The sequence below is a fragment of the Cornus florida genome, unplaced genomic scaffold (assembly GCF_030987335.1).
Source record: "Cornus florida cultivar Cherokee Brave unplaced genomic scaffold, ASM3098733v1 CherokeeBrave_3.0.0_Hap2_Chr11, whole genome shotgun sequence".
NCBI classification, from domain to species: domain Eukaryota; kingdom Viridiplantae; phylum Streptophyta; class Magnoliopsida; order Cornales; family Cornaceae; genus Cornus; species Cornus florida.
The window spans coordinates 19,177,870-19,249,958 of record NW_026775581.1 but is presented as its reverse complement, the minus strand read 5'-3'; the positions used below and the strand labels follow the sequence as shown (position 1 = coordinate 19,249,958).

The window sequence follows — 72,089 nt, the reverse complement described above, 5'->3', positions numbered from 1 at the left end:
TTGATTTAATTTGAATTAATTGCGTTTATTTTTATAAATTTTTAATTGATTTGTTTTATTGAGTGCTTAGATTAATTGTTTTATTTTATTTATATTTCGTGAATTATTGATATGATGATTGTTGTGCGTGTGCTTAATTATTGATTGAAATGTTGGAGTGTTAATTTTATTGGTATGGTGTGACTTGGTTGTCATTTATTGTTTTATTTATCTGTTTAGTGTAATTAGTTTTTAATTTTTTTTATTTAAGTGTTTATTTAATTATTTGGTTTATTTAAATTAATTGGATTTGGGCTTAAGGGAAGTGGGACCAAAAGATGTGGTCTTGAGCTTGTATGAAGCCTTATTGGGTTAATTAATAAAGGCCCATGGTTATTTAATTATTTAAATGATCATTTTTGTATTAATTATAAATATATATATATAATTATAATTAATTAATAATTGTTATGGAAAGATATATATATATATATATATATATATATATATATATATTGATATATATAGGTATATATAATTTAATTAACCAATGGGTTAATTATGGAAGGTATATGTATATATGTAATATAATATATGTTTATAGATATATATTATTTAAGGATTATTATTTTATTTGAGAGTCCTAATTGAAATAGGATTTGAATTTTAATGTGTTTAAATATACACATAAGGCTTTAAGGTTAAAGGTTTTACACGTTTGAAAAATAAGGGAGGCAGAGAGAAAGGAAGAAGAAGGGCTGACAAGGAGGAGACCGGATTTGAGAAGGAGGACGTTTGGATTGGAAGAGACAATCAAAACTTGAAGCGTCGGTTTCGTTTCGAAGCCTTCAGGCGAGTTCTTCTCTATCTTTTCTCTTAGAACCCATAAGGATTTCACCTTGAGTATCAATGTTTAATTAAATTATTAATTTAAATCACAGTTAGAACGGATTATTTAAAAGCATTAAGTTAATTTATTTGATTAAATCATGTTTAGATATGATTATTTAAAAGTATAAATTATTATAAATTTTTAGTTTGAATTATTAGATTTTATTTGTATATATAGGTATTGTATATATATTTTAAAATCAATGTATAAGTGGAATTATGACCAAAGAGGATTAATTAGGGTTTTTATATTTTCTGGAGTTTTTCTGTATTTTTCAGAATATTTTTAGAATTTGTTTTGTAATTTTTTTTATATTCTGGAATGTATTTTATAATTATTTTTATAAATTTTAAATTAATTCTATGCACTACTGTGTAAAGCTAAACTAAGAGATTGATTTAGTGTTTCGAGGTACACAGCACTTCGGTGCGCCTCATATCAGGCCCATAGGATAATCTTGATAACTAGAAAATGATCTAGTGTAGTAGTAAGCATGGTAAGAGGTTACACCACTGATCTGGGCCATTGGAATAGTTTAAATATAAGTGGAATAATTCGGTGCATTACGGTGTACACAAAAGAGTGCGCATGTGAATCTGGACCATGGATTCGGTTTGGTCAACAGAAAATTGATCTGGTGTGGGTGCATACATGTGAGCTCAAGTGAGTTAATCTGGTGTGGGTGCATTTGTGTGAGCTCAAGTGAGCTAATCCAGTGTGGGCGTGCTCACAGTAGTGTTTGAGCTCAGCTAATTATTTTGTCTATTTGTGATATAAAATTAAAACGGTCATAACTTAGTCATCTTAAATCGAAATTGGGTCATTCTTGAGCTCAAATTAAGGATTTTTCGTCCTCTTTCCAATGGTACCAATTTCATTATCAGATTCCCATCCTACTAGGAGATATTTACGTTTTAGTGAGACAGTATCGAAAAATTATTTACCGAGATGGAGTTTTTATAGGAAACTATTTCTTACGATATTTAGTAGCATTTAAATTGCGTAAATATAATTAAATTAATATATTGTTATGGAAGAAAGTGTGTGTGTGTGTGTATATATATATATAATTATTTTATATATGTGTATATATGGTTTAATTGTTTAGGATAAGTATGGAGGAATGTGTATATATATATATTAATATATATGTATATACATGATTTAAATAATCAAAGATTATTGTGGATGGTATTATACATATTTATATATTATATAATATATGTGTATGTATATATATATCAATTAAGATGATTATTATTATTATTCTTATTTGATATATCTGGAAAGGCTGTTTAGCAAATTTGTGATATGCTTATAATCTGCAAGAGATGTTTACGTATGAATTAGCTTACTATTAAGTTTAAAGTTGATACATTGTTAAGTTGTAGGCATGGATGAGTTGTCATAGGCGTAAATATAGTGCCTAAGTATTTGTATGAATAAAATACATACTTAGGAAGCATGGATGAGTTGCTAGTTTAAAAGTATAAGATATATACTTGTGCATGCATAGTTGAATTGCCAATGTATAAATAAATATACTTGTGGAGTCATGGTTGAATTGCCAAAATATAAATATATATACTTAAGGAGGCATGGTTAAGTTGCCAATATATAAATAAATATATTCATAATGGCATAGTTGAATTGCTAAAGCATAATTAAATTGCTATGTGTATTAGATGATTAAAATTCATCAATTGATATAAGTTGGATTACGATTAAATATTCTTAAATTAGAATAATCTAGTAGTGACATGTTAGTGTATTATTTTATATATATTAATAAAATAATATTTGTACAGACATGGATGATTTGTCAAAGCCTAGGTATTGGCTATATGGTTTAAATAATTAAATTCATTATTGGCTTTTGGATTAAATATAATTTTTCTTGAATTATATTTTATTATTTAAATGATTAAATAATTATTTAAAATGGAGTTAAGGTTGAAGGGGTCTCTCTTTAAAAGAGAAGGAGTTTTGAATTGGTTTATGTATGATTATGTTTTAATCATGGTTTAATGGTTTTGAAAATTAATGAAACTATTAAGGGATGTGAAGATTATACTGTATATAACTATTTATACATATGTGTATCATTGTTTATTAAATTTAAAACTTTATTAGGTTTGGTTTTGATCAGAGATAATCTACGTATTGGTTTTCAGAAGTCTGGTAGAGAGAACTTGCTCGTAGGGTTTAACCCACGATTTATTTTTCAGGTTATTAGAGGTTCCAGTCTAGAGGTTGAGGATTCGCAGCTGGGAGACTGTTATTCATCTATTCATCTTGTGTATTTTTAAGTAGTATTAGATTATTGGATAATGTTTTAAGGGATCCTTGAGTTATGGGATTCCCGAGTTGTAATTGTTGGAGAATCATTAATTAATTTTTTATTTATTAGTTTTTCTTCAGCGTATTATTTATTCTTTTATTTCATTTTGTACTCTGTGCTTGTTTGAAATATTTTAATTGTTTTGATATCCCCTAATTTTGTGCAAGGACTTGATCAACCCATGTTCCGAAATTAGGGGGTATCACAATAAGTATACCCATATGAAGAGATAAAGGGTCCCATGAAGTCAAAACCCCAAATATCAAAGATTTCAACCACTAGTATGGATTATTGGGGCCATTCATTCCTTTTGGTAATCTTACCTAAGAGTTGGCATCTAGGACATGCTACACAATAGGTATGGGTGTCCTTAAAAAGGGTGGGTCAATAAAAGCCTGATTGTAAGATTTTTGCGGTGGTCCGTTTAAAGCTAAAATGGCCACCACAAGCCTGATCATAACAGAATGAAATGATGGACTCTTGGTCTACCTCGAGGACACACCTACGGATGATTTGATCTTGACAATACTTAAACAGGTAGGGGTCATGCCAAAAATATTCCTTAACCTTAGCTAGGAATTTATCTCGCTCTTGCTTGGACCAAGTAAAAGGGATTTGACTTGTGACAATGTAATTGACAATATCGGCATACCATGGTGCAGGAGATACCGCAAAAAGTTGCTCATCAAGGAAATAATCAGAGATGGGAAGAGAATTACTAATCGAATCAACAACTACATGAGACAAATGATCAGCGACTACATTCGCAGAGCCTTTCTTATCACGGATTTTAAGGTCAAATTCCTGAAGGAGTAAGATCCATCGTATCAACCTAGGTTTGGCATCTTTCTTGGAGAGAAGATGCCTTAACGCAGCATGAACGGTATAAATGATAACCTTAGATCCTATCAAATAAGAGCGAAATTTGTCAAATGAGAACACTACCGCCAACAATTCCTTTTCAGTGGTGGAGTAGTTGAGTTGGGCATCATTCAGGGTCTTACTAGCATAATAGAGGACATAGGGTGCTTTATCAACTCTTTGCCCTAAAACAACCCCGACTGCATAATTTAACGCATCACACATGATCTCAAAAGGTAGGTTCCAATCAGGTGACCGGATTATGGGTGCAGTAGTGAGTGCGGTTTTTAATTGCTCAAAAGCAGAGTGACAGGCATCGGTAAACTCAAATGGGGCATCCTTAGCTAAAAGATGGGTCAAAGGCCGTGTTATCTTACTAAAGTCTTTGATGAAACGCCTATAGAAACTAGCATGACCTAGGAAAGCTCGAATGTCGTGGATAGTTTTGGGAATGGGTAAATTAGAGATAAGATCAATTTTTGTTTTATCTACCTCGATTCCGGCACTAGAGATGGTATGAACTAGGACAATTCCTTTTTAGACTATGAAATGACTTTTTTCCCAATTAAGAAAGAGGTTAGTATCACGACAACGCTGAAACACGAGAGTAAGATGGTGCAGACATTGTTCAAATGACGAGCCAAAGATAGAGAAGTTATCCATGAAAATTTCTAGAAACTTATCAACCATATCACTAAAGATACTCATCATGCACGGCTGGAATATAGCGGGTGCATTGCATAAGCCAAATGGCATACGATGATAAGCAAATGTACTAAATGGGCAGGTAAAAGTGGTCTTGTGTTGGTCATCAGGGTCGACAGGGATTTGATTATAGCCAAAATAACCATCTAAGAAGCAATAAAATGACTAACCGGCCAATTTCTCTAACATTTGGTCAATAAATGGTAGAGGAAAATGATCCTTCCTAGTTACACTATTGAGCTTTCGATAGTTAATGCAAACTCGCCATCCTGTTTGGACACGGGTATGAACTAACTCATTGCGATCATTGGAAACGACAGTAATGCTGGACTTCTTAGGAACCACTTGGACTGGACTTACCCACTGGCTATCAGAGATTGGATATATGATACCAGCATCAAGGAGTTTGATAACTTTTGTACGGACAACTTCCTTCAAGTTAGGATTTAGTCTCCTCTAGGGTTGCCTACAGGTTTTAGCATCGTTCTCCAAATGAATACGATGTTACACTACTAAAGGACTAATGCCTTTGATATCATCAATAGACCAACATATGGCTTCTTTATTTGCCCTAAGCACCTCAAGAAGATGGGTCTCCTGGTTGTGGGTTAGGTCAGAGGCTATCACCACAGGAAAAGTTTGGGTGGGCTCTCAAAAATTTCAGTTGTGAATTGATCTTCGAATTCTCAATCTTGATATGGCAACAGCACCATTTGACGAGTGTAGACTTATGGATTCTGTCGTTGTTTTTCTACACTTCGTGCAAAAATAAGAAAAATCTGCAAAAACTAAATTAAAGATGGTATAGAATAAGCAGGGTCGAACCATACAAGATTTAAACTCGTTAATCAAAATTAAAACTAAAATTTAAGGAAGAATAACTTTTAAAACAATTTAATGATTTTTTACTAATGAACTAAAAATAAAATAAATAAATAAAATAAAATAAATTCTGATTAAATAATAAGAAAAGTCTCAAGGAAAGAATCCACCACCACAGCTTACTATAAATAAATTTGTTTATTTCTCTGTATGCAAATTTTCCTATTATAAGCAAATCACTCCACCAGTCCAATTACAACTTGGAAAGATGAAGGAAAATAATAGCGTGAAATAATAATTGCTTGAGAACATATTTTACTTAATCTGATATATCTTTGGTAAATAGAAATAGGCATTCTCCGAATTACCATTAATTGGCAAACACGAAGAAACCTCTTTCTAATTTTTTTTATCAAAATAAGAACACAGAATAGAAGAGTAAAATAATGCTCTAAAGAGAAAATTTCATAAAAGAATTAAACTAAATTTACTTATATTTCAGCCATGGTGGCTTCATCACTCCCTTGAGAAGGGATGCTTAAGCTAGCATAATAAGAAAACAAAATAAAGAAATAAAAATAATCTTCACAACAAAAATTATAAGAAATAAATTGAAGACAAAAATTCTCTCTAACTTTTATTATTTTATCTCACTAACAATGTATATAAACCTCCTCTACATATGTCTCTATTTATAGAGTTTAGAATGGAACGATTGGGAGAAGAAAATTATAATTACAGAAGTAAAAATAAAAATAAAATAAAATCTTCCTAAAATCTTGCTGCTTCCTAATTTGGTCTGATCTTTGACTTAACGTGTTTTCCAATCTGTCTTGATACATTTTCCAATTTGGCTTGATCTTTGCTGATTTAATGAAAAAGGCAATTTCTTAAGTTGACTTTAATTGATCATATAATCCCACATTTCTGCTATTTTTGTTTCTTTTCTTCTTATTCTGAAATCAGCCCCTATAAAACATGAAAAGCAGGGATAAGAACATTTATCTAATAAAAATATTAATTAATCATTTATTATAATGTATAAAATAACAAGTTTTGTGCACTTATCAGCCAACCTACAGAAAGCCCTATCCAGAGTTCATTGATGAAGTTGAATTTTCAAGGAATTTTAGAATTCCAGAGTTTGCAACATTCAATGGAGAGGGTGAACAGTCCATATTGGAACATATCAGCCAGTTCACTGTCCAATGTGGAGAAGCAGCAACCAATCCATGGCTAAAGGTACACTTGTTTCCAAATACATTGACTGGATATGCTTTCAGGTGGTATTCTAACTTGCCAGCGAACTCCATCCAAAGTTGGCAGCAATTTAAAGATTCATTCCATACTCAGTTCTATAGAGTTGAGCCTAAAGTGTCTATAGCAGACCTTTCCAGACTTCATCAACTACCTGGAGAATCGGTGATAAGCTTCCTTTTCAGATTCAGGAGGGCCAAGTATAAATGTAATTTGTCTTTGCCGCCAGAAGAATATGTGAAGATGGCTGTAAATGGCCTAAAATTTGAACTTTGTAAGAAGTATGAAGGAGTGCAATTCTATGACTTGTTTGACTTGGCCGGCAGAGTGGCTAAGTATGAAGAGCTCCTTCACGAGGAACAAGACCGGAAGAGCTCCTCCAAGGGCACCTACTATCGTGATCCTAACTATGAGGTGTATACCACGGAAGTTGAAGGAGAATTAGGCAATTCCCATCAGAAAAATTCATAAAACTATTCACTTTTCGATTCTGGTCACTAAGCAGTTCCAATCTCTAATGTCGATGAATCCGTTGCCTTCGCAGCTTTATCGATTGCCTCTCTAATTCATCCATCTGTTTCAAAACCTGTTATTTTACTCTAATTGCTTCATCTAGTTCCACTAAGAACTTCTCATTTAACCTTAAGGCTTCCTCATTGTGCAATGCTTCAGATCTGCCTCGAACTCTCATCGCGCTTCTTGATTGTCTTGTGAGCCAGAACCTTCAACCAATTGAACGTATGTTACAAATCAGTTCAGGTGCCTAGCGCTTGCTTCTTGTGATCGAGCTTTGCGAGAACCTCTAGAAATCTTTCCACAAAAACATCTTTCGGTAACGGACTCTTGATATCCAGCACCAAATCATCGGTTTCTATGTCGCACAAGACAACATCATAGTCTTCGTCACCGATGAGAAAGTTGTGTGTGTTTGGTTAAGTCAATATAGGTGTTTAGCTAAGTTGACAAGTGATGGTTGGTTAAACAAATGCAAGACAATAAAACGGTACCGTTTTAAACATGTCCTATGAGGTAATTTTAACTTTTAGGTATATTATATTATTTTTGTTATGGGAATCATTGAGGGCATTTCAGGCTTTTTGCCTATCACACTTTATTTACCTGAGAGTAAGCCCATTTTTACACATTTTTTATATTATAGGGGAGGAATTTGAACACAAGAGGTGTTACTTGCACACTTTTCAAATTATGGGGGTGTTTTTTGCACATCACCCTTTTTTATTATCAAGATAAATAATGATGAGTCAGAATCTAGGAAGCACAGACACTTATATGAAGGAGTCGTACCGTGTCGTACCATTGTTGGACATTGACACTCCTCGGACACGTGTCCGACATTTCATATACGTGTCCCTAAATAAAAATTAATTTTTTTATTTCAGACACTTCGCCGATACTTCCTGGACATTTCACTGACACTTTCCAGACATTTTGCCGACACTTCTTAGACATTTTTAATGCAAGTCTACTCAGTAATCTTGAAAATAATATAAATACATAAATATATATGATATAAAAATTATTACAATAATGGCATAATTTTATTTTCTATTTTATTTCAAACAACTCTTAATATGGAAATTATAAATGAATTAAAGTTTTATAATACTATTACTGCATAGATGTATACTAATAAAAATTTATATTGTTATGTAATCGTGTCCACGCCGTACCCGTGTCCTATGTATCCATGTCGTATCGTGTCCGTGTTCGTACTACAAAGATCAGAATTCTATATAGTCGGTATTATGGAGTACCTAATATTTTTTTGGGGTAAATTAGCCTGACTTCCTTAAGATTTGGACAAATCTCTTACCATAAAGCATTTGAGATTTATTACAATAACAAATTTAGCTCAACGACCGCTTGGGCAGTAATCCTCTCCATAGCACCTATCACTGGAGGGTGTCCATGGCAGATCCAATGGTTGGGATGAAGCCATGTCAGCTTACTTTGCCATGTCATTGCCTTGTCAGCGATGACGAAGTGCCAAGTCAGCAGTAACTTTTAAACCTTACTGTTTTTTACTATGTACGAATACTATAGACAATATACATACTTACTATATACGAATACAATATACTAAAACCATCCTCACCACCGGTCTTCCTCCACCACCACCGCAATTGCCGGCAACACCACTGCACCACATAAAAATTTTCCAATCCCCAAAATACCCCTCCTCCCAATTCAACATTTCTGCATTTTGTCCCTACAGTTTTGTCCTCTTTCATCTTTTCACACCAAACAAGGTTCCTCTTTTCTTCTCCAGCGAATTAGCTGTCTGAAAACAACGACGTGTGATGAATGGAGGCGAAGATCTTGCCGTGGACGAGGTTGACCCAGCCGGAAATGTACCGATGGGGACGTCGGGCCTCCAAGGGAAGTGGATTGTGATGACCTTGTGGGCGAGTGTGCCATGGGTGGGTGCGAGAGACACTGTCAGGCTACCACACTGGCGAGCTATGGGTACACAGTCCCACATCGCCTAGGTAGAGGAAATATGAAGTTCTTATATGTAAGTGTGTCATCTCTAATTGGTATAAGGTCTTTTGGGGTAAAACCCAAGAGTAAAACCGTACGGGCTTAGGCCCAAAGTGAACAATATCATACCATGTGGTGGAGTGAGTCGTTATAAATGGTATCAGAGCTTGACCCAGCCGGAAAAGTGCCGACAGGGACGTCGGGCATCCAAGTGGGGTGGATTGTGATGACCTTGTGGGCGGGTGTGCCGTGAGCGGGTCAAGCTACTACACTGGCGAGTTACGGGTGCACAAGTCCCACATCGCCTGGGTAGAAGGAAGGTGAAGTGCTTATATATAAGTGTGTCATCTCCAATTGGTATGAGGCCTTTTGGGGTAAAGCCCAAGAACAAAACCATGCGGGTTCAGGCCCAAAGCGGACAATATCATACCATGTGGTGGAGTGGGTCATTTCAGTACTCTTCTGAATCGTCATCCAATTATCGAGCTTATCAGTGTACCTACCTTCCCTCCATTTCTCTACATCGATCACCATCACTCCGGTGTTGAAATAGCACGGATTTCGATCTCTGAAAGCGGTTTTGAACAATGGGTTGGTCCAGAATTTGTGATTGAAGTAATGGGTGAAATTGGCGTGGCAATATTCGTGTGCGCCGAGGACGTGGGAGTTGAGATTGATGCTCCAGAGCTTGGAGACGTCGTTGACGACGATGAGGTTGGAGTCGAAGTAGATGATCCATTTGACGGAAGAGGGGAGGAGCTCGGCGAAGTATATGCGGGCATAGTTGAAGGGTTGGTTGAGCGCGCGACGGATGGAGGTGGAGATCTTGTCATGGACGAGGTTGGTGTTGAAGTGGTAGAGGCAGAAGGTAAGGTAAGGAAAGGTTGTGAGGATGTTGCGGCGGAGGTCGGTTGTTGTTGTTGGTGGTGGTGGTGGTGGTTGTGGTGGTGGAGGGTTGGGAAGGGGACTTATCGTATGTTTGTGCCAAGTACAGATATATAGGTACTGATATATAGGTACAAATTATATACATACATAGAAAGAGTAAATACCATTTTTACCCTTGCCATGTCACCCATTTACTAGCCTCCATGTCAGCAATGGGAAGGGTGTCCGAAGATGATTTTTTCCCCAACCGCTCACATTATCTGTCTGTCCAAACTGTTAACAAAAATTCAAAATAACCTTAGACTTTGGAAAAAAAATCCTCTCCATTCGCTTCTCACTGGAACCGATCCAGTCCTAAGCCCCGCGGCTGATGTGGCAAAGCTGGTAAAATGTGATTTCACTGTAGTTTTGCTTCTGTACGCCCTTTCTGCTTATACCCTTTCTGCTACCTATATTTCATTTTCAAGTTAAAATTCCCCCCAAAACCAAAATTAAGGTTGCCCCAAACTGATACATATATACAGATATATGCCTATAAACCAAAAACTCTCTTCTCAAACTGGTCTACATAATCGCCGCCCGACGCCCGGTGTAAAGAACCCCTCAGCCGCCGCGGCCGCCGCCTCATCATCATTGTCATGGTGGTGGTGCTTAAACCCATTGTCATGGTGGTGGTGATGACGATGCATGCCGCCATGGAACATCATCAAATCAGAGTCACTGTTCTCACCTTCTCTCCTCTCTGTTCTTTCTTCCCCGCCCCAACACCAACAGACACACACACACACACACACATATATATATATATATATACAGATATATATATACACACACATATATATACAGGCGGTGATGGTGATAAATTAGTTGGGAAGTTGAGAGCAACAAATAAAGAAGCCAATCTTCATCATTTTCAATCTCTGATGCATCAACTCAGTTTGATTGGACCAGATTGTTGTTACAATCAGACGAACTGGGTCTGTGAGATTGGAACCACTTCTTGCTGTTGATCTGGGTTTTGGATGGATGTATGATTGATGTGGGTATGGTAGGATTGATAGAGCAGATTAGGATAGTCGTTGATTTGGTGGTGGTTGTTGGCGGCTTGGGGTTGGTATTGGTACTCATTTTGTTATTTTCTATTCTTTTTCTTTGTTTTCCCAACAAACAAACAGAGGTAGAGAAAGAAAAGAACACAAGTAAGAAACTGAAAATTGGCGATCTAAAATTGAACAAGAAATACTCAATCGAACCCTAATTACAGTAGTTCAAATATTGAAATCGATATATATAGATACCTAACTATAATTAATTAAAAATGAGAAATTGAGGACATAATTATGCTTCTCCACTTTTTCGGCCCCTTTTCCCATCTCCGGATCTATCTATGCTGAGACAAATTTTCTGAATTTAATCTCTTAATTTATATAATTGAAGTTAATCAACCGTGGACAACAATTATACAGACCAGAGGCTTAAGGTTTTTCATTTGTAGATTTGGGATAAATCTTCAGCTTCTCTGTTTCATTGTTCAATTGTAACATTATCCAAGTATATAGCAGGTTATCTGAGTTCTATTGAACTATAATTTATATATATATATATAGGATGAACTTATTCATTACGACTCAATTTAGAAACAAGTGATTTCTTATGCCTCTTGAACATTAGAGAAGATAAATAGATGCATACAGGGAGATAAGAGCATAGATGAGAGAGACAATGCAATGTTCTCCCAAATATGGTAACTGACATAAGTTATCAAAAACTAAGATCTGATGGCCCTTTTTTTGGAAGAACTTTTTCCAGTGAAGAAAAGTTCATCTTTTGATCATGAAGAACAATCTCAAAAACCCATAAACAATAGTATCAATCAGGACTCATACACAAAAAAAAAAAAAAAAAAAAAAAAAAAAAAAAAAAAAAAAAAAAGAAGAAGAAGATAAATTGACAACAAAATAGGACTTGCTTAGATTTGGAGCTATATTGGGCGAAATATTGATAGAAACTTATGTCCTTATATGTTGAGTTCGAGCATGAACAAAAAGTTAAACAACCGGGAAATAAGGGAATCGTCGATACATAATTAGATATAGAGAGAGAAACACACACACACACACACATATATATATCTATAAAAATATAGAGAAAGAAAAGAGGAAGATAGAGAGGGGGGGAAGAGAACGCCGCTAGACCGACAGGCTGTTTGTTCTCTCATTCGTCCTCGGCGAGGTGGGATGAGGTGGTGGGTGGGTTGAATATTAGAGGATGTGATTCCTCCGTAGCAATTAAACTATAGGAGTTGGAAGGAAGAAGAACAGTGGAACTTCAGACGATGCGACGAAGATGAAGAGTAGAGGAGAGAAATTAGGGTTTTGTAATTTTGGGTAATTTTTAACCATATATATATATATATATATATTAAATGTAATTGTAAATTATGTATTTTGATTTCGTATAATGTATAAGTATATGATGTATTAGTATAGGTATATGAAATATTCGAACATGTGGTAAATAAAAATAGTACATCAGTAACTTTTTTTATGTAAATGCTTATTGGGTGGTGACTAAGTGCTGACTGGACCGGTGATGTGACAAATGAGCTGAGGTGGGGATCTGCACTGGATCTGCTCCAGTGAGAGGTGCACTGGAGCAAATTCGGATCCTTAGACTTTGACCAAAATAACCAAAAGCAACCATTGATACATTGACCAAAATGCCCTAAAACTCTGTTGTCTATTTCCCTCTCTTAAAAACATTCACCGAAATTCATAACTGGGACTCAAATCAGTGAAACCTGTTTACCGATTATCATATATATTTCATTCAATTGATTTAATTCTGAATCATTCTCTCTCCTAAAAATCATTTACTTAAAGTTGTAATTTGGACTTCAAATAAGTGAATCATGTTTATCAATTTATATATATATATATACACACACATATATGTGTGTGTGATTTTATAAATATAAATATAAATATAAATATTTATATATATATATGTGTGTGTGTGTAAATAAGGAATATTTGAAGAAACTGAATAATTTGGTGCCTTGTTGAGAGAGAGGGGGAAAACGAAGAGTGTGTTGGTGGTAGGGCTGCAACTTGGGCGGGCTCAACCCGAATTTACCCGAGCCCAGCCCGCATTTTTATGGTCTTGGACAATGATTTTTTGTTCTGGGCCTAGGCCTAGGCTGAGTTTATTGAGCCCGAATTCAATTCGGGCCGGGCTCGGGTAGATATGTTATGAAGCCCGAAGCCCAACCCGAACCCGCCTAAAATGCTAATATTGGTTATAAATTTTATATTTTGTTGGAATGTGGCTTGTTATTTTGTTAACTTTGTACTTATTTATTATTAATGTTGGACTTGTATGTTTTGTATTCAAGGCCCTGTACGTCTTGTATGTTTTGAATGTTTTGTTAACTTTGTATGTTTTGTATTTTGTTGGAAGCATCCTCATGAACACACATCACACAGATTCAAGGCCTTGTGGTACTGCAACTTCATCATCATCATCAGCTTTTGGAGTTGTGTCCTCTTGATGTTGTTGGAGATGATGGTGCACTACTTGAACATGATGAGGTTGAAACTTGAAACTCATACAACCACTCCAACTCCAAGCACTAATAAAATTGAAAGAGCCCGATTTAAAAGCCCAAGAAAACCCGAAAATATAACCCGAATAAAGAACCCGAGTTTAGCCCGTGTTTTAAAAATTAAGTATGGGTTGGGCTTGGGCTCACTAGGCGAAATTATACCTGGGCTTGGGCTGAAGATTTGTATGTCGGGCTGAGCCCGAGTTAAACGTCCAACCCGCCCAACCCGCTCGAGTTGCAGCCCTAGTTGGTGGGTCTCTGGACGATAGAGAGAATTACAGCTGGCAGCTGGCACATGAATGAGCAAGGGCATAAATAACATTTCCCGTTCACAGATATTTTGCAACATAAATATATTATTATAACATAAGGGTATAATTGACTTTCACATTAAAACAATATATTGAGATTTATTTGTTAATTATAAAAAAAAATTATTTTTGAAAATATCTATAATTCTTGCCTTGCTTTCTTTCTTCTTATCTTCTTCTGTTCATATTATGTCTTCCATCCTTTCGTCCTACCTACCTGCCAATGTCTCAGCAGTAAATATTTCAGTGACTATTCATCAATTCATGGTAAAAACAAATACGGATTATAAAAAAATTTGTAGACGCCAACACAACTAGTGTAGTGGTGTGGTGGCCAACATTCTTCCGTCTTTGCTCCAAAACTATATATATATATATATATATATATAAGCAATGGACAGTAAAGTGTCGTTATAATTGATTTTAAATATAGACATAATTGTATACAATTTCTTTGTCTCTTCATCATCATTGAACTCGAAAATGATACTGAATCAACAACTGGAAGATGAACCAACACCAATTTCTCCTTTGTTGAAGTGAGTTACCCTGTTTTTCCTTCATCCTTTTTTTTTTTTTTTTTTTTTTTTTTTGAGATTATCATATATTCTTGAGCAAAATTTGGGAAATCAAACGAAATCTGAACTGGGTTTTGCTTATTTGGTGTTAATTTTGTGTTCAAAGTGCTTTGTCCTTGTTAATTTTGGATTCCATTAATATATATATATATATATATATATATATATATATATTAACACTTTTGTTTTGTTCTTCTTTTCTAGGAATCAACTGGAGGTGATTATGAACCAAATGGTCCACGAAATGATAGAGCCAATTATGATCCAAAAGCCCCGAATTACAGAGACAATTCTGATCCAAAAGCTCCACCAAATTATAGATCCTATGATTGGTAGAGTTGTGAGTGAATTTCGTCCCTATCATATATATATAATATTTTTATTCAGTACACGTAGCGTTCATATAATACGTGTATGTTTACATATCTGAATGCTCGAATATATGTTGAAAAAAGTTCTTTTTACACCAATGGGCTGGTAGCCTGGTGCATGTAGAACGGGTCATACAGGTGTGCTTGTCCGTAAGTGTGTATGGTATAATGATTTCAGTATTAACTTAAATGCATACATGTATATACGTGTGTATATGCTTCTATATCGACTCATAAGTTCATAACACGATAGAAGGATAGAAGGATAGATGGATACATTTGTGTGCTTTTTGCAAATATAATGCATTCAATATACCTTTTGTTCATAATAAATGTGATTGTGTGTCAAGGCACAATTATGCTAAGTTTACCGTTCGATGTTATTACACCATTAGTTTGGTGAAGTCCTCATTGTAGGAGATCTGATCAAAAATGTTTTGAGGCTGTGTTTGGCGACAAGGAATTGGAGCCTTGGAATTGGAATTGATGGAATTAGAATTGGAATTGAAATTGATGGAATTGGAAAAAATTTTGATTCAATTTTCTTAGTTGCTTTTCTCCAATTCCAAAGCTCCAATTCCATGCCTGCCAAACATAGCTGACTAAAGTTATCAACTATAGTTCATTAATGTGGGGTGATTCTCTCATCTCTGTAGTGTTTTAAGCCACTTTATGCTACAGTTTGCGACTCCCTAGTGGAGCTTCAGCTATCTATTAGGTGGATCTGGTGGTATTGTTGCGGCCATGTTCCCTGTTCGCTGTTAAAATCCATTCAACATACCTGTGTGCTTGTATCCATTTAATAGTTTGAAGTATTTGATTGAAAATTTAAAAACTTAGCTTATTTCTTTTTCTGGTTCTTCAGCAATTTGTATAGGACAGCCAAACAAATGAAGGTTTTTTGGTCACTAGTGTTCAAGACAATTAAATGAAGGAGCTTGCATAGGTTCATTTGAATGCTAAAAGATGTCAACGAACATTTGGGAGCTACTTTATTTAGCTGGTGAATCACCGCATCTAATTCCCATGCCATCTAATTGGATTTGTAACAGTATGCAGTGGAAAAAATTTACATGAAGAATGCTAACTCTGTATTGCTGAGAATATTTGTATTCTATTTTGAAATTAACGTCTATTGATCCAATCCTAAAGTGGAACTTGAAAATATATTTTTGATGTTTATGCATCCACCCAGGGTGCTTGAATACCTCATGTTCTTGAAATGAATTTATTATGTTATATGTGGTGTTTGACATTAATTTTATAAATCCAGTAAATCCAAAAAATGACAACATTTTCAGCTCATATATGCTTTCCGATGATAGCTCTCTCTGTAACTGATTGCAACTAAAAATGTTAAGAATCACCTTTTAGTCAACTATTTAAGTCTTCAAGAGTGGTAATAAGATTCATGGCGAGGATTAATGATTAAATCATCTAGTATGGACTATGTGGTGGATTGTGATTTGATGTGAAGGAATTAAATTGAATTTCTGAGTTCTTTTTAACAAAGATTTCATGACCTGGTTTGATTTAGAAAACTCTACCTGCGTGAAAAGAGGTAGCAGTCAATGGATGACTATTGTTTAATATTTCTCATGATTTCCCGTCTAACTTCACATTTATCAAATGAAAAATAATGTGCCATACTATTTGTTTCCTTTTTAAGTCTTCTTTCTTTATCCTTTTTTCAACTAAAACGGATCTGGCTTTTGTCTTTGTGTTTATACATCGCATTTGCATAGAAGTCACTCATTTTTCCTTCTTTTATAAAAATAATTTGCTTTTTTAGTAGTGTATGTGTTCTTTGTGTTTATACTAAACTTATATGCTCAAGATTTTTTTGTTTTTATTTATAAAGTGAATTTTTCCACTTCTCATCTCAATTGTCTTTGGCATAGTGAATATATAGAGAGATGCTGCCAAACTGGATTTCTGGTTTTCTTGGTCCTTATAATCGTGTCTAAGACAGGTGACTTGAGGATTCTTGTCTAATGGTATAATTTTGCCTCTGGAATTTGAGGCACTCTGTTTATGAATTGAGGCAATGAGCAATAGTTTATACAATATTGAGAACCCACAATGTGTTACATTTTAGGTTGTGGATTGTATGTCTCAATGGATTGTATAAATAGTAAGCAATATCTCATTGATGCTACGTGTGTTTCCAGGTGAAAGAGCAATTTGAACCAGCACAAGCAACCATTTCATCTATCATGAAGGGGTGAGGATCATATATATGTTGTTTATATATATATATATATATATATATATAAAAAATTTGTTTTTTTTCCCTAGTGAGAAGGTAGCCAAGTTATCCTTCTTTCTTTCTTTTCTTTTTATTTATTTTTTATATTTATATTTTTCTTTTTGGTAATATTTTCTAGGTTAGCCACCCGCTTCCCCAGTAGTTGAGTCAATGAACACCCTTCTTAATGACTCATGCATAACTGACATATCCATGCCTATGACATTCAGGAATGAGATACATCCGTCTGTTGAGTCAATAATCTTACAACTACATTTCTTAATCCAACCCTCTTCTACAGTACATACTGGGAAAAAAATTGAAGGAGAAGGGGATGCGTCCATCGAAGTAGCTTTAATTGATGGTTCTACCAGGGAAACTGTTAAATGTGGTCCTGAATCCTCTGCAAAGGTGGAAATAGTTGTTCTTGAAGGAGATTGTAATGATGTTGAAGGACATGATTGGACAACTGAAGAGTTTAACCAAAAGATTGTTAGAGAAAGAGAAGGAATAAAAGGGAAAATCCCCTGTCTTACTGGAGATGCATATTTGAACTTGAAAGAAGGCGTTGGGACCGTAGACAAGATTAAGTTTACACATAATTCAAAGTGGATGAAGAATGGTGACTTCAGGCTTGGGGCAAGAGTGGTACTGGATAATTTCAGTGGTATTAAAGTAAGAGAAGCAATATCAAAACCGTTCAAACTCAAGGATCGCCGCGGCGCACGTGAGTCTTGAAATCTAATTACTTGCTATTATTTCAGTGGGTTCAGCGGTAGTGCAAAAATTTTTGACACGATCATATTTATATTTAATTGCAAATTTTTAACTGTGGTCTGTTATTAAAACTAGTTACGAGTTCTAGTTATGCGTATCAAGTGTTTGTGATTTTCATGCCTTTTAGTTATGTGCATCACATGATATATTAGAAATGATTTGAGTGGGAATATTAGCCACTTCAATTTACTTATTAATTTTTTATTGCACACTATAAGGTTTTGAAGGCAGTGAATAATTTTCTTCAGTATTAGTTCCTCAGTTTAAGAAAAATGATAATCTTGGAGAAGATTTGGGTGTTAAAGGAACAGATCTACTATGTGTTATTTTTGAATTATAAGAGAAGCTAGGTTTGATTTTCTTTTTGTATAGTGTCCTATTGTGTAAGAATTTTTTGGTTTCTGGACTATATGAGTTGACTGACACATTGTGATAGAGACTGCACTGGATAAGGGTCGGGTTAATTTACATTGGATTGCATCAGACTCGTGTTAAATCTTGAATCGTGATATATGTGGACCTTGTGTAGTAATTGTGTTAGAGAATACGATTTGCAAACTTAGTTTTAAAAAAATGGTGCCCACTCATACTCAATTAGTTGGTCTCCTCATTGAGCATAGAAACATTAAGGCAAAAGAAGAGAGTTTAAGGCCCTGCCATGTAGTCTTGCAGATTATGAAAGATTTCTGATCCACCATTTGATCAGTGGCTATGGAAAAACTCTTTGAACCCGATTGGTGATCCAACATATCATCTAAACAACTACTCAGACACTTATACTAAACAGTTCCAAACATACTCTGTGCATTTGCCTGTCATGGATAAAGCACTACAGAATTTTTTTTTCCTTTTTTTTATTTTCATTTTTTTCTCCCGTGATCATGCAGACAGATAGAGTGCTGAGGAGCTAGGATATGTTTAAGACTTGTTGGTGGCTGTGGAATCCAGTAGAAATTTACATAAAGGTTTAAATGCATAATGTTTCAATTAATAAAAGGAGATTTTGAAACTAATTAGTGTGGTATAAAATGTATATCATATTTATGTATGGATGTATTTGTGTATGATATTTATTTTATTTATTAAATAACCTGTTTGAGGCGAGACGTTTTATGGGGTTAAAAAAGTTGTTCATCTGTTAATAGCGTTATAATAAAGCTCTTGTATTGATTATCAAAATCAAATGCATTTGATCCATCTAAACGATGTTCTTTTGAATGCAATGTAGCACTATACCTGCAGGTTTAAACGATCTTCTTTTTCTTTTCTTTTTTTTTTTTTGAAATTTGGAGAGTACTTTTTCCATATTATGTTGAATGCATAACAATTCATTTCCTATCTAACAGAAAGCTATAGTCTGAATTGCTTGCATAAATGGATTCTCTTGAAACTATAAACGAAGAAATTCAGGCAGAGAAGGAAAATTGTTACACGTTCTAGGGTGGTGGAATAACTTTTGATAGTTAAGATATTTAAACAAGATAACTGTAATTTCAAGTTTTCGTTTGCAGTGTACGGGAAGCACGATACTCCATCCCTTTTTGATGAAGTGTGGAGATTAAAGAATATTGTCAAAAATAGCCCTTTGCATAACTGTTTAAGCAAGGAAAACATTACCACAGTGAAGGATTTTCTGACTTTGTACTTTACAAACCCTCAAAGGCTCCATGAGGTAATTATTGACTTATCTTTCCTCTTATAACCTTTGCAGCATTTGTTAGTGGCATATTTAACTTTTTGCTCTGTTTTCATTGAAGATTGTCCAAGGCACTACTCAATATATTTTAAAATGTTGCTTGATTTAAATGATGAACATTTTTTCTTATTAAGGAAATGATTTATTGATAAACTTGTTTTTGTGCAATTTAAATGGATATTTTCTTAAAACCTTTTTAGACTAAAGAAAAAATCTCAATTTTTTTTACTTGTATTTATTGAAAAAATATCAGTTTTTGTGCAAGTTAAATGGATATTTTCTCTCAACTTGTTTAAACTTGTATTTATTGATAAATTTGTTTTTAGCCTCGGTTAAATCTCAATTTCCAGCTTCCCCATTCTCCCTTGGTAGACAATGACATCCCATCTTCATCCTTAATATATATATATATATATATATATAAGCATTGTACCATGAGTATTTTCTTAATTAAAATTCAGAGTGGCAAATCAGTGGCCAAAAGGAAACCTAAATAATTGTAAAATTCAAGGTGATATTTAGGTAAATTAAGTTATAAGACTCTGAAAGAGTTTTGGTTTACATTCTAAGAATTTCGGCATTTCTTAAACTGAAGGTTTTCACCTGCATTGGTAAATAAATTATTCCAACCTCCTTTGATCTACGAAGTTTATCACTATGAATTTGTTGGATGTTGGCAGATCCTTGGTGCAGGGACTAAGATGGTGGAGATTATGATAAATCATGCTCAAACTTGTATACTTGACAAAACGGTGTACTTGTACCGTCCCAGTTCACAACAGAAAAATGGGGTGGTTTTTAATGTTGTGGGACAACTGATAGGGCTACTCTTGGAAGGCCAGTGTGTTCCTAGTGATAGGCTTTCAAAAACCCAAAAGGCATGCTTCTTATTCTGTACATTTTTTATTTAATTTTTTGGGGTCATTTCTAGCTCAGTAACACTGATTTTGATGTCAGGCTGATGCCCAAAACTTGGTTGATTCTGCATTTGAACACCGGGAGGATTTTTTTATTGAAAAGAAACACCAGGAGGATTTTGTCTCCTACGACGATATAACTTCTCTCATGGATTCTTGTTCTGAAACTTGCCCCACAAACTTACCCAGACTGGAGACTTGTCATTACTCTGGGACTTGTCACATATTCAATGGAAACGACAATACACAACCAAGTACCTCTTCTCCGGTTAACTTGTCACATATTGCCGGCATGGATTCTATAGTTGAGCAGAGTGATCCAGGAGAAGTACCCAACTCTCCAGACTTCGATCCATTATCCATCATTCAAGATTTTGATGAGGGTTTGTTGTTTCTCAATAATGATCATAACCCTCAACCTGAGAACTCACCCAGACTGGAGAATCTTTGTGGCCATAACTCTGGGACTTGTCACATATTCAATGGAAACGACGCTACGCAGCCAAGTACCTCTTCTCCGGTTAACTTTTCAAAATTCCGTTCTATTGGAGAAATGGTTATGGTTGATGGAGGCTTCCTCACTATTGCCGGCATGGATTTTATAGTTGAGCAGAGTGATCCAGGAGAAGTCCCCAACTCTCCAGACTTTGATCCATTATCCATGATTCAAGATTTTGATGAGGGTTCGTTGTTTCTCAACAATGATCATAACCCTCAACCTGAGAACCTGGCTGTGGAATTACCTGCTGCTGAACAAAGTGCTACAGCTGTTGATCTGGTCGAAATAAGATGGGTAAAGCTGTTCAGCGTGCTGCAATGTGTCGTCAAAATCAGAAGCATTGTTAGAAGCAGTCATGTCCGGAAAAAGCAGAGATGCTGTTGAGGGGCTGTGAAGAAACTGATGCCTGCAACTTCAGTTTCATATATAGTACTTGTAGGTGCTGCCCGATGAAGATTGTGCGCAGATGTACAGCAAGACGAGCTGGCTTATCTTTTAGATTCATATACAGCAGGTAGTTTATAAATAGCATACACAGCCTCGCTGGTCATAATAGATCACAAAACACACTTTCTTTTTTAGGAGTAAATTGTATGTTAGTGTTTTTACACAGGGAGTTCCTGATGCAACAGTTAAGTTTAAAATGACACTGTTGCGTCAGGAACTCCAGTGTAAAAAAGATGAAAAAGTGAGGTCATGAAACTGTTAAAAGAGGGCATCCGGAGAACCTACATTTTTCTGAGCATATTCTAATGAAGTATTGTATGATTTTTATTTATATATTCTCGTGGATTATTGTTTTATTATTTTGGGGATGATGATGAAACTTATGGACCAGGCTGGAAGAACTAACAGGCTATGAATGACACTATTTAGTGTCGAAATTGTTGGAGCACGTAACATTGCTGGATGGACTCTTAGATGCAACAAAGAAAGGAAGAAAAAATCTATTGAGTTGCTAGTTCTGCTGGGCACTGTAGGTGCTGACTTACCAAACCATGGTCTGCTGCTTTGAGTAGCAAACGGCGAGAGTTTCACAGAATTTTAGCGATAGATCAGACTACTTAGACTTCATCTGTGTAGAAGATTGGGCTTGAGGAGCTATGTAGGATGACGAAAGAATTATGAGAAGAGAGAGCTTAAATCTGTGTTTGAGGAAATTTATGGAAGAAAGTAACCAAAAAAAAAATGGCTATATTCACTATACGTTTGCAATGGAGCAATGACAAGAACCATGAATTTGCCTGGCATTTTTTGTAGAGTTCGCGAAGAGATTAGAGGGAGTCGATTTGAAATGGTAGTCCATGGATGTTCACATGGTTCTGTGACTTGAAGCAGCTGATGTGAGGTCAAGAAAATTTCGTCATTTCCTTGTGCAGATTTCGCCATGTAATTACTTCACTTACTTGTGCAGTGTTGGGCACAGCGGAAGCTCTTGATACAAATCTGTTGTGCAGAAATAGAAACCCAAACAAATATACACACAATGATGGCAAATCCTATAACAAGAAGATATGAATAAAGATGAAAAGAAATACACCACAAGACAAGACTTATAAGCGGTTCACCCTCACAAATAGGGTTACGCCTCATTGTATAGAAGAATATTTCAATTCAAATTGAAAAACGTTTTGATTCTTCCAGCAAATAATCACTCTTCTCACAATCAAACGTCACCCACCAAACGAAGAATTGCTCATGAACGCTCTTAAGAAAAATCCCCAATAATTATATGGTTTACACAAAGAAGAAAACCCACCCAAAAACAAACTTCAAATATCTCTCTTGAATGTTACACACAAAAGGATTTCTTCACACAAAAAACCAATCTTGAAGGATCACACCACACATCTTTCACCGCATCTCATGCCTAACTTATAGGCCAAAGTTGCCGCCTTTGGATAGTTGACTTATTGCTGGCACAAAGAAATTCATTCCTTATCAATTTTTTCCCTTAAAGTTTGCTTTCCTTAAAGTTTGCTTATTACCTTATCAAACCCTTAATTTGCACATTAAGTCATTCACACGACCAAACAGTTTACTACCATAATTTTATCATTCAATCAATGAAATTCTGCCAAAATTCAACCAATGAAATTCTGCCAAAATCCTAACTATCTCCACCTTGGCAAAATTTCTCCACCTTGACATAAATAATTAGATACCAAGACTTTCTCCACCAGAATGTGAGTAATAAAAAATGCCATCATCATCGCCATCAAAAAACCAAATTAATAAAGAATTTTAGTTAAGTTTGAGTCCTCCTCAAACCTAACCCTCAGGATCTCCTTCTTCAACCCAAACACGTCTTACGCAGCTATAAGTATGCCTCCAGTATTTTTGTCAAACTCTAAATGCTTATCAAAAGCACCCTTGGAAACTCTAAATTTGACATCTCCTCTAGCAACTTTCGCCAACCGCCCACAAATCGTCAATTGGTAATGAAAAGTCATCTTCTTACCCTTATGGAGAATAGGATGTCCCTGACTTTCCTTTGCATCTCTAATGTGATCAACTACTTGTTTCCCATAAATCTTAATGTCACTCAAATGGGCTATGCTACGTCCACCAAGATTGTTACAAATCACCACCACATCTGTCCTAATAGGCCTGCCTTCCTATAAGGACTGCTACAATTTCGGTTGCCATTTAAAAACGGATTTCATTCTCCCATCACCTTGTGTAGTCCCCTCACAACCCTTTTGAGAACTAAGATCGTCACTCTTCTCTGTAACTCTTCATTTTTCCAAGACCCAAATGCATATTTCTACTCAATATAGAATACCCCATAATAGCTCTACATGTTACTGTATTCCCTTGGAGAATATACAAGTTACCCACCTTGATTCCTTGTAATACCACAAAAGAACCCATCACAACCCTCATAACTCCACCCTCTGTTACAACCTTGTAACCTTTGGAGTCTAACACACCTATTGAAATAAGGCTCTTTTTCAGATCTGGTACATGTCGCACACCTGACAATGTTTTTACCAACCCATCATGTGTCTTGATCTTGATTGTTCCAATTCCTAAAATTTTGAGGGCTTTTCCATCCGCCGTCAAAATAGAACCACATTGCACCTCTATATAGGAGGAGAAAAAATCCTTACTGGAACACATATGAACAGAACAACCTGAATCAAGAATCTAACTATCATTAAATGATATATCTAAACATGAAGTTACCATGAGAACATAATCATCATATTTCGAATCACTCGTAGCAGCTACCACAGAATCTGCCTCTTGAACCTTCTCTTTGCCATTCCCATTCTTTGTCTTCAATTTGGGACAATGCATAATGATGTGCCCTAACTTATGACAATAGTAACACTTCTTGTCTTTGTAATTCCTTGATTTTGGACCTAGAGTTTTTTTGAATTTGAGCCTCAATTTTCTATCCTCCCCCTTATAGCTAAGACCGTGGCCTCTCCATCTCTGTCAATCTCCGACACTTTCCTCCTATTCTCATGGGAGAGAAGTGTTGATTTGACCTCATCCAAGACTACAGTCTTCTTCTCATATAACATAGTAGTCACCAAGTGATTATACCTCGTGGGAAGAGAAGCTAAGAGAATTGAGACTTTTGTCTTCATCATCCAATTTTTACCTCCATGTTTAATAGTTCCGATAGAAGCCTATTAAAATTGTTGAGATGGTCTTGCATCGTAGAACCCTCCTTCATGCTGAAATGGTAGAACTCTTTCTTGAGATTGATCCAATTTGTAAGCGACTTTTCTAAATAGAGTTTTTCAAGCTTCTCCCAAATCTTCTTTGCTGATGTCTCTGTCATCACGTTATGCTTGATCTCCTTTGACAAACACAATTGGATCGAATTCCATAGAAAACTTCTCCCATTCCTCTTTCTTCGTTGGATCAATATTATCATCCAAGGTTTTTATCAAACCTTCCTTAACAAGAATGTCCTTCACCTCAACTTGCCACATCCTAAGTTGTTCTTTCCATTAAACTTCTCAACTTCATATCTTATAGATTTGGAAGCCATCCCAAAAGACCCTAGTTTGCAACCTAGGCTCTGATACCACTTGTTGGGCACAACAGAAGCTCTTGATACTAATCTGTTGTACAGAAATAGAAACCCAAACAAATATACACACAATGATGGCAAATCCTATAACAAGAAGATATGAATAAAGATGAAAAGAAACACACCACAAGACAAGATTTATACGTGGTTCACCCTCACAAATAGGATTACGTTCACAGGCGATATGATACATATCACTATATAGAAAAATATTACAAATTGAAGAACGTTTTGGTAATAATCACTCTTCTCACAATCAAACGTCACCCACCAAACAAAGAAAAGCTCACCAAACGCTCTTAAGAAAAATCTCCAATAATTATATGGTTTACACAAAGAAGAAAACCCACCCAAAAACAAACTTCAAATATCTCTCTTGAATATTGCATACAAAAGGATTTCTTCACACAAAAAACCAATCTTGAAGGATCACACGAGGTCACACATCTTTCACTGCGTCTCATGCCTAACTTATAGGGCAAAGTTGCCGCTTTTGGATAGCTGACTTATTGCTAGCATAAAGAAATTCATTCATTATCAATTTCTTCCCTTAAAGTTTGCTTATTACTTTATCAAGCCCTTAACTTGAGCATTAAGTCATCCACACAACCAAACAGTTGACTACCATAATTGTATCATTCAACCAATGAAATTCTACCAAAATTCAACCAATGAAATTCTGCCAAAATCCCAACATGCAGCTACTAGACACCAACCATGTTAAAATAACATAATTGTATCAGCTGTAAACTATTAGAACTACAGGAAAATTGGTTGGATAAAAGAGTGACAACATTTCATTTTTGTTGAAATTTTTTGCAGGTTTTCTTTCACAAAAGAAGAGCCTTTTTCTTTGAGACATGGTTCATATGCCAAAACTAGTTATATGCAATAAGGCAAGTGAGAGCAACAAAGGCACTTGCCCAACACCATGAGCATAATCTATTATTAAGTGGAGTGGAAAAGAAAGATTGGAAGGAAATGAAGATGAGGAGGGTGCAAATGACATTGTTGGAAATTATATCTTTGGGTGATTGTGGCAAATTTATTGAGTTTTTATTTTAGGCGTATATTTAGACTTTTGTTTAGGGATTTATTTTTTTGGTTCTCTTTTCATATTTGTAATTTTTTTCATGTATATAATGATAGTCACGATATCAAACTGAGTAAGTCAAGTTTACCAAATTACTTTTTGGTATCATAGCCTCAAACCTACTCCTCTCCTCTCTCTTTCATCGACTCTTTTCCTCTCTCTATCTCTATCTCATCATAGCCCATTCCCTCTTTCTTTCTTTTCATTACAGACTCTCTCTCTCTCTCTCTCTCTCTTCTTCAGGCCGATGTTGCGACAGTCCTAGGGGGAGCCAATCTCCTCTAGTTTCGACCCTGTAGGGGAATTCTCTTATAGTGTTTTTCATGCATAAGGCTCATAAGATGTTTGCAATTTTTGGGGGCTGCCGGGATATTCAACAGCGTTTTTGGATCGGCTTATCGTGTCTTCGGCTTCTTGGTTTGATCAAAATCAGGTTTATTCCTCTTTTATTTGAGATTATTGGTGATCTGTTGAATTGTTTTACTAGTAATAATAAAGAAACTCTCAATTCGGCGTAATACAAACTCGTTCAATGAGTTATTAGTGTACGGTTGAATGGCGGTAATTTTGTATTCTGGTCTCATTTCCTCGGCCTATATGTTGGTAGAAAAGACAAATCACAATGACTTTTGGGTATTGAAAAGAGGCAAGATTTCCAACATACTTGATTATTTTTAATATTATTATTTTGAAATCTCAGTCTTACTTTGTATCTCCAATAAGCTCATTTTATAATTTGTCCCTCTGGACTTTGTCCTAGGAAGGCAATGATGTTTCACCACCCTAGCGGTCACCATTATACATAATTAAAGAAGAAAAAAAATCCAATTCTAATTTTTTTTTTTTTTAAGAATTTGTTTGCTTGTTTTTTATTTTTTATTTTATTTTATGGAAAAAGATACAAGAATAAATAAACAACTTTAATAAATAAAATCATCAATAGGAAAAAACAAAAGGTCTAATAATAAAAATTCTATTAATGGGTCTTTGGTTTAGCGGTATCAGTCCCTTACTTCTCAAAGGGAGGTTAAGGGTTTAAGCCTCCATGGAAGCATGCGTGTGTGAGTACCAATTAGAATAAAAAAAATAAAAATTTTGTAAATAGTAAAATAAAAAATAAAAAAATTCAATAACATAACAATCATTTACAGCACATGCATCCATAAAATTATCACTGTGTCTTATTATTTTAAATTTCACAAAGATATACTCCATCCATCTGCACAGGAAGAAAATAAAAAAAAAGTTATAAAAAAATAAAATAAAACCACTCACTCTTTGATCGGAGAAAGTAAACTAAAATAGTCTTACAATTCAATGGTAATTTGGGAATAGTAAGAGTGCATGAGTCCGTAGTTATTTATTTATTTATTCTTTAGTAGAAATTTATTTATTGCCTTCACATAAATTGTATGTAAATTCATCAACTTTAATCAGCAATAATAACTTTGGGAAAGGTTTTTATTTATTTTTTTTTTAAGGAGGGAAATGGTGTAACGGTGAGATCCATTAAGCAATAATGGCTTTCAAAAAATTATAAAGTAATAAGACTAATATATGAACAATATCTATAAGACTATATATATCTATCTATCATCATATATTATAAAAGTGTAAGGGTCTTTTCTTATTTTTAAACATTTTTCATATTTTTAAAAATACAAAAAGAGTCATTAAAAAATTGATAAATGAGTTAATAAATATGTTATTATCTATTTGGTGCACTAAAATTTAAAAAGGCACCTCAAGTGAGTGGCCTTTTTAATTAGTTATTTTAATTTTATTTATAATTATTAGTATATTAATGAACTAATATATGAATTTTACCAATTTAGGTTTTCATTTCAATTATTGAATTTGAAAAAACACTCCCGCCTTTTCAATTGATTAATTAATTTTACATGTAATTATTAATACATAAATGAGCTAATAAATACATATTGTTATTAATTTAGTTCACTATCTAAAGTTTTCATCATTTTAGTTATTAAATTTGAAAAAGGGCTCTGGGTGACCTTTTTAATTTATTATTTTAATTTTATTTGTAGTTGTTAATATATAAATGAGTCAATAAATAATTTAATATTAATTTAGTACACTATATAATATTTTAATCTTAGTGAAATTTCATATTAATATAACTGTGATAGTTACTATTTAAAGAGAAAATATTTTGTAATTAAAGTAACTTTAGAAACAGTTTTTACAATGTTTCCAGCTTTGCAATTTTTGGTTAGTAAATGAATAATAGGTGAATAGAAATTCATAGAAAATAAATATCTTTTTTAAAAAACTATTTATAAAAAAATTACTTTAGTAGTATAAAAAATAAAAATTGCGTATCCTTTTAACATCGGTATAAATTTTTGCAATCAAACGGTTCAAACCAGATGAATCCGGAATATTTATTTATTTATTTATAAATAAAATAAAATGTATAAAAAAACGTAAAAGTTGCTTGTACTTATTATTAATTTATTAGTGGCTTGCCCTTCTACTTGAAACTGCAAAAGCATCATTTTACTCTCCCTGAACTCCCAACAATGGCATTCCTGCTGAACAAAACCACCATTCTATCTTACTGTCGGACCCAAACCCAGGTGTCATTCCTCTCTCTCTATATATATCTATATATCTTTACACGCATGGATTGATCCTCTATCTATTTTGGAGTTCTTGTTGTAATATTGTATGGCCATCACTCTCTTATGTCTGCTTTCTCTCTCTAAAAGTATATGCGTATTGAACTGCAGAAAGCAGGGGATTCGCTCTCTTTATCGCGTAGAGGCTTCCATATAGAACCAGGAGCTCGCGAGAAGGCTGTGAGTACTTGCCCTCTTTTATCTCTTTCATTAGGTTTTTTTTTTTTTTTTTTTTTTTTTTTTTTTTTTTTTTTTTTGCTCCTAATTAATTTTTGTGATCTGATTCATTTTGGATCATCAATATTTCTGTAAATTGTGTATGGTAGATTGTGAGATTTGGCTAAAATAGCTGGAGATCCAATGAAGCAAATAGATCAAAATATCTGGGTATAGACTATTAATAATAATGGAATGAATAGTGTCTTCTGAGCTCTTTCGAATGGTTAAACATAATTAATGGCTAGGACTAAGGTTAATATGAATCTTACTTAGTGTTGTTCTCTCTTTCCTCTTTATTATTATTATTATTATTATTGTTATTTATTTTGTTAATTTGCTAATGGTGATTGAATTTCTTTCTTCCCCAAGTTGGGTTTATCCAATTAGCAAATTAAGAAGGCCTTGATTTAAAAGAAAAATATTTATTATTTGGTCCTAATTTCTTCCACCCACCTTTTCTTCTCAAATTTACAGTCAAGCTAATAAAGAGTAAATTAAAAGAAACAGCTGGTTTTTATTAAATTTTTTGATATTTCTGTTATTTAATCAAATTTACAAATTTAAGACTAGCTTTTCATCTGCATAGTATATGGTGGGCTTACTTGATTGGCCTGTTTGTATTTTAACCCAGCTGTTGATTTGCTAAGTTTTCCCCCTTAAACCAAACATGTTGATATTGTTTTCAATTTGTAATCTCCCATGTTTCCTATTGTTGTTTGGGCAAGTCTTGCTACGAGTTCCCCACATATTAGTTAAAATGCAAGATATTTTTTTATTTCAACAGATACCATGTTTCAACTCGAACTTGAATCCTGCGCCTCTTACTTATGGGGGTGCGAGATACCACTCTAGCTAGATAGCTGGTGGTACACAACATGCATCACCTTTTACCATTGGCTGGCACTTGTGAGGAGCTGACTTTTATTCACATGTGAGTTGAAACTTAATAAGATTTTTCTGTCTGAGAGCTCGTAAAGAATTGCTCCTTAGTAGATTTCATTCATCATTCTGTTACTATTATGGAGATCAATTCAACTTTTGATGACAATTTTCTACTATGTATCAACATGTATTGATGAATAGTTCAGATCATTGCATGTTAATGACAGCTCCAACAGCTTAAAACCATGAGCATTGGTGCATTTTATAGTAACTTCTCTATTCTTATATTAAGCTCGTCATTTTCAGCTCTTGGCAGAGGACCCGGCACTAAAGCGGTTCAAATCACATAAAAGGAGTGTATGGCGACTTAAAAGAGTTGGGGATGTTCTAACGATTGTTGTTGTTGCTGGTATACTAATCTCTTCTCCATAAGTTGAATATATAAGAAATTTAAAATACTAACCAAGTGGATCCTAGAAATTGATACTCATAAACTACACTATCAAAACATTATATGCTTTGTTAACCCTAATAAATAACATTTTTTTTTCCTTTGATAGTGGGTAGAAGAAGATCCATTACCATTCTCTCTCCTTTTTTTTTTTTTTGAAACCGCTATTGAGCTTCACTATTTGCGCCTGATAGGTTAAGGATTGAAATCAATCTTACTAAATGTAGGTGGAAACTACTGAAATACCAATGGGCTAGTGGCCTAACGGTACCAGACCCCTACTTTCCAAAGGGAGGTAAGGGGTTCGAACTTCGGTGGAGGCATGTTTGTGTGAGTACCAACTAGGAAAAAAAAAATAACACTCTTCCCAAATGAAAATTGTCATGAAAGGAGAGGGAAAAAAGTATGGACAAAGAAAGATTAAAAGGACCAATTTTAACATCAGAATTTCTGTCCTTTTCCGTTATCTACGATAAGGCATAGAATCCTTAAAGCCTCGGTGGGGGGAAAAATCCTCTCTAGTAAAGTCTTGACATGTAGGCAAAGATGTTCTCCAATCATGAAGTGACATGCGTTTGATTGTGGGCCTGGACCCAAAGAAACAAGCCCAGAGCTGAAGACTGGGCCGAACTCAGCACTCAAGCCCAACCTCGGTTCAGCCGTCCGGCCCCCCCAAGAGAAGCCCAGTTCAATCCAAAGAAAAAGGAAATAGGCCCAAGCTTGTACTCCAAGAAATAGAACTTGATTAGGGATATGTAGGTATAAAAGGAAGGGACCTCTACCATAAAGAGGCATCTGCAACTACAAATTCCCTTTGCAGAATTGTTGAAAAAATAGCAGTAAGCCCAACGTGTTAAAGCCCTTATTTTTTTTTGATAAATAAAGAGTATATTAGAGCGTTCAAAAGGGGAACGCATCCCAAAAGTGCTAGAACTCAGGTTGCTCAAGTTTGGCTTGTTTATGCCGGTAAACAAGTGCAATGCAGCCCAATTCAGAGAATGTATAACATTTAGGCGTCTGAACATTGTCAGTTGTCATGGCTTTAATAAATACATCAATATATCTCTTCTAGATCTCATAAAATGCCGAGCCACTTTTTTGGAGCTTTGACTTTAGACCATGACACGATTCTACTTGAACACTTCTTAGGTTTGCAAGTGAGGGTGGTTCTAAATGAGATTAATTGAGCTTTAACATATTTGTTATTCGAATTTTGTGATTTGCGATATAAACATCTATCTTCGTCAAAAAGGGGTTTTAGCATCGTTCATAATAGATTGGGCAGGCATTCAAAGCGAAACTTGATATCGTAATGATAAAAACTTCCAAAAGCACAACCCATTGTTAATTAGATGAAGAAAATCATGAAAGCCCATCAAATAAGGGGGGTGAGAGAGGGTGGCGGAATGAAAGGGCTTGTAGGAAATGAGAGTGAAAAAGTACCAAGTGATCTACATATATAAAGGGTAAAAGAGTCTTTTAGTGTACGAAATATTTTGTTTTTAATCTTATAATTTGAAGGGCATGAATGACTTTTCACGTGAATTTAACATTCGTGAGCTGTTTAACGTCAATAAGGGGTGTCATTGTAATAAAGGCCTATTTTTGACCACCGTGTGTAATAAACATAAACCTTAGGGGGCGTGAGTGTAATTTACCCTTCAAACTTTCATGCTGTTGCACCAGTGAAGTTCGTTATGAACCTTCCAATTTCTTGACAGAAGTCCTAGTTTACTTTCAAGATTCTGTTTAACCTTTGGTAACCCCTTTTCCCCACCCAAAAAATATAAATAAATAAATTAATAATGATAATAAACATACTCCAAAAGCTTGTTAAGGGCTTTAGCCCAAGTGGTATCCGGTTGATGGTTGAAGTCCCCAGGGTGCCTGTGTTGACTTACCTAGCTGACTTGTTTTTTCCATTTTAGTATTATTATTGTTATTTTTTTGTTGGGGCAGTTGGAGTTTGGCATGCATAGCTAAATAATTATTAGTTACTTTTGTTTGGTGATGTATATGTTGATGCTGAATTAAGGTTGATTGAGACCAACTGTAAGGGTTGGGAGCTTGCCCCTTGACCCAAAAGCTTAAGCTGTTGGGGATCTTTGATTTCCTTTTTAACTTCAGAAATTTCACATTGTAAATCCTGAAGAGTCAGAGGACCAGTTTTGCCTGTTTTATTATCTTGGCGAGATAAAACATGTTGAAACTCATAAGTTTCCTGACTATCAACTCGATTGGTTTTCCTTTAGGAGAAGTATTCCTTATTATTTCTATGTATTGGGGTATAGCCTGTTGCCTTTTGCCAGGATTATCAATTTGATCAAGAATTTCAAGAATTGTATTTTCTTCTTTGGACAGTACATTGATATGTAAACCATTGGTTTCTAAGATTGCCTCGTAATAATCCAATTTGGATTTGTAAGGGGTGCAATCGCTGTCAGATCCCGAGTGAGAGTTGGATGTAGATGAAGATCAAGAATACGAAGAGTTATCAGGTGAATCGTCCTTCTCGGATTTTTCACGAGGAGATTTGTCATCCAAAAGAAGAAAGATTTTTGAAATCTTGTGCTCTAACTCATCACTGACATCAAGTTCATTTATCTTATCCTTGGCTTTACATTTATTCTTGTAAGGACCCACTTTTTCACATTTGAAACGGACGGAGCCTCTCGTTTCTTCTTGGTGGAGGATTTCCACTTTTTGAAGGTAGTAGGTTTATCATTAGAAGGCTTGGGCTTAGATTTGCCGGACTTCTTCTTTCGATGAGAAGTCCTGACTCCTGAATGATTTTCTGGTTTTGTAGGAAAAAGAAATATTAGGAGTAGCAAGGGTATCATAACCAAATTGATAGCAGAATTGTCCAAGTTCGGATTTTCCTGTTTTGCGTTCTTGTTGAGCTGGTGTGCGAGTTTAATATCTGTACATCGGACAAGACCTTCAACACAAACTTCAAAACATAAAGAAAAGACAAAATAAACAAAAAGATAGAATACTAGTACACATAATAACAATACAAAACAGTAGATTACAAATAGTAATAGTAACAATACAAAATGGTAAGTAGTGTTATGGGAGAAAGCTTACTTACAATATTCAGTAGAAAGCAACACTTAAAAACGCTCCATCTTACAAACACTCATACCATGTGAAAATAAAATCTTGATTTATGAAATATTAAAAACATTCCGAAATTTTTTCGATGCCATCAACTGAAGACTTGGCTTCTTTTAAATAGAGAGAAGGAACCCAGACTTCAAATTCAAATACAATACAATACATAACAAAAAGTAAAGTGCTTTATTAAAGCAGGAGACATCATTGATGGCCTTCACATGCCATGGGCCACGTGTCCTAGAGATTTGTGGAGTCGAGTGGGGCTATAATGGCACAGAAGTCAAAATTTTTACTGTTTGACTCCATAGCAGTCATCTCCTGAAAGGCAGATGCTTCAGACATAGCTTCTTCTTTATCAGATACGGAGTGATTCTATTGGTGTCAGAGTCTGGAAAGATTCTATTAAGGAATGAGATAGGTGAGATGAGGATGTAGAAGGTCTATGTTGGTTAATATGAGGGGTAATTCTACATTTCCTTCACCATCATCAATGATACTTTCCACTTGATTCCTTTGAGGTGGATCGGGTTCAGTAGCACTCTCAAGGATCCATGACTCAGGAGGGGTACTATCACTCCATTTGAGTGTTTTAGGGGTAGCAACAGTAGCTTTTTCAAGATTTGCTTGAAAAAGAACAGTAGCTTTATCATGATTGATAGCTTGCATCAATTGATGGTTCATGGTGGTCATGGTCCAGTTGTAGATACGGTAACTGAGATTAATATTGTGGGCATTTTGTTTCATACGATATCTCTGAGTCTGGATATTAAGAGTCAGAACATCCAAAATAGGTGGGTCAGATAAAGAAACAGAATAATTAGGGTAGCAGTTAAAATAAACTGGCCCTTGACAGAGACTGGTTTCTACCATTCCTATATGGGAATCTTCAAATTCCAGATGGCGACAATCTCTAAGATTGACTAAGTGGGATGTCTTTAACCCATCAGTAGTCCTTGGTTTAAGTCCTACTTGGACTAACCTGAGATGGATATACTTCTTTCAAATTATCTAAAGCAGATTTGTTTAATAATTGAAAAGTCTGATTGGCATTAGTAACAGCCAAATCCTGTTCAACAGTCTTAATAGAATATGTCTGTTCTAGTTCAAACTCTTGAAAATACAATTCACTAACTTTAGCTTTGGGTATTTTCCAATTAGCCATGATTTTCTCCATATCATCCACATTAATTTCACTGATACTTGTGATATGAGAGCTAGATTTATGCGAGCTAGAACTTTTACAAAACATTGATTTCAAGAGTTTATCCATTAGATGAATTTCTTGGAATACAGTCAACAAAACCCAGACAACGCCTGAACGTGTTTTCAATGGCTTAATGGCAACAAAAGAGTATAAATGTGACTTAATGATAACAAGAAATACACTTAATAAATTGACAATTGAAATAAATGGAACTAAATTGCCTAACCATCAACAAAAATGGCTCTGAAAAGCCGTTCAACCTATCTCATTCCTCAATAGAATCTTTCCAAACTCTAAGCCTTCTCTGCCCAATGTTAAGGAGGAACCTACTCCTAAATATCTGACTCATGATGTCTTTTGGCCAGTCATTCCAATCTCCAAAGATGAAATCCATCTCCCTCCCATTGAAATTATCAGAAATTATTTCCATGAGAGTTATCACTATCCCCCTATTGCAGCAGGAAATTCCCGTCCTTATTTTGAAGAAATTCTTAAAGCATCCGGCTCTGCCTGTTTTTATTATAATAATAACAATAATCCTTCAGCACCCATTCCATTTTCAGAAATGGAAAATTTCAAAATTATTTCCTGCAGAGAATGGGGTCTTAATCCTTCTCGTTCCAGAAGATTCCCTTATTCATCCCAGGTTTTTCCAGAGAATACAATTATTTTGATTATATAAAAGCCTGGAAATATGTTCTTCTTTTCTACCAGAATCCTAAATTTAAGCATTCCTGGTTTATATGGTTCTCAAAAGATAAATTCCATCAAGAAATTCCTTCTTGGTTTGCAGAATGGTGGGCTCAATTTGGTCCTTATCCAGGAATTCTTCCTGTTCCTCTTATGGTCTTACCCAAGCTTTTAATGCCTTTGATAGGCTACTCCGTGTAAGCTTGTGCCGGTAATGGGACTCCTTGCCTTGTTCGGCAAATGGCCTCTAAGTGGTGGTATAAATTTAATTTTGATTGTATCTATGTTTCTCAAATTGAGAAAATGATTGACATATATGTCAGAGCAGACCCTTTCACATCCACTCCTTAGCCATCTGCAATGGATAAATTATCCACAATAAAAAAGGAAATCAAAACTAAAATTCTTAGTACAAATTCAAAAATATCAAAAGACGAATTAAAGAAACAAATTATTGTTGAAATGGCATCTGCTTTATCTGACTCAGACTCCAAAAATCACTCTATATCTGATAAAGAAGAAACTATGTTTGAAGAATCTGCTTTTCAGGATAATGGAGAGGACTATTATGGAATCAAACTGTGGCACTTTTGACTTTTGTGCCATTATGGCCCCACTCGACTCCACAAATCTCTAGGACATGTGGCCCTTGGCATGTGAAGGCCATCAATGATGTCTCCTACTTTAGTAAAGCATTTTTTCTTTTTATTATGTATTGTATTGTATTTGAATTTAAAGTCCAGGTTCCTTTTCTTTATTTAAAGGAAGTCAAATCTTCAGTTGAAGGCATCGAAATTTTTTCAGAATGTTTTAAATATTTTTAGTGTTTGTAAGCTGGAGTGTCTTTAAGTGTTGATTTCTAGTTGTTGTACAGTATTGTATGAGTTGTCACGTTGTACAGTATTGTATGAGTTGTCACGTTGTACAGTAGTGTATGAGTTGTCACCTAAGAAGCACGGACACGGCGACATGGCAAATCCAAAAAAATTAGGACACGGACACGGCGAATAGTGTATATATATATATATCAGCATTAATAATTTTTTTTAAAAAAACACTGATATGTTTAGGTTGGAATATATATATATATATATCACTGATATGTTAATATATATATATCTCAGCATCTTTAGGACACGGACACGGCGAATTGTGGCATCTTTAGGTTAGTATATATATATATCAACATCTTTAGGGTAGTACAAAACAAAGAATAGAACATATCAGCATTAAAAATTAAAAAAAAAAAAAAAAATTTAACATATCAGCATTAAAAATAAAAAAAAAAAAATTCCAGAAAATTGTGTCCGAGATGTCTGAGCCGTGTCCGAAAATTAAAAAAAATAAAAAAATTCCAGACACGTTTTTTGCCGTGTCCGACACGTGTCGGACACGGATTCTTCGCCCATTTTGGAGTGTCTGTGCTTCCTAGGTTGTCACCTACACGTGTATAGTTAGTACTGTATGAGTTGTCACCTACCCTTCATTACTGTCGAAGGATTTATATATTTAAGACTTTTAAGTTACACCCTCTCTAACAGCTTAAGCTTTTGAAGTAGATGGTAGTTAACATGATATCAGAGCCAAATGTCTCCAGTTCAAACCTCACCGTCACCCTAATTAAAAAATTGAAAAACTCGTGTTGGACCAAAAGAAAGCCACACGTGAGGAGGCGTGCTGAAGGATTTACGTATTTAAGTTACACCCTCTCTAACAGCTTAAGCTTTTGGAGTAGATGGTAGTTAACAATTACGATATATAGAATTACCATGTATAGGGTTTATTTGTTCTCCACTCACCTACTCTGTAGGTTCCTATATAAACACCATTGTATTATTGTATTACTCACTCAATAAGATATACGTTTTCATATATTATCTTTCTCTCTCTCTTTCAACATGGTATCAGAGCGGAAATTGATCCCTCTTTAATTTTTTTTTCTTATTCATACTCCGATCTTGATTCCATCTCGGCTCTCTCTCACCAATCTCTTTTCGGCGATCTCTCCTCGGTGATCTCAGTTCTTGTCTCGGCAATCTCTCTAGGATCCTTCCTCGGTTTTCTCTCAACAATCTTTCCTCGGTGATCTCAGTTCTCGTCTCGGCTATCTCTCTCAAATCCCTCCTCGACTCTCTCCTCGATAATTTCTCTCGGGTTTATCTCGGCTAGATCTTGGTTCTCTTATCTTGGCTCCCTTTCGCTACTATTTCTCATTTGTTTGGCAACTCTTGTGATGAATACTAAGGAATCCTATCTAGTTGGGTCAAATCAGCCCTCCTCCACCGCTACTATCGTTATTTCAGGTAATACGTGTCTCCATGCTTCCTCTTCTACACCTTGGATCATTGATTTAGGGGCATCCGATCACATGACAGGTAACCCATCTCTTCTTTCTAATATTTCTCATGTTTTCTCACCATCGGTTGAAACTGTAGCGAATGGTGCCAAATCACCTGTTCATGGAATTGGTACCTTCCGCACTTTGGGTCTCACATTTTCATCAGTTTTATATGTCCATCAATTTTCATTCAATTTATTGTTAGTTTGCAAAATCATATCATATTTAAATTGCTCAGTTACTTTTTCTCATTCCCGTTGTGTCTTTCAGGATCTCAAGACGAAGAAGACGATTGGTGGGGGGTTTGAGAAGGATGGTCTTTTCTACTTCCAGCCAACTACTGCTCCGATAGCTTTACATTCCACCTCCTCTTTAGCTTACCAATGGCATTGCCGCCTTGGACATCCCTATTCAAATAGTCTTCGAGCCTTGGTCCCTTCTTTAGTTGATTTTGCTAAGTTTAATTGTACTACTTGCGAACTTAGTAAACATTGTCGGGCTACTTTTAAGTCTCGTTTTGATAATGAAAGTTTAAAATCTTTTGAGTTAGGACATTCGGATGTTTGGGGACCAGCTCGTACTACTTGTTTATTTGGTGCTCGTTATTTTGTGTCATTTATCGATGATTATTCACGTTTAACTTGGGTTTATATTCTTAAAGATAGATCTCAAATATTCTCTGTTTTTCAATCATTTTATGGTGAAATTCAAAATCAGTTTGATGCAAAATTACTTGTTCTTAGAACTGACAATGCCCTTGAATATAAACTTAATGTTTTTCAAAAGTTTTTTAAGTCGAGGGGCATTATCCATCAAACATCTTGTGTTGATACCCTTCAACAAAATGGAGTTGCTAAAAGGAAGAATGGCCCACTCCTAGCTATCGCTCGTGCCTTAATAATTCAAATGCATGTTCCAAAACATTTTTGGGCAGATGCAGTTTTGGTTGCTGCTTATCTTTTAAACCGCATGCCTTCTAGGGTCCTTCAAGAAAAATCATTCTTCCAAATGATGTTTTCTGACAAAACCCCTTTTTCCATTCCTCCAAAGGTGTTTGGGTGTGTCTGTTTTGTTCATAATCTAAACCCGGGACGAGACAAACTTGATCCTCGTGCTCACAAATGTATTTTCTTAGGTTATTCTCGCACTCAAAAGGGATATAAATGTTACACTCCAACTGTTTGTAAACAATTTGTGTGTGCAAATGTAACTTTCTTTGAGGATGTTCCTCATTATTCCCAGGAAGTTAGTCGTTTGGAGGACTCTATTCTTCAAGAGTCTGTTCTTCCAACTCCAGTTTTTGATTTTGACATCCCACGAGCTCTTCGTGTCTATGCTCGTCGCTGGAAAAGAGTAGTTAATCATGTTCCAACAACTGAAGTAATAAACAGCCTTGCCACTTCCACCAGTCGCTTCAACGCGTGGAGATTCTTACATCTCTCCGGACTCTGATCTTGATCAACCTACTGCTGTTCGGAAAGGTAAAAGGTCTTGTATCAATCACCCTATCTCCAATTCTGTATCGTATAATAAATTGTCCTCCTTTCAATCTTTTTCCTTGTCGTTATCCTCTATTGCTCTTCCTAAGTTCTACAGGGAGGCACTTTCTCATCCAAGGTGGAGGAAAGCTATAGAAGAAGAAATAAACGCTTTAAAATTGAATCATACTTGGGACCTTATTCCTAAGCCTGCTGATACTTAGGTTGTTGGTTGTCGTTGGGTTTTTACTGTTAAACAGAAGCCTGATGGTACTGTTGACCGTCTCAAAGCTCGACTTGTTACTAAAGGCTACACTCAAACTTATGGCCTTGATTATACTGAGACGTTCTCTCCTGTGGCCAAACTGAATTATGTTCGTCGTGTGATAATCTCTCTTGCAGCTAATCTAGATTGGCTATTTCATCAACTTGATGTTAAAAATGCCTTTCTGCTTGGTGACCTTACTGAGACAGTCTATATGACTTAACCACCTGGGTTTGAGTATAAGGAGTGTGTGTCATCTCAAGAAGTCTATCTATGGCTTCAGACAGTCCCCTTGTGCATGATTTGATAAGTTCAGTAAAGCTGTGGTAGCTCATTGTATGACTAGAAGCCAGGCTGACCACTCTCTTTTTTAAGAAAACGAAACGTGGTATTGTGATTCTTGTGGTGTATGTAGATGATATCGTTATCATCGGCAGTGACAAAGATGGGATACAAGTTCTAATCGATCACTTGAGTTCTAGCTTCCTTACTAAGGATTTGGGCAAACTTCGGTATTTTCTAGGAATTGAGATGGCTTGGTCGAAGCAAGCATTAGTCTTTCTCAGCGGAAGTATACTATTGATCTCTTACAGGATACTGGATATCTTGGTTTGAAACCTGTAGCTACACCCCTGGAGACTAATGTAAAATTTAAGGTGGATGATGGTGACCCACTTGATGATCCAGAGATGTATCGGAGACTTGTAGGTAAACTTATTTACCTCACAATCACTTGTCCACACATCTCTTGTGCAGCCAGTGTTGTGAGCCAGTTCATGACCATTCCTCGGGTACCTCACCTGGAGGCAGTTGTATGCATCTTGAAGTATCTCAAGGGTGCTCTGGGACGTGGTCTGCTTTATCGATCTTTTGGACATCTTCAAATTGAGGGATACACAGATGTAGATCGGGCCGGTTCTCCTTCTGATCGACGGTCCACCACGGGTTATTGCAATTTCATAGGAGGAAATCTAGTAACTTGGAGGAGTAAGAAACAGTCAGTTGTGGCTCGTTGTATCATGCCATGGTACACACTGCCCGTGAACTTACTTGATTGAAAACTTTTTTACAAGAATTTGGGATTTCAGTCCATTACCCAATTCCTCTCCATTGTGACAATCAGGCAGCTTATATTGCTAGCAATCCAGTCTACCATGAGAGGACTAAACACATTGAAGTAGATTGTCATTTTATTCGATCTAAAGTTAACTCGAATGAGATTGTTACACCTTTTGTTCCTTCTGGTAGACAGCTGGCAGACATCTTTACTAAGGCACTTCCCAAGAACTCTATTGATTTTATATGTAGCAAGCTGGGAGTTATTGACATTTACTCTCCACCTTGAGGGGGAGTGTTGTATAGTATTGTTTGAGTTGTCATGTTGTATAGTATTGTATGAGTTGTCACACGTGTACAATTAGTATTGTATGAGTTGTCACCTACCCCTCATTACCATATATAGAATAACCATGTATAGGATTTACTTGTTCTCCACTCACCTATTCCCGTAGCTTCTCCTATATAAACACCACTGTATTATTATATTACTCACTCAATAAGATATATGTTTTCATATATTCTCTCTCTCTCTCAACAAATTTTACTGAATATTGTACGTAAACTTTCTCCCGTAACATTACTTACCATTTTGTATTGTTACTATTTGTAATCTACAATTTTGTATTGTTATTATCTGTAATATACAATTTTGTATTGTTACTATTTGTAATCTACTGTTTTGTAATGTTATTATTTGTACTAGTATTCTGCCTTTTTGTTTATTTTGTCTTTTCTTTATGTTGTTTTGCTTAAGATTATTCGTTTCACTTCTGGAGGATGGATGGAACGTTCTAAGATGGACTAAGAGGGATGTATTTAACCCATAAGTAGTCATTGGTTTAAGTCCTACTTGGACTAACCCGAGATGGATATACTTATACTTATCTTTCAAGTTATCTAAAGTGGATTTGCTTAATAATTGAAAAGCCTGATTGGCATTAGTAACAGCTAAATCCTGTTAAACAGTCTTAATAGAATGTCTGTTTTAGTTCAAACTCTTGAAAATACAATTTACTAAGTTTAGCTATGGGTATTTTCCACTTAGTCATGATTTTCTCCATATTCACTGATATTTGTGATATGAGAGCTAGATTTATGCGCCCTAGGTCCTTCAGAAAACATTGATTTCAATAGTTTATCCATTAGATGAATTTCTTAGTATACAGTAAACATTTCAAGGTTTTGAAATGTTGAAATGTTCCATTTATTTCAATTGTCAGTTTATTAAGTGTATTTCTTGTTATCATTAAGTCACATTTATACCCTTTTGTTGCTATTAAGCCATTGAAAAGGCGTTTTCTGGGTTTTGTTGATTGTATACCAAGAAATTCATCTAATGGATAAACTCTTTGTTAGAATGTTTTATATATATATATATATATATATATATATATAGATGTTGGGTCATTATGTAATTACATATAGTTGGTAGGCCCTTGTGTTATTAACCTTGTATCCTTTATATAAGCCTACATAGGCTTATTAGGTTTTGTTATGATATATGAAATATGTCTGCTTGCTTTCTCTCTCTCATGATTTAGAACATGGTATCAGAGCAGTACGAAACAATGGGAACCTAAGATTGTAGTTGTGATTGCATCTGGGTTGTTCTTCTGCAAATCGAAATCAAGATCGAAGTCGATTTTGTTCTTCGCTGAAGGTTTGGCCGTCGTTCCATTTAGAGTCGGAGGTTTGAAGCTGTCGTTGTGTTCAGTGCTTCTTGTCTGTCGTTCTCAGATCTGAAGCCTTTCGTTTTGTTGGCCGAGGCTTCCTTGGTTGTCACAAGTTGCAGAGGTTCCATTATCGCGATCCATCTCCGCTCAGTTGTTAGATCGCTGCTTGTGTTGGGTTGCCGTCACCGCTGCAAGGGCTAGGGTGTGTACTGGCCTTGATTTTCCATTGCAAATCTCGGGTGTTGGAATTTCTTGTCTGTGGTAGAGGTCTGGTTCTCGCCGGCACTGATTGTGAAAGAGAACGGTGGTGTTTGGCTGCAGGGGTGAAGCTATTCCAGCCCTGGTTTATTAAACCTGGGATAGCTATTCCAACCCTAGTTTACTAAACCTGGGATAGCCCAGATCCGGCCCGTTTGACCAAATCCATTCCGTTTGACCAGATCCGGCCCGTTTGACCAGATCCGGCCCGTTTGACAGGTTCGGCTAGAATACAGATTCTGCATTTTTTTTCTTCTTCTTTGTTTTTGTTGAGTTCACCATGGCATCCAGTTCAGATTTGCTTTCTTCCACATCCAATCTTCATTCTCCCATGACTTCAGTTAAACTCAATGGGAAGAATTACATACTGTGGGCTAAATCTGTTGCAATTTTTCTCAAAGGTAGAGGTCTTGGTACTCATCTAACTAAAGGTAAACTCAAGGCCACTGATGCTTCTTTTGATACATGAGAAAAAGAAGATGCTCAGATCATCTTTGTGATGTTAAACAGTATTGAACCCCAAATCAGTTCAACCTTACTTTATTTGGACACTGCCAAGGAGATATGGGACAAATTGTAGCAATTGTATTCTGGGATAAGTAATATCAGTCGTGTTTATGAGCTCTGTAAGTAGTACTTCAGTCTTAAACAAGGTAATCACAATATAGAAGAGTATTATTCCAAAGTTATGGGAGTCTGTGAGGAGCTGAATATGTGTCAGCCCATTACCGCTGATGTTCGTAGTATGCAACAACAACGTTAGGACTTTAATGTTGTCCGTTTTCTTACTGGTTTATCATCAGTCTATGAGTCTTTTCGTGCATAGATTATGGGCAGTCCCACACTTCCATCTCTTGCTTAAGTGTTTTCTCAACTTCAGCGTGCTACACTTGCTAGTGATACCTCAACTTTGAATACTGGGCAGAGTGGTGAGCATTCAGCATTGGTAGTTTGAAAGGGTGACCATAGTGGTTACTGTGGGGGACGCTCCACACGCGGTGGTCGTGATTCACGGGGAGGACGTGGTTGTGGCATGGAATCACGAAAATGCACTCATTGTGGCCTTTCTAATCGTACTGTGAATTTTTGTTGAGGCCTTCATGGCAAACCATCTAGTTATGCAAATCAAGTTACCTCCTCTCTGAATGATGTTACTTCTGGATCTCATAATGTAGCTGAATCAGATACAGTCCTTGTTCCACGTGATGAGTATACTCAGTTTTTGTCTTATAAGCAAGCATTTAATTCATCTTCCACGACTACCTTTGCCCAGTCAGGTACTGCACACACGTCTATTGTCTTCCACTTGCAGTCCTTGGATCATAGATACTAGAGCATCCGGTCATATGACTGGATGTTCTTCTCTTCTATTTGATTTTAATTCTGTACCTTCCTCTCAAAGTGTCACTCTTGCTAATGGTTCGTCCACTACGGTTTCAGGTTTGGGGTCAACTCAACTTAGTGATTCTTTGTCTCTTTCGTCTGTTTTATATGTTCCTCAGTTTTCCTTTAATTTAATGTCTATCAGTAAGCTTACTAAATCTCTTCCGGTGCTCTGTTACATTTTATCCTACTTCTTGTGTGTTTCAGGATCTCAAGACGAAGAAGATGATTGGTACGGGACATGAAACTGGTAGCTTATATTACTTTGATTTGGAACCTTATCATGAGGCTCTTCAGTCTTCTCTCTCTCCATTCTAGTGGCACTGTCGTCTTGGTCACCCGTCACTTCAAGTTTTGAAGCGTCAAGTTCCTAGTCTTAGTCATTTGAAATTCTTGTCATGTGAAGTTTGTCAACTTAGTAAGCACCATTGTGTGTCTTTCAAGTTTAGGTTTAATAATCGTGTCTCTAGTCCTTTTCATTTGGTTCATTCAGATGTATGGGGTCCAATAAAACATTTTTCAATCAATAAATTTCATTATTTTGTGACATTTGTGGATGACTATTCTTGCCTGACTTGGTTGTTTCTAATGAAAGATTGTTTCGAGTTATTTTTCATTTTTCAAAAATTTCGAAAAAAAATCAAAACTCAGTTTGGATGCCCAATTCGTATTCTACGTTATGATAATGCTAAGGAATATTCTTTAACCCCCTTTGATACATATTTAAGTGAAAGGAATTATTCATCAAAATTCATGTGTTTATACTCCTCAACAAAATGGAGTCGCAGAACGTAAGAATCGACACCTTTTAGAGGTAACCCATACTCTTTTGTTTCATATGCGTCTGCCTAAACGGTTTTGGGGTGATGCTGTTCTTACTGCCTGTCATCTTATTAACTGTATCCCATCATCTGTATTGGATGGCAAATCTCCATATTCTATTTTATTTCCTGATTCTCCCTTGTTTTCTCTTACTCCTAGAGTTTTTGGCTGTGTATGTTATGTCCACAATCTTGGTCCTGGTTTTGATAAACTAGACCCCCGTGCCACAAAGTGTGTATTTCTTGGCTACTCTCGTTCTCATAAAGGTTATCGCTGCTATAGTCGTGTTTCTCAATGGTACTTTATTAGTGCGGATGTAACCTTTTGTGAGTCCATCCCATATTTTTCAAATCCTGATTCACTTCTTGATATCACTCCTGAGTCGCCTCTTCCTACGGTTTCTCTTCCCTCACTGTCTCTTCAACCTAGATATCCTTCGCCTGCCCCGTTACAGGTATATACTCGAAGACCAAAGCCATCTGCTGTCGTGCCACCTCTATCGTCTTCAGAGTCTTTGGATCCAACACAATCCACTGTGTCTGATTCCTTGCCTATTGCACTTCGTAAAGGTATTCGCTTGTGTGTCACTAATCATCCCATTGCTCATTATGTCTCTTATAATTCCTTATCGCCATCCTTCTCATGTTTTTCCTCTCAGTTGTCTACTACATTTGTTCCTAAGACTGTGCAGGATGCTTTGTCTGATTCGGGTTGGAGGAAAGCAATACAAGATGAAATGGTTTGCATCAGAATGGCACGTGGAATCTTGTTCCATTACCTCCAAGTGCCAAACCTGTTGGTTGTCGCTGGGTATATACTGTGAAGTATCTTCCAGATGGGTCTGTTGCGCGTTTAAAAGCACGTCTTGTTGCCAAAGGTATACCCAGACTTATGGTATTGACTATGATGAGATGTTTGCCCCTCATCTATTCGTGTTTTGATTTCTCTTGCTGCTAATAGACATTGGCCTCTGTTTCAGTTAGACGTTAAAAATGCCTTTTTGCATGGTGACTTAGCAGAAGAGGTTTATATTGAGCAACCACCTGGGTTTGTTGCTCGGGGGGGAGTATCTTCACACTGTTTGTCGCCTTAAAAAGGCCCTGTATGGATTGAAACAATTTCCACGTGCTTGGTTTGGAAATTTCTTTGAGGCGGCATTAAAATTTGGTCTTAACAGATGTCAGACCGACCATTCGGTATTTCACCAGCGCACTAAAGCTGGCTTCATATTTCTTGTGGTGTATGTTGATGATATTGTGATCACAGGTGATGATTCTGAAGGCATTGTTAAGTTGAAGTTGTTTCTGCAATATCGATTCCATACTCAAGACTTGGGTAAACTTAGGTATTTCTTGGGTATTGAAGTTGCTATATCTAAGGAGGGTATATGTTTATCCCAACGAAAATATGTGTTAGACTTATTAGAAGAAACAGGTGTGTTGGGTGGTCGTCCGGTTGATGCTCTTATGGATTCAAATATAAAACTTGGGTCTGATGAAGTTAATCTATTTAATGACCTAGTCAGATTTCGTCGTCTTGTTGGGAAATTAATTTATCTCACTATTACTCGACCTGATATTTCATATGCAGTTAGTGTTGTAAGTCAGTTCATGGGAGCCCCTAGGATGCCACATTGGATTGTTGTTCTTCGGATTATCTGATATCTTAAGCAAGCTCCAGGTTTTGGGTTACTATATAAATCAAATGGTTATCTTAGGGTGGAAGGTTTTACAGATGCCGACTGGGCTGGTTCTCCTTCAGATTGGAGATCTATTACAGGCTACTGTACATTTGTAGGAGGAAATCTTGTTACATGGCGAAGTAAAAAGCAAACGGTGGTAGCTTGGTCTAGTGCTGAAGCTGAGTATAGGGCAATGGCTCATACCACTAGTGAGTTGACATGGATACAACATTTTCTAAAAGAACTTGGGTTGACAGTTGAAACTCCTACTCCATTGTTCTGTGATAATCAAGCAGCAGTTCACATTGCATCAAATCCTGTGTTTCATGAGAAGACCAAACATATTGAAGTTGATTGTCACTTCATTCGAGAAAAAATATTACGTGGGAGCATCTCTACTCCATTCGTGAAGTCTGAAGATCAATTAGCTGATATGTTTACCAAGGCATTGGGCCATAACCGGTTAAGAACTATCTGTTCCAAGTTGGGATTATTTAATATATATTCTCCAGTTTGAGGGGGAGTGTTAGAATGTTTATATATATATAGATGTTGGGTCATTATGTAATTACATATAGTTGGTAGGCCCTTGTGTTATTAAGTTAACCTTGTATCCTTTATATAAGCCTACATAGGCTTATTAGGTTTTGTTATGATATATGAAATATGTCTGCTCTCTCTCTCTCTCTCTCTCTCTCTCTCTCTCTCATGATTTAGGACACTCTTGAAATCAATGTTTTGTAAAAGATCTAGCTCGCATAAATCTAGCTCCCATATCACAAATATCAGTGAAATTAATGTGGAAAAAAAAGGAGAAAATCATGGCTAATTGGAAAATACCCAAAGCCAAATTTAGTAAATTGTATTTTCAGAACAGACATATTATATTAAGACTGTTAAACAGGATTTAGCTGTTACTAATGCCCATCAGACTTTTCAATTATTAAGCAAATCTGCTTTAGATAATTTGAAAGATAAGTACAAGTATATCCATCTCGGTTTAGTCCAAGTAGGACTTAAACCAATGACTACTGATGGGTTAAATACATCCCTCTTAGTCAATCTTTAGAGATTGTCGCCATCTGGAATTTGAAGATTCCCTTCTAGGCATGGTAGAAACCAGTCTCTGTCAAGGGCCAGTTTATTTTAACTGCTACCCTAATTATTCTGTTTCTTTATCCGACCCACATATTTTGGATGTTCTGACTCTTAATATTGAGACTCAGAGATATCGTATGAAACAAAATGCCCACAATATTAATCTCAGTTACTGTATCTACTATTGGGCCACGACCACCATGAACCCTCAATTTATACAAGCTATCAACCCTGATAGAGCTACTGTCGTTTTTCAAGCAAGTCTTGAAAAAGCTACTGCTGCTACCCCTAAAACACTCAAATGGAGTGATATTACCCCTCCTGAATCATGGATCCTTGAGAGTGCTACTCAACCCGATCAACCTCAAAGGAATCAAATGGAAATTATCATTGATGATGCTGAAGGAAATGTAGAAATTTGATTTACCCCTCATATTAACCAACACAGACCTTCTTCATCCTCATCTCGTCTATCTCATTCCTCAATAGAATCTTTCCAGATTGCTCAAAATTCTTTCCCGACCACTAGAAATTCATTTAGTTCCAGATCTCTTAGACAACCTAATCCTCAATCCACAGAGAGAGATAGAGCTACTCTCTGTTTTCAAGCAAATCTTGAAAAAGCTACTGTCGCCACCCCTGAAACACTCAAATGGAGTGATAGTACCCCTCCTGAATCATGGATCCTTGAGAGTGCTACTCAGCCCGATTCACCTCAAAGGAATCACGTGGAAAGTATCATATTGATGATGGTGAAGGAAATAACAAATCCTCTGTACTATCAACAAATTCCAAGATAGCATTGAACCATCTCGTTCTCTTCCTGGAAGTAGTAAAAGTTTTTATGGGAAAATGCCATCATTACAGACATAGGCGGATGGTGATTTATACCAAATTTGTAATTTACTACCATCTGCTGTATGGAGACATTTTTTCTTTTCCTTTGCCAGATTCCTGCCGAGGGAAAAACTAAGAGTCAGAACATCCAAAATATGTGGGTAACCATCTCGTTCACTTCCTGGCAAGTAGTAAGAGTTTAATTACAAATTATGGTATCAGAGAGAGAGAGAGAGACATCTTGTTTTTTCCATTCTAGTATTGTTATTGTTATTTTTGTTGGGGCAGTTGGAGTTTGGCATGCATAGCTAAATAATTATTAGTTACTTTTGTTTGTGGTGTAAATGTTGATGCTGAATTAAGGTTGTTTAACCTTCTTATTTATTTTTGTCCATTTTGACCTTGTAACATAAACTGGAACCAAGTAAAAAAAATGCTGCGTGGCTTTGATGCAGAACATTCACCATGTTATGAGTTACCTGATTGTAATTTGTGATTAGAGAGCATCTTGAATTTAGTATATAGTGATCTTGGCTGTAACAGGGCCATTGATTTTGATCTTTCTTGTGATTGCTCAAGTAATTATTTGTCTTAAAGCATGTGGCATTATGCTTTTGTGTAGTGAACAAAAGTCGCTACAAACCCGTGTTCTATTTTTAGCATCATCTATTCATCTGTTGTGTGGGATAAGTGATAACCACCAAGCGCTCCTCTGACCTCTGAGAGGAGGTTGGGGTTCAGCTCCTAGTTGGGACAATGTGGGTGGGTGGGTGTCTTACTTACCAAAAAGGGAGAAAAAAGATAATGAAAAAGAAAAATAGAAACATCTGTTTTGTCACCCTGTAGTGGGACAACCCAAAGACTGTTCCCAGCCAATGAAACTACTATTAACAAGAAGAGTGACCGACAACGAACATCGAGATCTTACTTGTGCTGTTTAGGGTGGTTGCATATAAATTCACCTTTCCACTCTATCTAGTGCCGTGTAATCTATTACTACCATCTCTGTCACACTATCCAATATCCATATGTTTGGGGCCTTGCCCTTGTGGTTTCTTGAAGTTGAACTTTATCGCTCGTACCTGTGGGATTTGATAATAAGTTCTATGTTCTTCTTTGGTTAAGGGACTAACTTATGATTGCAGGTTGATACATTTGCTTAAAATGACTAAGAAAATATGTTTGTAACCTACGTGATAGGACTTCCAGACTTGCTTTACTAAACTGCTCTTTTGTTCACTGCCATTGCTATTATTTTCAGGTTGTTGCTACGAGATTTATGTCAAAGCAGTAATGCGAGAAGAAGCTCGGAAGCAGACAAGCGGAAGCGCACAGTGAAGTGTGTTTCTGTGGCATTTCTTCTTATTCTGACGGTAGCATCATTAGGCCTTTTATGATTTTGTTATCTCCCTGTGAAATAATCAGGAAAAACTTCTTAAACTCAACTGCTTAAACCCCAAAATACTCTCTCTCGACCTCGGATAGATTTTAATCTTCAATAAAATCTGTTATATTAATGCTGTACAACGATTTTGATGAATTTGATATCCCCACTTTTGTGATGGATTTTAATTCATATGCAAGTAGGCATGTTGATAATTTGATTGCAATAAACTTGACAGTGGTTCGAGTCTTCCAGACTCTGTGTGTCATCTGGTTGTAGTTATTTTTCCTCTATTTTCACGGCCGTAACAGTGAGAAACTGAGAAACTACTCTGGAGGGATATTCCTAAGGGTGGTAATTGGGTGAGTTTGGGCGGGTATTGAATGGGTTGGGTATGAATGGGCTAATAACCCATTACCAACCCATCAATGGTAGGTCATGAACGGGTCAGGGATCAAATGGACGGGTCATAAGCGGGTCAACCTGCTTAAGCCCGTTATTCTTATTTTTTATTTTTTGCACAAATGGGATTGTTTGCCTATGAAGAGATGACGAACGTGTGATACTGAAAAAGAAAATTAAAAATGGCAAACATAATTTCAATTTTTTTTATCTTCTTAAAATGACACGTAATATGAATGATTGTGAAATTACTTCGAACCAAATTTCTAAATGCAAACTTGTGAAATTAAAAAATATATATCTTTTCTCTAAATATATATAATATACACACACATACAAAATATATTAAAACATATAGAAAAAGCAAACAAGAAATGATAAAATATAAAAAGTACTGAAACAAAACTGTCTCTCAACTTCTTGTAATTTTCAAATTAGTTCAATAATGATAAAATTTGTGTGCAAAGTAGAAGCTTTTCAAATTCAGAGAGCAGACAGAATGAGTGGGTTAAGCTGGTACCCATTTTAACTCATTTTTTACCCATTAATTGTATTGGTACCCATTTATTTACTCATTAATTACCCACTCATTCAAATTGGATACCCAAATGATTTAATTGTAATGGACGGGTTTAGAAGGTTTAATGAGTTTGGGTATATATTGCCACCCCTAAATATTCTAAACAATATTGACTTTTATTTTCTTATCCTCCCCGGATTCCCCAATTATGATGCAAACTAGGTGGTCTTGCACATTCTTAATATAAATAGCCCATGTAATATAGAAATTGAGGTTTAGAGATGACGTGGCCCTTTGATCTGCATTTAGGCTCCCTAAAATATTTTCTTTCTTTTTTCTGCCCCGTTTGTTTCAATGTAAAATATTTTTCTTTTTCACGTAAAATATTTTTTTATTTTTACTTTGTCGGTGTTTGACAAAAGCCAACGTTAAGATTCAGGTCGAATTCATCGAATGTGACATGTACTTATTGAAAATTGATAGATAAGTCCAAAATCCGAATGCAGTTAGAAATTGAGAAAGTACCCTGGAGGTACTTCCAAACAATATTGACTTTTATTTTCAGATCCTCCCCGGATTCCCCAATTATGATGCAAACTAGGTGGGTCTTGTACATTCTTGATATAAATAGCCCATGTAATATAGAAATTGAGGTTTAAAGATGACGTGGCCCTTTGATATGCATTTAGGTTTTTTTTTTTTTTTTTTTTTTTTTTTTTTTTTTTTTTTTGTGTGTAAAATATTTTCTTTTATTTTTATTTTTTTTTGTTTAGCAAAGTTTTAGGTCGAGGTTGAGGTCGAGTCCATCGGATGAAGCGTGTAAAATAGTCTGTCGAAAATAAATGAATAAGTTGTTTCTATTAGATTTTAATATTTTTTTTCTTCGTACATATTTTATGATAACCAAACACCAAAAAACACAGAAAATATTTTTTGAAATTTTATTTACGCTCAAACAAATGGGGCCTAGTTGGTCTTTCGTGATTTCCAAAAAACAAAAGAAAAAAGAAAAAAGCAAGAGATGAAGAGATGTGTAAGTTAGCAGTATTTTCTTTACCTCTCAAAGGAGATGACGAAGGTTTGAGTTTCATTGACAACAAATAAACGTGTGTGTTTCTCATCAATGAAAAAAAAAAAAAATAAATAAATAAATAATGCTTCCTACAAATTCAGAGATTCCGAATGAGAAGGAATATGATAATGTCATGTAGTGTAGTCTATAGCTCCTTTTTCACATTTCCGGCATCTTCGAGGAAGTATCATGATTCTTTCCAAATGAGTCCCTTGTATTAGTATTATTTATGTTCAAACTTGTGGAAATGTAGGGACAATGAGGTAGCCAAATGGTATGTGCTTAAATATTGGGTTTAACTTGCATTCTTAGCTAAAATTCAAAAGGAACACCGGTCAAAGTAAGAGTAATGTTACAATAAGGTTGACTTAATATTAGTTGTCTTGAGCTCTCCTTTATATTAGCAAATTTTTGGGACAAAATAAAAAAAGTACATTCTTTATCAAATTAATCTTAGCTTAAAACACCATAAAATAAAATAAAATTATACAATTAAAGATAATAATTTAATTTGGTCAAATAAAGTAAAAAAAAAATAATAATATAAAAGGTTTGACAAATTGGTATCATCCCTGTCATTATCTTATATAAATGGGTTGGTCACATTAATTATATTTTCAATCTTTTATATTGCATATCATTTTACCTACTGTATTTAATTTTTTAAAATTATTTTTACACTAAGTATAAATAAATTTTTACCATGAAATTTTTATCATATAATAAATCTTTAAATAATTAAATACGTATTTTAATATTTAAACATAATTAAGACAAAATAAAAAATAAAAAATTCATGAGATTGAAATGTGGCATTATTCCAAAACCAAATCAAAACTGATCAAAACTAGATGCTCCAATCCGTAGTTGTGTGGGTGTGGGAATCCGTAGTTGTGTGGGTGTGGGTGTGGGTGTGGGTGTGAGAGAGTCAAATCACTTGTCAATAAGGAAGACAAAATGAAAACGAACTTCTTCAGAAATCATTGTCAAGTGTAAGTAAAAGTTTGTAGAGCATTATTGAGTTGAGTGTGACTTGTTGTGCTATGTGAATTCTCTCCTGTTTCCTCCCCCTTTAATTTTTTTCTATATTTTTATTTTGGGATGTCTCAAATACATATTGCTTATACCATTAATTTAGACAAGTGAAAAGACTATATGTGGCGATCTCCAAATGAACTTGCAACACAGAAATATTGCTTAACAACTTGAAAAAAGGAAGTTATATCGGGATACTATCATACAGGCAATCCTATTTGATGACATACAATTCACCACTCAAATGTTGCCACGTGGACTCATGAATTGGGTAAGAATCAAGAACGAATCCGCTTACCAAAAGGAAGGAAGGTGTGGAGAGTTCTAGTAGAACTTGCTACATTGGATCACCATTCCAGTAACTTGGAAGGAAGACATGTGCTGGGGGTAATACCATACAAGCAATTTCACTCAACATAAAACGCGGATGACTTAGTTGCTACATCGTGGAATTCATTAAATTAGAAACAAATAAAAAGGGTAGAATATGGTGAGTTCCATAGGACTTACCACACCAGACCATGTCCCAACAATTTAGGTTTAGCGTACCCTACAACCGGTTCCACTAAGCCACCCAAGTTTGAAGTGTAAAGACTGATCAGATGTTGACATGTGGCATAAGAGATGGAACTAAAAGGGTTAGAAGGGATTCGGTGAGATGCAAGTCCACCATAAAAACACAGGTGGTTTATTATGACCACATGACAAACATCAAGATAGTCATGTGAATCTTTGACCCACTCACCAAGAAAGATAACTCACCATTTTCTACAATTTCTCCTTCGTTATAGGATGGTTCCAAATATTCATGCAACTGTTATGGAAAGAGTGTCCAGGTTCATTTAATTTAGGAGTTATGCTAAATTTTAACAAGCTTCTTAAAATTGAATCTTGGGTATTTTTAATTAGAATAATGAGATTGTGTGTGTGTGTATATATATATATATATATATAAGTTGTATTTAAATACAACTTCATGCATGCAAAAAGAAGTTACAAAATTATAGGACACTTGGAGTTATGGAATGCGCCAAGTGAAAGCCTCGACTTCAAGAAGAGCACTCACCCTCAACTGCTTGGAGGTTATTAATTTAAAGAAGACATGTATATATATATGTAAATTATGGTTCGTGCACAGAGAATGGGAACTACCAAGTCATGGGACACGTGGCAGGGAATGAATATGCCAGATGTAAGTTTTCAGTTCTTTAATTCAACCACTGTTGCCAACTATTGGGAGTTGCTGGAGATCATGGACAATATGGATGAAGATGTTTGTAATGGTGATATAAGGCTGTGGAAGTGATCTCAGAATTTTTGGGACACGAATTTTCAAATTTATCCCTTAACCCCTAGTTTATGCAGAAAAAGGGCTTTAGAGGCTGTAGATTGGAGTTTTGACCAGCACAACGATTCATATCTTTTGTGTATGCTTGATTATTGTTGTTATACATTCATTTTAATGTATTTGGTGAGTTGTGAGAGCTTATAGGGTTTAACCAAGAGTGCTTAGAATAAAGGGTGTGTAACGTGCACTATGTTGAGCTAGTGTGAGTGTAGAGGCTGTGAAAACTAGTATTTCAACTTGTACAAGGGTGTGTGCAGAGTGTGAGATAGCTGAGTGTGTAACTACTTGCATACAGCTAGTGGATCTTATTATTAGCTAAGGTCAAGAACCAAGGTTTTTCCCAATTGAGAGGGTTTTCTAGTCCATCTTATGTTCTATGCCTTATGTGTATTTGTTAAGCCTGCAGTGAACTTGGAAGAAGTTTATTTTGACCAATTCACCCCCCCTCTTGGTCTAACAAGAGCACATATATATTGAAAAACATGAATGTCCTTTGCTACTAATTTCTGGTACAGAAGCAAGAGTTGAGGAGCTGTATTTGGGTTGAGCCAGTTCTGGCACTTAATCAAGGTCAAAGCAAGTTTATTTCTCTTGTTTACACTTTTAGAATACAAATACATGACCATTTCACTGTTGTAGATGTATTTGATAACTGAGACCTCTATAATTGCTTGATTTACTGATTTTGCCTTTGAATCTGTATTCATCTTGTCAAAATCATGCTATACTTTAATTGTGCAACATCCAAGCATGTTTAAATTGATGATTAGAGTGTTGGAAGATAATTCAGACTTAGTCAAATTTTTAATCCTGTTTTATTTTTTGAATTCAAATAAAGTTGTTAAGATCTATCTTATCCCATAAGCTATTTCTTCTCTCTTGTGAGTCTATTTAAAGGAGCATTGTATTCATATTTGAAAGAAGAGAGAGTTAATAAAAACTCAGTTTTGCCTACCTGACTATTGTTCTTTGTCCTCTGTTTTTTCTATCTTCCTATGAGTTGATTATTCAAATAGCCAAAAGTCTATCAGAGTGGTATCAGAGCAAGTCACGTTCAATTCGGATTCATGTGAAGAAGGCTAAGGTAAGGTGAAAATGGCCGCATCAGGTAATTCTCTCAACATCTCTCAACCAATGTTTCCCATTTTCAAAGGTGATAATTATCAATTCTGGTGTATTAAAATGAAAACATTGTTTATCTCTCTTGACTTATGGGAATTAGTTGAGAATGGTTCTACAGTGTATGAAAATGAAGAAGGAAGAATCACTGCTGCCCAAAGAAATGAGATGAAAGAAAACAAGAAAAAGGATGCTAAGGCTCTTTCATATATTCAGCAAGCACTGGATGAAACTCTCTTTCCAAGAATAATGGGAGCGACATCATCTAAAGAAGCATGGGAGTTGCTTCAAAAAGAATACCAGGGATCAAGTCAGGTAATTACTTTAAGATTACAAAATCTTCGTCGTGAATTTGAAACCTTGGTGATGAAAAGTTCTGACTCAATAGATAAGTATCTTACTAGAGTTGCTTCTGTTGTAAATCAAGCAAAGGCTCTAGGCCAGAACTTAACTGATCAAAAGGTAGTTGAAAAAGTTTTGAGAAGTCTAACCCCTAAATTTGATAGTGTTGTTGCTGCAATTGAAGAGTCAAAAGCTTTGACTACATTTTCATTTACTCAATGGGTTCATTGAAAATGCACGAGGAAAGGCTGAACAGGTCCTCTGAGAACAAAGTGGAACGAGTTTTTCAGTCAAAGATCAACCTTAATAAAGCTTCAAATGGAGGTGCGTCTTTCCATTCAGCTGGAAGGAAACATAATGGAAGAGGAAACAATTAGCATGGTTTTTCAGAGAAAAGAAAAAACTAGTTCTATGAGAAACAGAAAGCTACAACAGAGGTAATGGTGACAAGCATTCTAATAGAGGTAACGGTGATATTCCTGTATGTCATAATTGTAAAAAGAAAGGCCATATTGAAAGAAATTGCTGGTACAAAAAATAAGATTCCAATATTCTTCAATGCTCCATTTGCGAAAAATATGGACATAAGGAAAAAGAGTGTTGGCATAATCCAAAAAATCAAGTGAATTTTCATGAGGAAACACTAATGAAGAAAGTTTTTTTTCTATCTTGTCTTACTACCACTTTTAAGAATGTTTGGTATCTAGATAGTGGTTGTAGTAATCACATGTCTGGTGATAAATCTATTTTTATTGACATTGATGAATATGTGAGATCTCAGGTACGCAAGGGAGATGATAGGCCAGTACAAGTTCGAGGTAAAGGAATCATTGCAATAGATACAAAATTTGGTAAGAAACTTATTCATGAGGTTCTTTATGTACCGGGTTTGGCTCAAAATTTAATAAGTTTGGGTCAATTAATGAAAAAGGGATACTTTGCTATCTTTGAAGATGACAAATGCATGATTTATGACAAGAGTAATAAGGAATTATTGCAATCTGTGAACATGACACAGAATAAAATGTTTCCTCTTCAATTCTCTGAGCTCTCCTTTAATGTGTTCAATGTTAGCACAAGTGATGAGTCAAGGTTATGGCACAAGAGGTTTGGGCATTTAAATTATAGTGGTTTAAGTTTATTACACAAAAAGTCAATGGTAAATGGGCTGCTCCTACTGCACAAAAATGAAGAAATATGTGAAGCTTGTGTTTTTGGTTAGCAACACCGTAATCCTTTTCAGGTAGGAAAATCCTGGAGAGCACGTGAACCTTTGAGGCTTGTCCATGCAGATATTTGTGGTCCTATGCGTACGCTATCCTTTGGAGGAAGTAAGTGTATTATGATTTTTGTTGACGATTATTCCCAAATGACTTGAGTTTATTTTCTAAAACAAAAATCTGAAGCACTCTCAACATTCTTGGAATTCAAAGCTTTTGTGGAAAAGCAAAGTGGTTACCTCTTGAAAACCCTACGTACTGATCATGGTGGTGAATTTACATCCGATGATTTTTTCATGAAGTGTAAAAATGCAGGGATTCATAGAGAACTTACAGCAAGTTTTACTCCACAACAGAATGGAGTTGCAGAGTGGAAAAATTGAAGTATAGTTGAAGCGGCAAGATGCATGCTGAAGGAAAAAAATCCACCCAAAAAGTTTTAGGCTAAAGCTGTTTCTACTGCAATATATCTCCTTAATCTCTTTCCTACAAAAGCAGTTGAGGGAAAAACTCCTTACGAAGCATGGCATGGGAGAAAACCAACTGTAAGTCATCTAAAAGTGTTTGGTTCCATAGCTTATTCTCTTATTCCAACTGAAAAAAGAGGAAAGTTAGATGATAAAAGTAAAAAATGCATTTTTGTTGGGTATAGCAATGAGACAAGGGGATATAGGCTTTATCACCCTGACAAAAATGAATTGTTGGATAGTCGTGATGTTGTCTTTAATGAAAATGATTCATGGATTTGGAGTAGTGATGCAAGTTCTAAAGAGGTAGAGCACTTGAATCAACACCAATAGATGAAGAAATGTATGACTCTCCCCAAAGGAAGTTTAGAAGCCTTGCTGAAATTGATGAATCTTGTGATTTCTTATGTGCTGCATTTGAGCTTATTTTCTTTGAAGATGTTGTGACAGAAACTAAATGGAGTGCTGCCATGCAAGAGGAGATGGATGCTATTGAAAGAAACAAAACATGGAAGCTGGTTGATTTGCCAAATGGTAAAGAAGCAATTGGTCTCAAGTGGATTTACAAATCCAAGTACAATTCTAATGGCTCTCTCCAAAGACACAAAGCTCGATTGGTTGCAAAAGGATATGCTCAAGTTCTTGGAATTGATTACTTCGAAACATTTTCTCCAGTTGCAAGAATTGACACCATTATAACAGTGCTAGCATTAGCAGCTCAAAAGAGGTGGAAAGTTTATCAATTTGATGTTAAATCAGCTTTTCTTAATGGAGAGCTAGAAGAAGAGGTGTATGTTGAGCAGCCTCAAGGATTTGAAGTCAAAGGAATGGAAAACAAAGTCTACAAACTGAAGAAAGCACTCTACGGACTCAAGCAAACACCGAGAGCATGGTATGGGAAAATTGATAAGTATTTTCTGGAGCATGACTTCAAGAAAAGTCCAAGTGAGCCCACATTGTATGTGAAAACCCAAGGTACAGATAAATTTCTCATAGTTTGCCTCTATGTTGATGACATAATATTCACTGGAAATTGTTCACATTTGATTGATGATTTTAAGAAAAAGATGATGTCAAAATTTGAGATGACAGATTTGGGCCTTTTGCACTATTTCTTGGGTATGGAAATTATTCAAGACTCCAATGGAATTTTTATGTGCCAACAAAAGTACGCTCGTGAGTTGTTGAAAAAGTTTAATATGTTAAATTGCAATCCAGTGAACACTTCTATGAATGCTAATGAGAAGTTTCTACAAGATGATGGGGTTGTCAGAACAGATCCAAAAGAATTTTGAAGCTTGGTGAGAGGACTAATTTATCTCCCCCACTCAAGGCCAGATATCATGTTTCCAGTTAGTCTACTTTCAAGGTTCACGCAAAATCCAAGTAAGAACCATTTTGGTGCAGCAAAAAGGGTCATAAGATACATCCGTGGCACTCTCAAATTTGGAATCAGGTACCATCATGTTAATGATTTCAAATTGGTGTCTTATACTGATAGTGATTGGGCTAGTTGTGTAGATGATCGTAAAAGTACTTCTGGTTTTGCTCTTCGTCTTGGTTCTAGAATGATCTCATGGTCAACAAGCAAACAACAATCAGTTGCTTTATTAAGTTCAGAAGTTGAATATATTGCTGCAACAAGGACTGCATATCAAGTTGTGTGGCTGAGAAGAATTTTGCAAGATTTGAAGAAAAAACAAGATGAACCAACCACTATATTTTGCGATAACAAGTCCACTATTTCAATGACCAAAAATCCAGTTTTTCATGGAAGAAGTACACATATCGAGCTCCGTTATCATTTTGTTCGAGATCTCGTGGCGAAGGGAGAAATTCAGTTGGAGTTTTGTAGTACAATGGATCAAATTGCAGATATCTTTACAAAAGCACTTCCAATGGAGAAATTTTGCAGACTTCGCAGCCTACTTGGATGCAAGGAAAGTTTGAATTAAAGAGGAGTATGTTGGAAGATAATTCAGACTTAGTTAAATTTCTTATCCTGTTTTATTTTTTGAATTCAAATAAAGTTGTTAAGATCTATCTTATCCCATAAGCTATTTCTTCTCTCTTGTGAGTCTATTTAAAGGAGCATTGTATTCATATTTGAAAGAAGAGAGAGTTAATAAAAACTCAGTTTTGCCTACCTGACTATTGTTCTTTGTCCTCTGTTTTTTCTATCTTCATGTGAGTTGATTATTCAAATAGCCAAAAGTCTATCATAGAGGTCGTTCAAGCTGAGACTTGAACTGAGAAGTGAACATTTCTATTTCTAAACTTACGAACCTCTTCAAATTGTGCTTTAAACACATTTCTAGTCTGTTTTGGGTACTGATAATGCAATACCATGCAATACTTGTTGTATTCTTCATTTGAGAATGTATATAACATTATTACAAAGCTGTGAGACTAAGATTCAGGAATGGAGTGCTGCGAAATTCCATAATTTCCCTTTGGAACAGTGATATTTCAGTATTATGCAAATTACAACTAATTTGTGTGTATAGTCTGAATATCATACTCTAATCTTTGATATTTCCATTGAAGTAAGAATACTTTAATGTTAAAAGGATATACAAATCAATTTGGAAGTCAGATTGCAGTTGGAATTGATTATTAGTATCTCAACCACATTGCTGAATTGCACTTATTATGTAATGTTTTGTGCTGTGCATTCTAAGTGACTGAAGGGAGTTTACATTGTTTCACCTTGCTTATATAACTTAAATACCCAACTGAGCAAGTATCTTTTGATAATCTAAGAGCTATGGAAATATGGTTACTAAAACCCTAAAGAATGTTTACTAAAACCCTAACTACTGTGGTTTGTTGTTGAAAGTAAGGCCTTATGTAATCTGTTTTTGTTGAATCTTGTTGTGCTTATTGGAAATGATATTTATGAAAGTGTAATTCACTGAGTCAAGGCAGTGATAACCCAATTCAAGCCTGTGAAGAGGCTGAACAGAAAAATGATTATTCAGAACCCTAACAGTTAGGGTTTAATGCTGAAATCAAGCCTGCTGTGAGAATATATTGTTTTACCTTACTGTATTAATTGAGTTCAACATCTAAGAAAGTGTTCTCTGGTGATTGAAGATTGTGTTAATCAACTTTAGGGTCAGAAGATTGTTGTATTCTAATCTGACGCATTCAAACAATACCTAAGTTGCTTTTCTGCTGAAGAGAGTCTTGAACTGAACTGTTATTATTATACCTTGCTGTACTAAGTGATTTTATCAGTTAAACAAGATTTTTCTGTGAATTCAAGACTGTGGAATCTAGGGAAGGATCTGTAGTGAAGCTGCATAATGACTTGACATTTATAACTTCAGTGTTGTTCAAGTAGCTGATTGAGAGCTGCTGATTGTTCATCTTAGAGTTGTGTTCATTCATATTTTTGTTACAGCTTTTGTAAGATGTGTTGTGTGACACCCCGAATCTCATAATTCGGTGCATCAACGAGTAACCCCAAACTCGACCTGATATCGAGTCTGAAAAGCGGAAGCAAAAACAAAAGAAGAGGTCACTAAAGGTAAATATTGTGAGATATAATTTTTGTAATTGGCTAATTTCAGTGTCAAAACAAGTTCAATCGAGTTGTAATTTTTAAGTTACCAAGTCAAGATCGAGATCAGCTACGAAAATTGGAAAGTTGTTCAAGTTTGATAAACTAAGATCTACAAAAAAGGTATGAATAACACTTTAGGAAGTTATTTCCCACTTAGGAGACTATACATACATGGTATGTTTCTTCAAAGTTTCCAAAAACAGAATTTTTCCAAACTGTTAAACCTTCCCTTTCAAATTTTTCATGGTGGAACTGGTACCAACCTTTGCTAATGGTGCAGGAGCCTTAACTTCGAAAAAAGTTTTCTGTCCTTTGGGAACCAATTCCAAAGTTGGCTACCGATTCTACATGCTGATACAGTTTAGATAATTGTTTTATGTTCTGTCTAAACTTCCTATTTGGTATAAACTTCTTTCCAATAGCCTTATGCACAAAATTTACCTTTTTCTATGCATTTTTAAGTCTTTGAAAGTCTATATAAACCTTGATTTACATCTTGGTTGATACAGCTTTTGCATTACATCTTCTGATTTATTAAAAGCCTATTTGAGAGATATTTTGCAGAAAATCAAATTTAATTTTTCTGTTTTTATTTCTTGAACAAACACATAAACACAAGAGTGATATTAGAGTGTTTGTTCAATTCCTAATTCATGTTCAAAGTTCATTGAATATTGTATCTACAACGATTAGAGAAACAAATCTATTTCTTCTATATCAAATTCAGATCTTGGAGGGATGAAGTGATCACAATTTGACAGGGTCAAAACATTCAAGGAGCATTGTTTGATCTACCAGCAATCCTTCTACAGAGATCAAAAGTAAGCCTGAAGTCAAGAGTTGTTAGATAGGACGTCGCAAAGCCAGATGATTGTAAGTAATTGGTATTTGGTAGAACGAAAGGGTGTGAGCCTGAGTCAAAGTCCATTGTACTTTATTTCAAACATAGTGGATTGGTTTACTTTGGACTGCACAGTCCACAAGGTTTTTTCCACAACAATTGGCCTATTCTACCAATTGGGGTTTCTTTGCTAAAAATCCTGGTGTCATCTTTCAAACTCTATTTGCTTTATTTTACTTTTATTTCGCATGTGATTAATTGATTAATTGCTAAATTAAGTAAAGTTGATTAAAATAGAAAAACATAGATTTTAATATTTTCCTTAAAAACTTAAACTTTTCACACAATATCTTCCGCTGCACAAGTCACAAATATCACCTCTAGGATGACAAGGGAGCCTCATAAGAAGTCTCAAGACAAAACTCGAAGACAAAAGCGGAAGTTAAGATCAAAACGAACAAAATATTAAGATACCTAAAGCATTGGAAATTTGACTCTAAAAAGTCAAATAAAGTGATCTCAATCCAAACTAAATAATTTAAGGCATTCAAAGAGGTCTTAACTGATAGGCGTGTATTTATGGATTTGTCGTTGTAAAATACACCCCACACAAAGAATAAATACCTACAACCATTTAACTAAAAATGTCTAATGGTAAGTAGGGTCGAACCACGCATTCAAGTGAGTTTTTGTTTTAGAATATAAGATTTAAAAACATTGATTTTGGAGTTTGTCACTAATGATTGAAATAAAATTACTACTACAAAACATTAAACAAGTAAATGAGAATCAAGAAATGAAAGCATATAAATAAAACTAACTTGATTTAAGTTAAATGAGAAGGAAATCTTTAAGAAAATAACTTACATTAAATTAGGAGAAAAACTTCAAGGAAAATTACATAAGGAAATGAACTCTCAATAAAAACTAAAACTATCTTTAACTCACTAACTACTTACTAACTCTACTCTTCTCAAGACTTTGGCTATTTACAGCCAAATTCCTTTATCCAACATCCTCTTTATTTTACAATTTGTCCCATCAGTCTCATTACTTTAGAGCCCGTTTGGATCGCAATATGTTTTAGGCGTTATGGTTTTAGTCAATACCAAAACAACTGCTTTGGTATAGGAATGTTTTGGGTAGAAATCAGAATCACGTTTGGTAACGAATATATGTTATGAAAAAAAAAAATTTAAGTTACAAGTTTATATCAAAATTAGGTTAACATTATATTTTTCAAATCATGTGAACTGCGAAAAAGACAAGAGAGAAAATTCAATACAATAGGCTTAAAACTACGATGTAATATTTAGAGCTTTCCATATTGGGGAAAAGATCAGAACCCACAAGATCACTGGTGTGTCGGAAAAAGTCCAATTATAATAGATCTGATATTCATTGATCTTTTATTAATTATTCCTTTCATATTTCCTCCTATGTGAAGATCGATGTTCTAAATTCGTGCACAAGTCCTATATATGTTTCCTTATTGATCAGTCCCACAAGTAATATGTATCAAAATCGTGCGAAGAAGAATACGTACATATAAGCTCTTCCAAGATTTGCAAAGAAAAACCTCTGATCCTGGTCGCAAACAAAGAACTAAGGTGTCAGTCGATTTGCCTTTGAATCGCGTCACAACAACTCAGAGAACAAGATCGGAACGACAGCTATAACAAAGGTTTGCAAAAATTAAAGGAAAGATTTGTGGTCACGAAAACACGAAAATAGGGTTTCTCAATTTGCCTCTTTGAATCGTTCTTTCAGCCGCTGCGTGAAGAGAGAAAAAATAAAGACAGAAGTGGTAGTGTTTCCAAAAATAGGCCGATATACCTATTTTCTCCGCTACAGTAATTTGTTATGTATTTAGACTGCTACAGTGTCAAAAACAACTAATATCACCAATCTGGTGATATGGTTTTGGGCTATATTTAATATTTGTTTTTATATTGTTCAATATCATATCAGCCCACCCCAAACGTAATATAGGTTCAAATGCAATATCAAAACACCCAAAACAATACCAAACCCCATCCTAAACAGGCCTTACAATTTCTCCCATCACTCTCCCACACTTTCTCTTACATATTCTATTACACATATTCCATCTTCTCCTATGCATCCATATTTCTTTATTATTTTCTTCCTTCTTCCCATGTGAAATATATACACATAAATACACACACACACACACACACACACACACACACACACACACATATATATATATATATATGACATAGCACAGAATTCTTCAATGATGATGTGGTGATAGTGACTGGGCAGAATTGCTGACGTAGCATGTGACTGGGCGAGAATGCTGATTTTTATTTGTTTTCTCTTATTTTTGAGTTAGTACCTACAAAATATAAAACACACATTTAAGAAGAATTATATGATACAAATGTCTACTTAAATATATATTGTAGTACATGAAATAATATGTTTTGTGCACTTATCACTAAGACTTAAAATCAAGGTTTCCCGAAAGTACCTTATCCCTGTCAAGTGATATCTCGACACTATGCCACTAAAACATATATAACTCCCTGTAGGAATTGAATATGAAAGTAGGGTTGATACCATTGGAAAGCTAACTCAAAATTCTTGAGCTTAGACTCAAGAACGACTTAATTTGGATCTAGGATGAGAAAGATATGGCCATTCGAAGTTGGCATGACAAAGTTATCCCCAAAAATTGAAAAGGGAATGCTTTACGGAGGATCAGCCGGCTGATGGGAAGGATTAGCTAGCCAAAATTGAACCATCATTCGGCTGACAACATTCGTTAGCCGGCTGAAACACACTCTCAGCTAACAACTCTCTATCCAAGCCAAAAATTGTATGTCGGTTGGCTAGCTTATATCACCAGTCGACTGAAACTTCTTGGGAGCAGAAAAATGGGCCATTTACACGGTGCAATGGCCATGAACTCCACCTATATCGAAAACATGAACCCCAAGGATATCCAAACGGTAAAAAATGTAAGGTAAAGTCAACATATGGCATCCAGAATATGGTAAAGAATATGGCGAGCCAAATGAATGTGTATAACATACAAAAACTATGCAAGTTATATGGAAAGCATACATTTAAAACAAAATGGTTCTTTAGCCTCGAATACATTTGTTTAAGAGTTAAATATGCACCCATTTATACATTCCCAAAAGTAAAACGTAGATTTATGTTTCTAAAGAAAGAAGGTACATTATTGAGCGTAAAGCTCCAAATTATACACGATAACTTATATGCATCAATAATACATCCTAAAGAGAAAGGAAAAGGCATAAGTCCACAAATAAGTCTTCAACTCTAGAATCATCCAAGCAACTCCATTCCTGAAAAATGTTTGTAATATAGGGGGTGAGCATAGCCGCTCAGTAGGGAATGGATTATACAAGTAAATACGTTTTTCGAAATCCCAAGGATATGCAAAAATCCTCAGCATCCTAAGGATGAAAGGTCATACAACCTAAAGCCTAATCTTCGTGAAATAAAAAGGGGATCATACACCCAAACTCTAATTCCCATAGCATGATAGTCCGACTCAACTCAAATAGGCACATAATCAAGTCATGCATCCAAAACACCAAGTCATCAAGTGACCAACACAATAAACCATAAACCACATAAGGCACATTATCACATAATGGCTACCACAAAACTATAACCATAACAAAATCCACATAATCCCATGAATTTTGAACTCAACACAACTCATGAACTCACCATGATGCTACTCACACATGTAACCCCATGACGCAAAAATGATGATAACCCATACCGGAATTAAATCCCATACATGAAACAAAATTGGTGCACCAATGCACCCCACTGGCCAAGTGTTCCTAGGGACTCTGGACGCAATGTCCACTTTTTCAAAGTTCGGATAACGACTATCCTCTAATATAAATATATACCATGAATGCCGTGCTACGCACCAATGCACTCATGAACCCAATGGTAACCACAATGAACCCATGACCAAAGTGGCACATACACCATAACCCATATATGATGAAAATAAACTCAATGCATCTCAATGCAGCAAAAATGTCTAAACTACACAAGTAAACATTTAACCAAATCCTCTAAATGTATATAAACATATATGAACAAAAATATCCACAATGATATCATTCCCATATAAAGCATGGTTAGGCAATTATAAAACAATTAAGTACTCAAATTTCACCTCTTCCAACCATGCTTAACATTTCTAAAACCCAAAATAAACCTAAGGCACAAATGAGAACATTTATACACCTTAACAATGTAAATATCAAATATACATTAAGTAAATAGGTGACGGCCCTGGTTTTTCAAGCCAGTGCGTCCTGTGATGAACCATAGTTTGACCCGATAACGGATCCAAAATGCGGAAGCGAAAACATAAACAAGATCTCTAGAGATATACAACATCCCTAGGATGCCAAAGTAACCTTCCATGAGGCCATGGAACTCAACGAGAATAACGCGGAAGAAAAAGCTCAGAAAAGGCCAAATAAGCCCTCAAGGGCAAAATGGTCTTTTTACATGGAGGCAACGTCTTTAGAAATATATATCATCCCCAAGACACAAGCGTGACTTCCCATGAAGTCACTGAACCCAAAAGAAAGCAAACGGAAGCAATTTATAAAGGAAAACCGGACAAATTTAACCCTAAAGGCAAAATGGTAATTTAAAGCAAGATTTGGGTACTACCGAGCACACCATTGGAAAAACGACGAAAAATTAATGAAGTTAGACTCAAAAATCACTTGATTTAGAGTTCGGATGGAAGAAAAAAGTCAAAACAAAGTTTTGACGTCGCCGCGGCTGTGAATAGTATTTTGACAGCAATGAATAGTGTTGGGCAGAAAAATGCTGAAACCGGGTGTCGTTTTGAAGCACTAAACGACGTTTTTTTGAAAAATACGAAGAAGAAACCCCCCTCAAAATAATTTTTCCAAGCTGACCATGTCGAAAGAAAATTTTATTTTTTACGTAAAATTCCCAAAATGCCCTTATAACAGACTTTTTCAAAAAAATGCATTTGTGCACAGAAAATCAGATTTGACGCGGGGTTTTCGAGACTGAGACGGCATTTTCTAGAAAAATGTTGTGAAAAAACCCCCCCTAAAATCACTTTTTATATATGACCATGTTAAGGCTGAAATTTATTTTTCAAAAAAAATTTCCAAAATGCCCCTAAATCAGTTTAGGTAAAAAAAAAAAAAAAAAAAAGTTAAACAACTTTGCACCAAGTGTTCATTTGACCCTAAATGGTGTTTTGTGTTAAAACGATCATGTATGTGACGGCCCAAGTTTTTCAACTCGGTGCGTTAGTGATGAACCGAAAGATGATCCGATAACGGATCCGAAATGCGGAAGCAAAAGACAAACAACGGTCTCTAGAGATACAACATGACTCTAAGACACCATTGTAACCTTCAACGAGGTCACGGGACCCAAAGGAATCAAATACGGAAACAACATTTCAAAAATGGACATGAATGCACCTAGGGGAAAAATTGTCATTTCCAGCCTAAAAGTGGGTGCCACCGAGTACACCATTGGAAAGACAACAAAAAATCAATAAACTTTCTAGATTTGAAAACTGAGAGCTGAACTTCGGATGCAATTTCCGATGCCAAGATGGCATTTTCTGGAAAAACACAAAAAAGAAACCCCCCCTAGAATCACATTTTCTATTCAACCATATAAAGAACGGAATTTATTTACCAAAGGAAATTCCCAAAATACCCTTAGATCAGAATATGCAACAAAAGTATTGTAAAATGAGTCCGTATGAGGCTTATTTCACTAAAGAAGAAGCTTTGCCTGGAAACGACCATGCACACAAACGTAACTTACCTAGTAAGATGTGCTACAATGGTCCATGGCCCAAAAATATGGCCGATGCAAAATATGACCCCCCAACGGCCAAAATGCCAAAAATGAAGTTTGGAACGAAAACTTGGAATTTAAAATCATGAGATGGTTTCAAAATGCTAATTGGCCCTTGGCCACACTTCATGCATGGTAAATGAATGCTAATAGAAGAATCAAAATGGAATTCCCATACCCAATGCAAACATGGTGAAGCAAAAACTCAATATTTTACAATACTTTCATAATATTTCATGAAGTCAAAATTTACATAGGATACAATTTACTTGTCATTGGCCTCCGGCCTCATCTCATACATGTCAAATACATTGTAAAGAGTGTACTCATGTACACATTACATATAAGGAATCAAATGTACACATGTTGACATATAAGACTACAATTGGCATTCCAAGCCAACCTTCACAAAAGTGGAAGTCTCCAAGTCCACAAACCTTCCAAACATAATGAAGACTTCAACTTTGATTCTTGCACCTGAAATATGCCCCAGTATCGTAGGGGTGAGTAACATAAAGCTACTCGTAAGAAATGAGCATGCATCGACCTACGTTTTACAAGTTGCATGATTTAATCATTGTGGTTCATTCCACCTAACGTCTATGTCAAAGGTGAGACTCAAGGAGCATCCTAGCTACCTAAGATCATTTTTAGCATCAATCACCTCATTCATGCAATTTTAGCAACATAGGTTCATGCTTACACAAAGCAACAACATAGGAGTATGCTTACATAAAGCAACAACATAGGAGCATGCTTACACAAAACAACAACATATAAATTCTCAAGGTTATCAACTTGAAGTCTAAAATGCAACATCAACTAAATATAACAATTTAGCATAATTAGAATATCTAATACCACACATCAAGACATAGATTCTCTAGGTTATCAACTAGAAATCTAAAAGTGTGAAATCAACTAAATATATCAATTTAGTATGGATGTACTTAACAACATCAAAATCGCTAATAGCCAAAACCACAAGTTAACAAGGTAAACATGATTGTCAACTTAGAATTGAATGCGAAAACAAACAGTGGAATACTTGGACATCACGCTCGGAATTCTGCCGAGACCTCAATGGTTATTCCGGGCACTAACCCGCAGGGAAGACCACCCTAAGTGCGCACTATCTCAATGACTTAGAGGATTCACGTCCCCGTACTAGAGCCAAACCCTAGCCATCTTAACTCAACAATGTTCCAAGATTCCAAAATAAGCCAAATAAGTTCATAACTTATACATATTACTATTACATAGTAACAAGTTAGCAATATAACTCTCAATTGTGTATAATAAGCATTTCATATCCATAATGCTACGAAATCACAAGCCAATAATATATTCATATTAGAAACATACTCTCATGAATATAAACTTAACAACAATGCTCTTCAATGCATATAACACAATCTAGTGAATACATCACAAGTCTAAATCCATACTCTTAAAATAGAAACAACTTCTAAAACATGATTAGATCCATGGATACACAAGATAGAATTTAATTACATCAAAATAATTAAACTCTCTAGATTTCAAATCATTTCCAATTGGCCCAAATTTAATATATGTTAATAGACATATCATGGTCATTACATATATTCACACACAAGCTTAATTAGGCCCATAAAACCACCAAATAGATTTTAATTAATTCCTTTAATTAAAGTCTCTAGATTTCCAAACTCAACCAAATGCTCTCAAATTAAAGTATGTTAACAAACATGCCAAAACTTAATTTAGAAGCATAACACAACTCAATTCCATGCAAGGTATGGCCATGAACTTAAATCTTTCACAAAAGATAAATATTAATTAAAAAGAGCAATTCTTATTTAATTAATCCGAAATTAATATATGTTAACCAACATATTAAAACAAGGGTTTCTACCATGCCACAATTCAAATCAAAGTTATATATCATCATAAATTTTAAATCTTATACAAAGAAATAAAAATTTCTAACTTTCTAGATTTGATACAAGGCACATATATAAGTTATATAATCATGGAAAATACACAATACAACACACAAGAAATCCTAAAACATTCCCTACCTCCATTTGAGATGAAATCTCAAATCCCCACCAAAATAAATCGGCTCCGAATCCGACGAAACTCCTAAGTTTTGTCAGGGACAACACCACGAACATGAATCCCAAGGAAGCCCCATCAAAAACACAACTTGACTTCAAACCCAAACTCAAGAAATGGCTAAAACGAGATTCCAATCGGTTGGAATCGAAGGCCTCGCCGAGGGGAACAATAAACACAAAAGCATCACCACTTTTTAATGAAGGGAAGAAGTCCAAAAGAGGAGAGAGAAGATGGCAGCCATGGATGGAGCTTGGACCGGCCATGAGAGAGAAGAGAGAGAAAAATCTGATTTTTCTTTCTAAGACCTCCTATTTATAGAAAAACTCAAAAAGTGCCCCGAACGGGCCCCACCGAGTCCGAAAAAAGTGAAATTCTAGCAGACGCGCTCAAATGGCAAAACTCCATGAACAAAAAAGATTCCAAATGAGAAAATATGAATAACAGAAGAAATGGCGTCGAAAACCGAGTCCCGAGTAGATAGTTATGACCAAAACAAGTTTGGCGCAAACTGAGGCCAGAAACCCTGAAACTGGAAAACATCGTCCAGGAGGAAATTCTAAGAGTCCATGACTCGACGAAATGTGAAAATGAATCCCATACGAGGATCCAGGCTCAAAACAAGGCATTGAGCAATAACTTTCATTAATTGCACAATGGCCCCTCCAAAAAGTGAAAACTACGAAACTGCCCCAGAATGAAAATATCTTCCAAAAGATATTTTCTTAGATACCCCTGAAATAAAAAATCTTCAAAATATATTTATGAAAAACACCCCAAGAAGAGAAAAAGTTTCCAAAGAACTTTGCATTTATGCCCCTATGGACACCGGGAGCAACTAGAGTACTTTCTCACGAAAGTAAAGATACGTATCTCATTGAAATCATTGGGAATGAAGATACGTGAAATCAAAAACCAACTCCGAACACAAGAAGTGAGGTTACGCAAACAAAGTGCCAAACGAGGAAAAGACGAAATAGGGAAAAAGACGGAACAGGGAAAAAGACGAAAAGTGAATAGTGTCAAAAAACGAAAAAATGTGGAAATAACTTGGTCCTCAAAGAAAGTTGTCAATTCAAAAAAAAGAGTCTCGAAAATCACTCCAGAGCACTCGAGACGACACTAATCGACAAGAAACCAAACTCAGAAGGGAAAAGACAACGGAAAAAATTTATCCGAAAAATCCGGGTCATTACAATGTACGCAAACTTAAATAGTGATCTTAAGTGTGCGGGAATGGTCCGTGGCTCCCAAAAAGCACGATGCAAAATTCGACCTATCCGAACCTCAAAATGCAAAGAAAATGCTTTAAATGAAAAATTTGAGACCAACAAACATCCATTTTATACAAATGTGATATTTTGTGCAAGGTGAGCATTCACGCAAACGTAATATACACATTTACACGCGTTTCAATGGCCTACGACCTCAATGGTCGCTAAATACAAAATATCACCTATTAAACCTTAAATTTTGCCTAAAATGGCTTTAAAAGGAAAATTTGAAACTCAAAATTACAAAATGATTTCAAATGACCGTTTGGCCCTTGCCCACACTTCATGCATGATTTAAGAGACCCTATGGAAGTGTTAAAACCCACTTCTCACCACCCATGCAAATGTAGTGATGTTAAAGTATGGCATTTTCCTTTTTTTTCAATAAAATAGGCATGAAAGTAAAAGTGCTTAGAATACAAAATAAATATCATTGGCCTATGGCCTCATCTCATACATGTCAAATATACCATAAAATGTGTACTTATGTACACATTACACCTACCAACAGGCCTGTGGCTTAGCGGTACAAGGCTCCTACTTTCCAAAGGAAGGTCAGGGGTTCGAACCTCAGTGGAGGCAGTGTGTGTGAGTTTCCCAACTAGGAAAAAAATATATATATGTAGGACCAAAAATACAAGTTTTGACATTTTAAATCAAAGATAATTCAATTCTACAAGACATTCCAAAGCAAATGCAATGCCCTAAATCTTAAATCTTGTACCTAAAAAAGGTCCCCACTACGTGGGTGAGTAACATAAAGCTACTCGTAGGAGATGAGTATGCATAGACCTAGCATTTTACAAACTTATTAAGTTGCTATAAATCAATTCATACGGTCATGCCACCTAGCGTCTATATCAAAGGTAAGACTCAGGGAGCATCCTAAGTTACCTTAGAGCATTGCTAGCATAAACCACATCATTCATGTAATTTAACAACATAGGAGCATATAGTGTAATGCAACAAGACATAGGTATTCAAAGTTATCAACTTGTAACCTAAAATGCGAAAGC

The 72,089-nt window shown here is 35.5% G+C and overlaps 2 protein-coding genes across 7 annotated transcripts; both read left to right on the top strand.

The window, feature by feature from the left end:
• Positions 1 to 14,373: 14,373 nt before the first annotated feature.
• LOC132283128 (calmodulin-binding protein 60 A-like) lies at positions 14,374 to 22,028 on the top strand. Of its 6 annotated transcripts, none has more exons than XM_059785028.1 (7): positions 14,374 to 14,701; positions 14,945 to 15,080; positions 17,283 to 17,335; positions 17,590 to 18,086; positions 19,648 to 19,808; positions 20,513 to 20,710; positions 20,790 to 22,028. In XM_059785028.1, the coding sequence occupies exons 1-7, from the start codon at positions 14,646 to 14,648 to the stop codon at positions 21,630 to 21,632; spliced, it is 1,944 nt and encodes a 647-aa protein (XP_059641011.1). In that variant the 5' UTR covers positions 14,374 to 14,645; the 3' UTR covers positions 21,633 to 22,028. The 6 variants fall into 6 exon arrangements, with proteins under 6 accessions (XP_059641011.1, XP_059641016.1, XP_059641012.1 ...); XM_059785033.1 differs by lacking the exon at positions 14,374 to 14,701 and adding an exon at positions 17,013 to 17,083 and having other exon boundaries at positions 14,981 to 15,080; XM_059785029.1 differs by lacking the exon at positions 14,374 to 14,701 and adding an exon at positions 17,013 to 17,083 and having other exon boundaries at positions 14,981 to 15,080; positions 17,499 to 18,086.
• A 6,840-nt stretch (positions 22,029 to 28,868) lies between these two features.
• Positions 28,869 to 50,016, top strand: LOC132283096 (succinate dehydrogenase subunit 7B, mitochondrial). Its single transcript, XM_059784988.1, has 4 exons — positions 28,869 to 28,992; positions 29,146 to 29,214; positions 30,442 to 30,544; positions 49,751 to 50,016. Exons 1-4 carry the CDS (start codon positions 28,936 to 28,938, stop codon positions 49,825 to 49,827), a joined length of 306 nt encoding a protein of 101 aa, XP_059640971.1. The 5' UTR covers positions 28,869 to 28,935; the 3' UTR covers positions 49,828 to 50,016.
• Positions 50,017 to 72,089: the final 22,073 nt, after the last annotated feature.

What these genes read in the sequence shown, in the direction of transcription:
- LOC132283128 (XM_059785028.1), top strand. Translation starts at nt 14,646, where the DNA reads ATGATACTGAATCAACAACTGGAAGATGAACCAACACCAATTTCTCCT. An exon ending in ATCCTATGATTGGTAGAGTT is followed by an intron (nt 15,081 to 17,282) that starts GTGAGTGAATTT and finishes GTGTGTTTCCAG; the next exon opens with GTGAAAGAGCAATTTGAACC. An exon ending in ATTTCATCTATCATGAAGGG is followed by an intron (nt 17,336 to 17,589) that starts GTGAGGATCATA and finishes TATGACATTCAG; the next exon opens with GAATGAGATACATCCGTCTG.
- LOC132283096 (XM_059784988.1), top strand. Translation starts at nt 28,936, where the DNA reads ATGGCATTCCTGCTGAACAAAACCACCATTCTATCTTACTGTCGGACC. An exon ending in ACTGTCGGACCCAAACCCAG is followed by an intron (nt 28,993 to 29,145) that starts GTGTCATTCCTC and finishes ATTGAACTGCAG; the next exon opens with AAAGCAGGGGATTCGCTCTC. An exon ending in AACGATTGTTGTTGTTGCTG is followed by an intron (nt 30,545 to 49,750) that starts GTATACTAATCT and finishes TATTATTTTCAG; the next exon opens with GTTGTTGCTACGAGATTTAT.